General features: G+C 38.3%; 1 protein-coding gene and 1 non-coding gene across 13 annotated transcripts; one reads left to right on the top strand and one right to left on the bottom strand.

Moving 5' to 3' along the window:
- The first annotated feature begins 23,391 nt into the window (after window positions 1-23,391).
- On the top strand, window positions 23,392-71,288 carry ZMAT1 (zinc finger matrin-type 1). 12 transcript variants are annotated; one of them, XM_077989204.1, is made up of 7 exons: window positions 23,392-23,696; window positions 49,746-49,855; window positions 55,767-55,868; window positions 55,948-56,122; window positions 57,681-57,746; window positions 66,907-66,949; window positions 68,760-71,288. In XM_077989204.1, the coding sequence occupies exons 1-7, from the start codon at window positions 23,411-23,413 to the stop codon at window positions 70,069-70,071; spliced, it is 2,094 nt and encodes a 697-aa protein (XP_077845330.1). In that variant the 5' UTR covers window positions 23,392-23,410; the 3' UTR covers window positions 70,072-71,288. The 12 variants fall into 12 exon arrangements, with proteins under 12 accessions (XP_077845330.1, XP_014983323.2, XP_077845329.1 ...); XM_015127837.3 differs by having other exon boundaries at window positions 66,850-66,949; XM_077989203.1 differs by having other exon boundaries at window positions 57,678-57,746.
- LOC114675148 (U6 spliceosomal RNA) lies at window positions 39,898-40,000 on the bottom strand. The gene has a single exon (XR_003726246.1). It is a non-coding gene; the product is annotated as a U6 spliceosomal RNA (small nuclear RNA).
- Window positions 71,289-72,089: the final 801 nt, after the last annotated feature.

Genomic DNA, 72,089 nt, shown 5'->3' with positions numbered 1-72,089 from the left:
TCTAGGGTTTTTATGGTTTTAGGTTTTAGGTTTAAGTCTTTAATCTATCTTGAGTTAATTTTTGTATAAGGTGTAAGGAAAGGGTCCAGTTTCTGTTTTCCACATATGGTTAGTCAGTTTTCCCAGTACCATTTATTAAACAGGAAATCCTTTCCCCATTGCTTGTTTTTGTCAGGTTTGTCAAAGATCAGATGGTTGTAAACATGTGGTTTTTTTCCTGAGACTTCTGTTCCATTGGTGTATATATCTGTTTTGGTTCCAGTACCATGCTGTTTTGGTTACTGTATCCCTGTAGTATAGTTTGAAGTCAGGTAGCATGATGCCTTCACCCTTGCTCTTTTTGCTTAGGATTGTCTTGGCTATATGGGTTACATTTTGGTTCCATATGAAACGTAAAGTAGTTTTTTCAAGTTCTGTGAAGAAAGTGAATGGTATCTTGATGGGAATACCATTAAATCTATAAATTACTTTTGGCAGTATGGCCATTTTCACAATATTGATTCATCCTATCCATGAAGATGTAATGTTTTTCCATTTGTTTGTGTCCTCTCTTATTTCCTTGAGCAGTGGTTTGTAGTTCTCCTCGAAGAGGTCCTTCACATTCCTTGTAAGTTTTATTCCTAGGTATTTTATTCTCTTTGTAGCAATTATGAATTGTAGTTTACTCATAATTTGGCTCTCTGCTTCTCTATTATTGATACATAGGAATGCTTGTGATTTTTGCACATTGATTTTGTATCCTGAGACTTTGCAGAAGTTTTTTTATCAGCTTAAGGAATTTTGGGTCTGAGATGATGGGGTTTTCTAAATATACAATCTTGTCATCTGCAAACAGAGACAATTTGACTTCCTCTTCCTATTTGAATATCCTTTATTTCTTTCTCTTCCCTGATTGCTCTGGCCAGAACTTCAAACACTATGTTGAATAGGAGTGGTGAGAGACGGCATCTTTGTCTTGTGCCAGTTTTCAAAGGGAATGCTTCCAGCTTTTTCCCATTTTGTATGATATTGGCTATGGGTTTGTCATAAATAGCCCTTATTATTTTGAGGTATGTTTCATTAACACCTAGTTTATTGAGAGTTTTTAGCATGAAAGGATGTTGAATTTTATTGAAGGCCTTTTCTGCCTCTATTGAGATAATCATGTGGTTTTTGTCATTGGCTCTGTTCATGTGATAGATTACGTTTATTGATTTGCATATGTTGAACCAGCCTTGCATCCCAGGGATGAAGCCAACTTGATCATGGTGGATAAGCTTTTTGATGTGCTGCTGGATTCAGTTTGCCAGTATTTTATTGTGGATCTTCGCATCTATGTTCATCAGGGATATTGGCCTGAAATTTTCTTTTTTTGTTGTGTCTCTGCCAGGTTTTGGAATCAGGATGATGCTGGCCTCTTAAAATGACTTAGGGAGGAATCCTTCTCCTTTTTTTGTTTGGAGTAGTTTCGGAAGTAATGGCACCAGCTCTTCTTTGTACCTCTGGTAGAATTTGGCTGTGAATCCATCTGGTCTTGGGCTTTTTTTTTGGTTGGTAAGCTACTAATTATTGCCTCAATTTCAGAAGTTGTCATTGGTCTATTCAGGGATTTGACTTCTTCCTGGTTTAGTCTTGGGAAGGTATATGTGTCCAGGAATTTATCCATTTCTTCTAGATTTTCTAGTTTATTTGTGTAGAGGTTTTTATAGTATTCTCTGATGGTAGTTTGTATTTCTGTGGGATCAGTGGTGATATCCCCTTTATCATTTTTTATTGTGTCTATTCGATTCCTCTCTCTTCTTTTTCAGTCTGACTAGCAGTGTGTCTACTTCATTAATCTTTTCAAGAAACCAGCTCCTGGACTCTTTTGATTTTTTTAAAGGGTTTTTCTATCTCTTTCAGTCCTTCTCTGATCCTAGTTATTTCTTGTCTTCTGCTGGCTTTTGAATTTGTTTGCTCTTGCTTCTCTAGTTCTTTTAATTTTGATGTTAGGGTGTTGATTTTAGATCTTTCCCACATTCTGGTGTGGGCATTTAGTGCTATAAATTTCCCTCTAAACACAGCTTTAGCTGTGTCCCAGTGATTCTGCTACGTAGTCTCTTGGTTTTTATTGGTTTCAAAGAACTTTCTTATTTCTGCCTTAATTTCTTTATTTACCCAGTAGTCATTCACGAGCAGGTAGTTCATTTTCCATGTAGTTGTGCAGTTTTGAGTGAGCTTTTTAATCCTGAGCTCTAATTTGATTGCACTGTGGTCTGAGCAGCTGTTTGTTAAGATTTCAGTTCTTTTGCATTTGCTGAGGAGTGTTTTACTTCCAATTATGTGGTTGATTTTAGAATAAGTGCTATGTGGTGCTGAGAAGAATGTATATTCTGTTGATTTGGGGTGGAGAGTTCTGTAGATATGTACGAGGTCTGCTTGATTCAGAGTTGAGTTCAATTCCTGAATATCCTTGTTAATTTTCTGTCTTGTTGATCTGTTTAATATTGACAGTGGGGTGTTAAAGTCTCCCATTATTATTGTGTGTGAGTCCAAGTCTCTTTGCAGGTCTCTAAGAACTTGTTTTATGAATCTGGGTGCTCCTGTATTGGGTACATATATATTTAGGATAGTTAGCTCTTCTTGTGCATTGATCCCTTTACCATCATGTAATGCCCTTCTTTGCCCTTTTTTATCTTTGTTGGTTTAATGTCTGTTTTATCAGAGACTAAAATTGCAACTCCTGCTGCTTTTTTTTGTTTGTTTGTTTGTTTCCCATTTGCTTGGTAAATATATCTCCATCTCTTTATTTTGAGCCCTTATGTGTCTTTGCCCATGAGATGGGTCTCCTTAATGCAGCACACTGATGGATCTTTACTCTATCCAATTTGCCAGTCTGTGTCTTTTAATTGGGGCATTTAGCCCATTTACATTTAAGGTTAATATTGTTCTGTGTGAATTTGAACCTGTCATCATCATTCTTGCTGGTTATTTTGCACTTGATGTAGTTTCTTCATATTTTCTTTGGACTTTATATTTTGGTGTGTTTTTGCAGTGGCTGGTACCAGCTTTTCCTTTCCATATTTAATGCTTCCTTCAGGAGCTCTTTTAAGGCAGGCCTGGTGGTGACAAAATCCCTCAGCATTTGCTTGTCTGGAAAGCATTTTATTTCTCCTTCATTTATGAAACTTAGTTTGGCTGTATATGAAATTCTGGGTTGAAAATTCTTTTCCTTAAGAATGTTGAGTATTGGCCCCAACTCTCTTCTGGCTTTTAGGGTTTCTGTAGGAGATCTGCTGTTAGTCTGATGAGCTTCCCTTTGTAGGTAACCTGACCTTTCTCTCTGGGTGCCCGTAACTTTTTTTCCTTCATTTCAACCTTGGAGAATCTGATGATTATGTGTCTTGAGGTTGCTCTTCTCGAGGAGTATCTTAGTGGTGTTCTATTTCCTGAATTTGAATGTTGGCCTGTCATGCTAGGTTGGGGAAGTTCTCCTGCATAATATCCTGAAGTGTATTTTCCAACTTGGTTCCATTCTCCCCGTCACTTTCAGGGACCCCAATCAATCGTAGGTTTGGTCTTTTCACATAGTCCCATATATCTTGGAGGCTTTTTTCGACCTTTTTCAATCATTTTTTTTCCAATCTTGTCTTCACACCTCATTTAAATAATTTGATCTTCTATTTCTGATATCATTTCTTCCACTTGATCAATTCAGCTGTTGATACTTATGTATGCTTCACGAAGTTCTCATGCTGTGTTTTTCAGCTCCATCAGGTCATTTCTGTTCTTCTCTAAACTGGATATTCTAGTTAGCAGTTACTGTAACCTTGTGTCAATGTTCTTAGCTTCCTTTCATTGGGTTAGAACATGCTCCTTTAGCTCAGAGAGGTTTATTACCCATCTTCTGAAACATACTTCTGTCAATTCATCAAACTCATTCTCTATCCAGTTTTGTGCCCTTGCTGGAGAGGAGTTAAATCATTTGGAGGAGAAGAGGTATTCTGGTTTTTGGATTTGAGCCTCTTTGTGCTGGTTTTTCCTCATCTTTGTGTATTTATCTACTTTTGATCTTTGAGGTTGATGTCTTTTGGATGTGGTTTCTGTGTGGGGGTTCTTTTTGTTGATGTTTAAGTTATTGTTTTCTGCTTGTTAGTTTTTCTTCTAACAGTCCCCTCTTCTGCAGGTCTGCTGCAGTTTGCTGGAGGTCCACTCTAGACCCTATTTTTCTGGGTATCACCAGCAGAAGCTGCAGAACAGTAAAGATTGCTGCCTGCTTCTTCCTCTGGAAGCTTCATCCCAGAGGGGCACTGGTCTGATGTCAGCCAGAGCTATCCTCTATGAGGCATCTGTCAACCTCTGTTGGGAGGTTTCTCCTAGTCAGGATGCACAGGGATCAGGGACCCACTTGAGGAGGCAGTCTGTCCCTTAGCAGAGCTCAAGCACTGTGTTGGAAGAACCCTCCTTTTCAGGATCCACTGCTCTCTTCACTGCTGGCATGTAGGAATGTTTATGTCTGCTGGAGCTATGCCCACAGCTGCCCCTTCCCCCAGGTGCTCTGTCCCAGGGAGATGGGAGTTTAACCTATAAGTCCCTGACTGGGGCTGCTGTTTTTCTTTCAGAGATGCCCTGCTCCGTGAAGAGGAATCTAGAGAGGCAGTCTGCCCACAGCCACTTTGCCATGCTGTGGCAAGTTCCACCCAGTCCGAACTTCCAGGCCTTTTCAGCGTGATCAGGGGAAGACCTCCTACTGAAGCCTCACTAATGGTGGACACCCCTCTCACCACCAAGCTGGATTGCACCAGGTTAACTTCAGACTGCTGTGCTGGCAGCGAGAATTTCAAGCCAGTGGTTCTTAGCTTGCTGGGCTCCATGGGAGTGGAACCCGCTGAGTGAGACCACTTGGGTCCCTGGCTTCAACCCCTTTTCCAGGGGAGTAAATGGTTCTCTCTCGCTGGGGTTCCAGGTGCCACTGCGGTACAGAAAAAAAAAAAAAAAAAAAAAAAAAAAAAAAAAAAAAAAAAAAAAAACCTCCTGAGGCTAGCTCAGTATCTGCCTGAACAATGACCCAGTTTTGTACTTGAAACCCAGGACCCTGGTGGTGTAGGCACACAATGGGATCTCCTGGTCTGTGGATTGCCAAAACGGTGGGAAAAGTGTAGTATCTGGGTCAGATAGCACAGTCTTTCATGGCTTCCCTTGGCTGGGAAAGGGAGGCTCCCCTGCCCCTTGCACTTCCCTTGTGAGGCGATGCCCCACCCTGCTTCTGCTTGCCCTCCATGGGATGCACCCAATGCCTAACCAGTCCCAATGAGATGAACAGGGTACCTCAATTGGAAATGCAAAAATCACCCGCCTTCTGCATTGGTCTTGCTAGGAGCTGCAGACCAGAGCTGTTCCCATTCAGCCATCTTGCCAGTCAAACTCCAGAATTATTTCTTGTATTCTTTCTTATCTCTTATATTTCTGCAGTTTTTCACCTTCAATTCCATCTTCAACCTATAGCAGACTACAGTCCCCATCCTTCCAGTAACACTTCTTACATGTACTGTAAACTCGATTACTTGTCTGCATACTTCATCAAATTGTAAGCTCTCAGAGGTCAGGGACTATGCCCTCTTATTCATCTTTTTATTTACAATATCTAGTATAACTCCTGGAACATAGTAGGTATTTAGTAAATACGTATTGGATGAGTGGATAAATTTGCTTAAATCAAAGCAAAGCCTTTTTCCTGTTTTGGCTTTTCACTCCAAAAAGATGGAATTTTCCCCTTATTTGTTTTTTCCCTCCAAAAAAGACAGATTTTCCATAATATACATTCATTATGTGTTAGGGTTCTTATCTCCCCTTATTCATCCTCTTCTTCTATTGCTTCAATGAGTGTACATGGAATTATAGTGGTCTCTGTTTTCAATATTGTCACACTGAATCACATAGAAAGGAGCCTGATTATTGTAAATGGAAGCAGAAGCCTATGGAATGATTCCGCTGGGCACATGCACTGGCTCGCCTAAGCAGACTCAGACCAATTGGAAGAAGACTGGCCTATCCCAGTCCCTTTGGTTGTGATGGATGGTGAATAAACCCTCTTGGTATAGCAACTGTACTGGGACACTGGAAATCTCCCGGCCTGAAAATATGTTTCTGATATCAAAACTTGAGACAATAATCCTTTGGTATGATCGAAGAAACATGTATTACTTACACAGGCAGAGAAATCTCAAGGCAAGAGGATGAAAGGTTAGCCCTCTGGGAGAGAGCCTAGGGGCAGGTGAAGAGGGAGAGAGAGAGAGAGGAGGGAGAGAGGGAGGGAGAGAGAGAGAGAGAGAGAGAGAGAGAGAGAGAGAGAGAGAGAGACTAGCAAGTACACAAGCATTTTATAAAAGAGGAGGTTGTCAGCAAAAAGTTTAAAAGAGGAATCAAGAGGGTGCATTAGCTTGTGGTATGTGTGGGGGGTGGGGGGGCAGAGTGACCGTTATCAGAATACTAATGCTAAAGGAGGCAAAAGACACAGTCGGAATGTGGCTTAGGGGTTGCTGACACTCAATCAAATATCAGTGGGGATACAAGATTTTTTTTCCTGTGGTCTTCGCAATTATGCCTAAATCTGAGTAAGCACAGCAACTGCTCAGGTCTCCTGTAAATAAACATATACTTTGTCTGAGAGAAATCAAATTTGCAAAGTCAATTCACAATAATTTGACCAGCAACTATTATAACTCCCTGAAAGATAGGGCAAAGCCAGTCACTGCATGCAGAAGGAGATAGCCAAGAGAAGATATCAACTGGGGTCTGGAGAATCTCTTAGAGTACTCTTGTAGTATTATTAATTATTTTGGTTTGTTCTATTTGTTTAAATATTCTGGAGACTTGTTCTGTCTTATTAACCTACATGCAGCAGGAGGTCTTCTTTAAGGCAGAAACTTCACCTTGACATGGCAGTAGGTAGTCCAATGCTAATCTTTTGTCAGCTACCACAGCAACTAAAGGGCTTTGTGCCGCATTAAGGGCTTCTAAGGCTTAAGATGCTTACTGTATATGGTCTGCCAGGACTGTGACAATCTCTGAGTGGCCTTATGAATTCAGTCTGTGTTACAGAATTGAAAATAACTAAATGTGTGCCTGTTATACCAGAGATTGTCATAAGGTCCAATATGAGAAAAAGATAAGTTGGTGTTTCTTTCTGTGGGGAAGCTAAATGAGAGAAGTTGCTGTGGGCTGCATGTTTGTGTCCCCTCAAAATTCATATGTTTAAACCATAATCCCCTCTGGGATTGTACTTGTAGATGGGGCCTTTGAGAAGTAATCAGGCCATTAAGGTGGAGCCCTCACAACAGGATTAGTGCCCTTGTAAGAAACTACATGAGAGATCTTGCTTCCTTTCTTTTCTCTCTGCAATGTGAGGGCATGGAAAAACATAGCCATCTGCAAACCAGGAAGAAGGCCCTCACAAGAACCTGACCATGCTGAAACCCTGATTTTGACAGGCTCGGAAGTATGAGAAATAAATTTCTATTGTTTAAGCCGCCCAGCCTATGGTATTCTGTTATAACAGCCTGAACAGACTAAGCAAAGATGGATTTTCTAGTTGTATATAGGGTAACCTAAGCACTAAATATGCATAAAATAAAGGTCAGATTGCATGGGGCAGAAGGAGAAAAACTGGAGGAGTAGAATGTGTGACCCTGTTGAACAGGAGCAGTGCCACAGAAGAATCAGTAGCCCAGGGGGACTTGGATGGTGAGATTTCTGGTTGGTGGATTTATCTCAGCACGGATATGTGAGGGCCAAATAGTTTCAGTGGAAGGACATGGCTGTATACAATATTGGTTGATGGGGAAGTCAGAAAGAATGTGAAGTCTACATAGGGAAAGCTAATAGGGTCAAGGAAATTCTGGGAGGAAGTGCAGGGCTGGTGGGTGAGTGGGGAGGATGACAAGTGGTCAATATGGATATTGAACACCTCCAAAGAGGTAGAACTTAGTTGTATAAGTGGTCGCCCATGCTGGGGCACTGGGTAACAGGCCCAGTATTATTGGAGGCTTAACTCTTAAGTGAAGTATTATTACATATATATTGTCTAGCAGGTCAAGAAAAAACTACTTTACAGTTCATATGGGACCAAAGAAGAGCCCAAATTGCCAAGATATTCCTAAACCAAAAGAACAAAGCTGGAGGCATCACGCTACCTGACTTCAAACTATACTACAAGGCTACAGTAACCAAAACAGCATGGTACTGGTACCAAAACAGAGATATAGACCAATGGAACAGAACAGAGCCCTCAGAAATAATACCACACATCTACAACCTTCTGATCTTTGACAAACCTGACAAAAACAAGAACTGGAGAAAGGAATCCCTATTTTATAAAAGGTACTGGGAAAACTGGCTAGCCATATGTAGAAAGCTGAAACTGAATCCCTTCCTTACACCTTATACAAAAATTAATTCAAGATGGAGTAAAGATTTCAATGTTAGACCTAAAACCATAAAAACGCTAGAAGAAAACCTAGGTAATACCATTCAGGACATACGCATAGGCAAGGACTTCATGTCTAAAACACCAAAAGCAATGGCAACAAAAGCCAAAATTGACAAATGTGATCTAATTAAACTAAAGAGCTTCTGCACAGCAGAAGAAACTACCAGCAGAGTGAACAGGCAACCTACAGAATGGGAGAAAATTTTTGCAATCTACCCATCTGACAAAGGGCTAATATCCAGAATCTACAAAGAACTTAAACAAATTTACAAGAAAAAAGTCAAACAACCCCACCAAAAAGTGGACGAAGGATATGAACAGACACTTCTCAAAAGAAGACATTTGTGCAGCCAACAGACACATGAAAAAATGCTTGCCATCACTGGCCACCAGAGAAATGCAAATCAAAACCACAATGAGATACCGTCTCACACCAGTTAGAGTGGTGATCATTAAAAAGTCAGGAAACATCAGGTGCTGGAGAGGATGTGGAGAAATAGGAACACTTTTGCACGGTTGGTGGGACTGTAAACTAGTTCAACCATTGTGGAAGACAGTGTGGCAATTCCTCAAGGATCTAGAACTAGAAATACCATTTGACCCAGCCATCTCATTACTGGGTATATACCCAAAGGATTATAAATCATGCTGCTATAAAGACACATGCACATGTATGTTTATTGCGGCACTATTCACAACAGCAAAGACTTGGAACCAACCCAAATGTCCATCAATGATAGACTGGATTAAGAAAATGTGGCACATATGCACCATGGAATACTATGCAGCCATAAAAAAGGATGAGTTCATGTCCTTTGTAGGGACATGGATGAAGCTGGAAACCATCATTCTGAGCAAACTATCACAAGGACAAAAAATCAAATACTGCATGTTCTCACTCATAGGTGGGAATTGAACAATGAGAACACCTGAACCCAGAAAGGGGAACATTACACACTGGGGGGTGGAGGGTGGGGGGTGAGGGGAAGGGGGGAGGGGGGAGGGATAGTGTTAGGAGATATACCTAATGTAAATGACGAGTTAATGGGGGTAGCACACCAACATGGCACATGTATTCATATGTAACAAACCTGCACATTGTGCACATGTACCCTAGAACATAAAATATAATAATAGAAAAATGAGGAAAAAAAGAAGTAGGGGATTGTGACTGGGGAATAGTGGAGAACAAAGTGGGAATTGTTGGACAAGGCAAAATCATAGCTAGTGCAGTTGTGGGAATCATAGTGGGAAGTGATGTTGGTATAGTTATAAGGATAGTTATGGCCTGGTCCATTATAGAGGGTGGAACTTTAGCCCTTCGTGTAGGAAGAGTGGAAGTGTAGATCTCAATTCAGATTTTAGGCACCCCAAAAGAGAAAGTAAGTGGTGTGATACCTGTAAAATAAGTCAGCTAATTTATAGGGTACTAGCTTGCAACAAAACTGCAATGAGTGAAGATAGAAAAAAAGCATGTCAAGAACAAATCTAAATAACCTACCAGGAGTTCCTTGATGCACAGAATATGTAATAATCAGTGACAGATATCTCCATGGTGTCATTCATCAGGGTTTAGGTATGGTCTAGGCAAGTAAGGACCTGCCAATAAGCTTTACTTCTTTGTAAGGTATCCTTAACACTGCATAAATAAGAAGGCTATGAAATCACAAGGACATATGTAAGCAGGATGGGTGGGATCTTTAGTTAAGCAGTTCATGGTTACGATGGTGGTATTGGCATCTGCTAGGTAGGAAACAAATATCTGCATAGACTGAAACTTGGGGTATAAGGCAGGAAGTGAGAAATAAGAAACAGCAGTTGGGGAAATTATAGGGGATCCAGGTGGGTTTACAGGTGGAGTGGAAGAGCCAGGGGTTGTTTTTGGGAGCAAAGAGGAAATCAGAGTATTTATTTGGTGGGTTTGAGCATGGAATTTTGGGGGCAGGACATTCTAGGGTATCATTGTCAATGCTGGGACTGTCAGTTGTGCTGAGATCATCATTTGGAAGGAGTTGGTCTCTTTGGCAGAGGTCATAATCTTGGAAAAGTTGGATTGACAGTCTGAGGTCATCATTCTTGAGATGATGATTGTCGGCCTGTGTTGTTCGTTACTGCTTGTGAATGTTAACTGTAAAGAACCTAGTGTGGTGGGAGGTCGGGGCTCCTGATATGAGTCTGGAATTACCTTTAAGACCTTGAGGTAAAGTGTTACCTTTGAAAAATTATTACAAAAGTGTCCAGAGACTTGTCTTTTGCCCTAGTAGTTATAGAGTCACTTCTTATAGAAAAACTGTGAACTAATTGAATACTCCAAACAAGAAGGATGAAAAGAAGCCCAAGGACTTTGGCATTGAGCAGAAGTAGTAAAATCCACATCTAAACCATGAACTAAATTAAGTCTTAGCCAGGACAAGCATAACCAGAATAACTGCTCTACAACATTTTCAGGCTTTTGGCATATAGTCCCTAGTATGCTCAGGGTGTTTGTTCATTATGATGAGATTCATGGGTATTGTCATCTTGAATCCTGTAGTGGCTCTTCATTCAACATCACTGTGATGGGTTGGAGCCAGAGCTGGTATCCTACTTAATAATATTGGCTCTGAGAACTAATTTCAGATCTTTTATTCTTCATTGGAAGATCTACACAGTTGTAAGTGTGGGATCAGTTGCAGAGATCTCTATTCCCTGTTAAGAACCTACAGTTAGTTAACCAAACTTTAAAAGCATTATAATGGAGAATGACTGCAGACTTTGGCAGAATGCCTTTTTGTGGCATATGGAATAAACTTTTGGGGTGGAGGAGGTTCTGGATTTTATTGATCCCCATTCTATTATCTTCCCTAAATCCAGGCATCAATCTGGCATAATTTTTGCCAAAATAGAAAAGAGGTAGTAAAATGGGAAGGTGTCATTAAGTGGAAGGTGATATTATATTTAGGTATTGTATACCTAGAGTCATAAGTGAGAAGTGCCCATTTTATGGCTAGAAACATGATAATTAATGTTTAAGGAACAAAATGGCAAGTTCATAAAGAGATCTAATATATAAATACATTTAATGAAAGCCTGAGTTTAACTTATTGTTGTTTGCATGATAATTGACCATAGTTATGTGTTTTCCCTAAGAACTTATTTCCTCATCTATGAAATAAAAATAAAAGTACATACTACATAAAAGTGTTGGAAAGAGTAAAAGAAGGAGTGTACATATCTTAAGTGGTATTGTTCCTGGCACTTAAATTCTCAATATATGTTAGCTGAATATATCATAATTTGTATTCCTCCCAGCCAACCAGAAGGCGAATGAAGATTAGTGGAGGCAGAGGAAGTTTAATGCATTTTGTTTAGTCCAGTACCCTCCCTCTGGTACAGTAATCTGAATAGACCCATATAGACCCTAGGCTGGGAAATGGGTGGTCCGGGCAATTCCTTGGACTGTTGAAGTGCAACTAGTTGGCCCTGGGTGTAAGCAGTTAACACCTTGGCATCTGTTATGACCACTTAGGTAATCTCTAAGAAGACTGAAGCTTTCTCTACAGCTCTCCTCTTCTTCTGAGCCTTCACTAGAATCACTTTTTTTTTTTTTTTTGAGATGGAGTCTCACTCTGTTGCCCAGGCTGGAGTGCAGTGGTGAGATCTCAGCTCACCGCAAGCTCCCCCTCCCAGGTTCATGCCATTCTCCTGCCTCAGCCTCCTGAGTAGCTGGGACTACAGGTGCCCGGCACCAGGCCCGGCTAATTTCTTCTTTTTTTTAGTAGAGACGGGGTTTCACCGTGTTAGTCAGGATGATCTCGATCTCCTGACCTCATGATCCGCCCGCCTCAGTCTCCCAAAGTGCTGGGATTAGAGACGTGAGCCACCACGCCTGGCCCAGAATCACTCTTAATGCTCCACTTGCTGCAATGTAGTCTTTTTCTAGCATGTGCCTCCAAATTCTTTCAGCCTCTACCCATTACCTAGTTCCAAAGCCACTTTTATATTTTTAGATATTAGTTACAGCAGCACTCCACTTTTTGGTACCAGTTTCTGTCTTAGTCCATTCGGGTTGCTGTAACAAAATACCCTAGACCGGGTAATCTACAAACAAGAGAAATTTATTGCTCACAGTTCTGGAGGCTGAGAAGTCCAAGATCAAGTTGCCAGCAGATTTGATGTCTGGTGAGTGCTTGCTCCTTGCTACAAAGATGACTCCTTTTAGCTGTACCCTCACATGCCAGAAGGGCAAAAGGGGCAAACAAGCTCCTGCAGGCTTCTTTTATAAGAAAACTAATCCCATTCACAAGTCCTCTGCCCTTATGACCTACTCATTTCCCAAAGACCTCACCTCTTAATATTAACACATTGGGGAATTGATTTCAACATATGAATTTGGGAGGGACACAAACATTCAGACCATAGCAACTGTCAAGAATTTTGTGGACACGATTTAAAATCACCATGCTTTCCATTTTTTTATTTTACTTTAAGTTCTGGCATACATGTGCAGAACGTGAAGATTTGTTACATAGGTATACATGTGCCATGGTAGTTTGCTGCACCTATCAACCCCACACTTCCTTTTTATCCTACTAACTTCTTTCATTTTATCCTACCTACTTTTCACAACAAATACCAAAAATTGATATTGTTTTAAACCTGTTTTTTCATTTTTTTCTACATTAGGAAGAAACCTTAAAAACTGTTTTTTGTTGCTGTTATCACTAAATACATGCTCACTGGTTTTGGGAAGGATTGAAGAAAGTTTACACTGTCTTTGTACTCTGGGAACCCCAGGAACTCTGCATGATTGCTGTGTGCCAGGTACTATGCTTGCTCCTTGACACAAATCACCCCAATTATTTCCTTCAGCATAACTATGATCCGGAGTATTATCATTTCTATTCACCAGATGAAATCTTGGGTAACACAGTCACTGTAGAGAAAAAAATATATTGTAACTCGTGTTTCTATGACATTATATTTAATGTTATTGCCTTTAGCATTAGAGCCACTATTGAAAAGAACCTAAGGTAAGATCAACAAAAATATGAGAATTGACTTCATAAGTCATTTGTATTATATACTTGAATGTCTAATATGAAGACATATTAATAGAAAAAGAGCTATTGAGAGACATTGTAAGTGTTCTATAAATCATATGGGTTCTAGAAATGGAAAATGTGGGCCGGGCGCAGTGGCTCACGCCTGTAATGCCAACACTTTGGGATGCCGAGGCAGGCGGTTGAGACCATCCTGGCTAACACGGTGAAACCCCGTCTCTCCTAAAAATCCAAAATATTAGCAGGGTATAGTGTCACGTGCCTGTAATCCTAGCTACTTGGGAGGCTGAGGCAGGAGAATCGCTTGAACCTGGGAGGCAGAGGTTGCAGTGAGCCGAGATCATGCCACTGCACTCCAGCCTGGGCGACAGAGTGAGACTCTGTCTCAAAAACAAACAAACAAACAAAAAGAAATGGAAAATGTGGTTTGATTTTATGTATCGAAAAAAGACTGAGTGTATTGACTGTGCTCTTGTGATCCTGGTACTCTTGTGAGAATCATACATTGGGTATCTTGTGATCAATGTGTTGATCAATGATAACCTTGTTGTGTAGGTGTGTGGAATTATGGAAATGAAGTTCTATTTGAAAGAACAATCTTGGTTTGCATTTTAAATTCTGGTGTTGGTGAGAAAGGACAAAAATGCACCTCATTACCCAATTGTTACTTGAGTATAGAAAAGGGGCTTCCAGTTATGAGAAAGGCATCATATATAACCTAGGAGGGGAACTGGTCCTTTAAGGCAATGGACACAGTTTGGTTTGATGGTACTTGGGTGGACTCTCATTGCATACTAGATTAAACTGGATTCTATTTTGTAGTAAAATGATAACCAATAACTTTAATTCAGGGTGCTTTAAACCACTTCCACATGCTTACCATAAAGCTGGTACCAGTACCTAGGGCTACTGAATCCAAGACTTCTGCTCTTGCTAGTAATTAGCCACAGTGTGCCTCTTGATGCCATCATGCCTCAATGTGATGACCCAGAAGATGTTTAAATAAAGTAATTTATCTAATCTTCACATTATTCTCCTGCACAATTCTGGATATTTGAGAAGCAGGATAGACAAAATTCAGGCTGAAAGGTAAGGTAAAAAAGAGAGGTGAAGGGATTTACACAAGGTTGTTGCAGAGTTACTGGGTTAGATCTCTCACTGGAACCCAGAGGTTTCCTGAATTCAGTCCAGTGGCCCCTCCAGCAGCCAAAGCACTGAATTTGTTCCTTGATAAGTAGTATCTCATTTTTCAAGGAAAGGGGTGTGTGTGTGTGTGTGTGTGTGTGTGTGTGTGTGTGTGTGTGTGTGTGTTTGAGGGGCAGGGATGGAAAAGAGACATCACATTATTTTCAATATTCAGAGGTTATAGGATGAGTTACCTAATGGAATGAGTAAAGAATAAAAGAATAATTTTATCATTTTCTTTTCTTTCATATATTTTCCTAATCACTGATTTTATCATATAGTGTGATTTAGGAGAAAATTTCCCATTGAGTTCCAAAAGATGGTACAGAGGGACACAGCATAATAGTGGGATCACTTGATAGAAAAATCAATTCAGGAAACCCATGCTGTTGGCCCTATGCATAGTATTCATCATTGTCATTAGGGGTTACTCCTTTCAGGTACTCATTTTGCTAGCACCATAATAGACTGCTAACAGAGACTGACTGATGACAACTGGCTGGGTTATCCTGTCTACTTAAGTGTTTAGTATCGTTTCTGAGGTAGATGCTCTCTAGTGGGCATTAATGGGCAATACAAAGATTTTCACTTTCTTCATATTCCCGTTAGTATATCCACATGCCTCCTCCCCAGACTTTACGGTATTTAATATTCAAATATTTCTCCTTCCAGGACCCTGACCAAACTGAGAAGTATATATTCCTACCTCCAGCCAGTTCTCCTTGAACCAAGATAAATTACCAGATGCTCTGCCCTGGTATTCCCTATGCACATTGGGAAGCTTTGCCCTTAAAATGGACGTCTTTCAGTTACCTTTGAGTGAGGCTTAGTGCAGCAGCATTCCATTTTCAGCTTGTACCCGCATATTGAGCCAATCCCTCCATGAATCAGGCTCAGTCATTTTCCTTCTCCATCAGCTAGTCATAAAGGATCTCCCATGGCCGTAAATGTGAGCTGAGACCTGAGGCTCTGATGCAACAGTGTTGATAAATTGGAAGTCTGGATCCCCTCTCCAATCGTTTCACTGTGCTTTCTGGACCTGCCTATGCCCAATCGCAGCCGTACCACTACCAATTTACAAAGAAGTGTTGCTGGACCCACTCAAGTTTATGATATTGTGGGTCTGACAGTATCCAGTTTATGATGGGAAATTCTGGCTATATGTTCACTTGATGTTGAAGAATCAGGTGCTCTGTGTCTTCTAAGCCCTAATAACATGACAGGGAATCTTTTTTGAATGCTAATTATTCACTGCAGATAGCATGGCCCTGAATCAGAACATCAGAGATTATTTGTAAGTCTCCTGTTGAAGTTTGCCATAAATTCCACATGGAATCTATTTCCTCCAACTGCACTTCTAATAGTATAAGATCTGTTGGGTCATATGGCCCAAGAAGCAGGGCAACTTGCACTCCAACTTGGACCTGCTTTAGAGTCTTTTCCTGCTTTCAGCCCCAGGCAAAGTTGGTAGTCTTGCATGCCAGTCAGTAAGTGGATCAGTGCAGTATTCCCAAGTTAGAATATATTGCCTCCACAATCTGAAGCAGGCTATCAGGTGTGGTGTTTTCTATTTAGTGGTGGACAACACAAAATACTATAATGTGTGTGCTGTTTCTGTAGGATTGTGCCAATATGCCCAAAACCACTGGACCCCTAGAAACTCTACTGACATGAATCTGCAATGATTTTATTCCTCACCCTATGGAGCACATGTGTTTTACTGATGACTTAAATGTACCTGCCAATTATTTCTTATTCAATCCAATTGATGTGGTGTTATCTATATAGGGGATCAAAGCAATGTTCTGCAGAATGTCCACATAGTCCATATCTCTTCGGACTACGTTATAACAGTGGAACTGTTAACATATCTCTGGGGCAAAGCCCTAAATTAATTCTGTTGTTCAAAGCATGTGAACATGAACTGCACTAGGTCATTCTTCATGGTAATGATGGGAAATAATTCATTGCTAGATTAGTGGCCATACACCATGTACCTAAAACCATGTTCATCTATTCTGACAAAAATACCACATCCAGTACAGTAGTTGCATCGGGGCTAATACTTGTTTGAGTTTATGGTAGTTCACTCTCCTTCTCTATAATCCTTCTGGACTCGTGAATTAAATGGGAAAATGATAGACATCACTACCCTTACATCATTTAATTCATTAAGAGTGGCACAAATTTCTGCCACTCCCCACAGGATTTGTACTTATTTATTTACGTATTTATTTTTGATATGGAGTCTCACTCTGTCACTCAGGCCGGAGTGCAGTGGTGCCAACTCCACTCACTGCAACCTCCTGCTCCCTGGTTCAAGTGATTCTCCTGCTTCAGCCTCCTGAGTAGTTGGGGCTACAGGCGTGCGCCACCACACTTGGCTAATTTTTTTTATTTTTATTTTTTGGTATTTTTAGTAGAGACGGGGTTTTACCATGTTGGCCAGGCTGGTCTTGAACTCCTGAGCTTAGGTGATCTGCCCACCTTAGCCTCCCAAAGTGTTGGGATTACAGGTGTGAGCCACCATACCTGGCCCACAAAGGATTTTGTATGTTTCTTTCTTTCTTTTCTTTTCTTTTCTTTTCTTTTTTTTTATTGTTTTGGCTGGAATAGTAGCAGCTCTGAAGCTGCTACTACTGAATTTCCCCAGAATGATAGCTTTCTCCTCATAGGCTAAGGAACGAATGTGGAGGTTCTATCATGTGTCATGTATATCCATTCTAATTATATATTTGTGGATCAGGGAAATAACAAACAGATTATTTTGTGGATTCATTAGAATGACAGTGAACCAGACCTGAGCAGACTCAGTAGAAACACAGTGAGGGCCTCCAATAGAGGGCCATGACGATGCTTCAGGTCTTCAGACATCTGGTTGACACAGGGTCAGCTATAACCCTATGTCCAAGGGCCTAAAAATGTATAAGTAATTTCCCCCGGTGTACAGTTAGCTAAGTAAATGGTCATAGGTCCCTTTGAAGAAGGACTATGAGAACCATTATCATATAAACTTGCTATAAAGTTGCAAAGTTTTCCCTTCTTGGAACCTCATGTCTGTTCTATCCCTGGAGGCTGAAAAGACACAATACTCAGGGGAGTAGGTCTATTGGATTGAGCACTAAAGTGAGAGTTGGCAGTTGTGTATCCCATAGTCAGAGCCATTAGTCTTTGCAGCACCTAAAGTAGCTCACTCTCTCTCTTATCATGTACAGCACTCAATAAATGCCAACTGTTATTATTATAATTAGTTAAGTATACTGTGGTGCTTTTGAGTAGTTTTGGAATACAAGGCCCAGCAAAAATGTTCAGACCCTCACCCAAACACTCTTGGAATGGAGTTATTTTAAAATCATTCTTTCCTGAAGAAAAGACTTGTGGTGAGTGGTTCTGTTGAAGAAGAGTTGAAAGACCTAGATTTGGTTTAGGTACACACACACACACACACACACACACACACACACACACACACCCCATATATCATCAAGCTAAATTCTCAGCCTCTTCCCTTAGCACAAAATTTCACATTCTGTAATTGTCTTAAATACTTTCAGAATGCCCTCCTGAAATACACCCTTTATCAATAACAAAAAAATGGCTACAATGACATTTATTCTGGTGTTCTTTACATCCAGAAGATGATTATTAGCTAGGTTTAGGATTGGTCTTAAATTTTTAAAATCTAATACACACTATTACATGTCAAATTACTTTTAATTATCTTCATTGTCACTTGAATGCAGAGAACAGTTTTTATTCAAAAGAACAACTCTAGACACTACCTGGAAGGAAAGTTGATGCCTTTTAAAGCAAGACCTGCATGGTGATGTAAAGAGGATGAATAACATAAAATATAAAAATCAGAGATCAGGAAGGCACATGAAACAAAAGAAAATGGAGTGATGAAATTGTTCACTGACTCCATACTCCACTGAGTGATTAAGTGACCAATGCCTAACTACATTCTTCCTTTAACCAATTATAAAGGAGAAACTTAGGTTAAAGGAAAACACTTCCCTATGGTTAAAGTCAAACAGTGAGAACGTTCTGGAACTTTCTAGATGTTTACATAGGACAGGAAACATTAAGAGTGATTCTGGCATAGATCTAGATACTAAATCACATGCTAGGACATTTCCTTCAGACCCTCCCTAGGCTGACAAGATGTATGTGTGTCTGTGATGAGGGTAGGGAGCAGAGAACAAGAATGAGAATATAGGAAAGTGTATACTATGAAACAAATACATTAGGCATACACAGCTCTATTTTTATAAAAGTTCTGTATAACTTCCTTTTCATTTAAATATATATGTATATATATTTGACAACATTTCATATCAATAAAGATAAATTTCTATAACTTCCATTCCTAACCAGGTACATCCTATACTATTGTAATTTTATCTATCACTATTACTCCTGAAACAATGGGGAAATACATGCATTAATTAGCTTATAGTTTCATCTTAAGCCTGACTTACCACAGGCTATCTACTCATAGTATTTTCATATATACTTTCCAGATATATTTTATGTGTGTTTATATATAATTCAAAAGCTATATGTTCATATGTGCAAATATGTTTTTGTTCAAAATAGAGTCACATTATACATACTGCTATTGTCCGAATGTTCCCCAAAATTCATATGTTGAAACTTAAGTGTTAATGTAATAGTATTAAGTGGTAGTGCCTTTGGGAGGTGATTATTTGTATATCTCAATGTATCTTTTTATTTGTCTTTAATTTTAGTATTGTTGAACAACTGTGGATGTTTGCCATTGCTTCTCTCTTTTGAATCATTTGTTAATAAAATTAAACATTACTATTATACCTGGTCAGATTCATTCCTATGTCAGTCACATTACTTATATGCTATTAAATTCTGTTTGGATTGTTTCTCCCATTTTCTGATGCCTTTAAATGCATTGTGTTTGTTGATAATGGCTTTTCAATTTCCCCATATTATTCCAAATGAGGTATATTATATTTCACTATAAATATAGTGAAATGACCACTGGTATACTTTTGTTTTTTGCTGATTTCTCACATATGCAAAAATATTCTCTTTTATTTCTTTTTAGCACCTCTACCCCTACCTTACACCCAACTTCCCTCCCCTAATCCCGCCCTTGTTTCCTTTCTATGATTCAGGGGATTGGCAGTTGAAATTCATTTCAATTAATACAGTCTCCTCCCTGTGGGTCGATGATATAAACAGACCATTTTAATCAATAAGTAAAGAACCATGGAGAAGTTATTTACACTCATGAGACTGAGTTTTGCACTTTTAAATGGAATTAATGAGTCCAATATAACATCACTGTTGTGAGAAGACTGGGTAATTCTAGGAAATGTCTGGCCCATAGCAGGCTTTCCTCAATTGCTACTCTCTGCTATATTCCACCTCCTCTTTCCTGTGAGATAAATTACGTTGGCATTCACTTAACAACATTACTGTCATAGAGAGCAATGATAAGTATGAGAGGAGGAAAAGGAAGTGTGTGCTTATTGTCACAGTGCATGACTGAGGTTTGGTGGCATTTTCATGTTATGGCATGTCACCAAATGCAGTTGAAGGATGGGGAGAAAATTAATAATTTTATTTTATTTTGTGTATTGTCCTACCACTTCTTTTTACTGTTAAAATGGCAGAGACAGAATTTTCCATGGATCCTAAGAACAAAATAATTCCATGATTTAATATATATTTGTTGACTGAGATAGTTGTTACTGTCAGACAGAGGTCAGGGAACTGCAGAAAACCACTGCTAATCTCACAGATCCTCCAAAGTCTTTGAGTACAGACTTACAGAAGAATGCTAGGACCATGAAAAAATTTTGTTTTATATCTGCCAGATTCCACATAAAGAACGGTTTTTATTTCCTTTCTATTTAAAAAAATCATACAAATACATAGCATTGGTGATATCTAAACCATATCCTGCTGGCAAGAAGTTTAGGAAATGTAATTCACAGGAATCCAGCTTCTGCAACAAAGGAGAGAACACAGAAGAGGATGAAAAAGCTCTGCAACAAAAGAGAATACAGACGAGGATGAAAAAGCTTCCAACTGCCAGATAACCTTATCTGCGTAAGTCTTCTGGATTTTACTTCTTTAACCTTTCTGACTCTTTCAAGTACCTGATATTCTACATTAAATATTTTCTGTTTGAAATACCTAGTGTAGTTTCTTTTTTGCTGACTGAATCTTGAGTGATGCCCACTCCTCCAGAGATTCTGATTGAATATTTCTTACATAAGTGATTCATATTTCAAAAAACAATGTTTTTGAGAGATCCCTCCATATCAGAAGGAATAAAATCACACCCATTTGTATGCTTGCCTTGTCCTACTAGCTATTTGAGCAGATTATTTCTTGTGTCTAGCCTATCCAGTAATTTCCTTGACAAGTAAAGTTTGATCTAACTTACATAAGGACAAGATAGAAGACTAGAGAAGCTACTCATTGACTCAGGTAATCTTGGGTAAATTATTGAACCACAAAAAACAACATAAAGATAAGTGCTTAAGAGCCCAGCACTCCAAGTCTCTCTAATTGGTTACTCAGTTCTAGCCAACTGTAGCCATTCAGGAATGCACAACCAGTACTGCCAAATCTTCATGTTATTAAGAGACTTTTATTTTGCATGAAATATCCCTTTCAAATGTTGATGAGGACATGAATAAACAATTGTGTATGTAGAAGAAAACATATCATAAGCCAGATGTAGGGACTTAGAGACCTGGGCCTAGGGATCCCTACCTTTCAACTTCTGTCCTAGGACTTTACTGGCCTGGAGCATGAGTCACCTAAAACAAGACACTGTCTTTTGTCTCAAATGGTCCCAGGTTATTGAGAAGTACAAAGTATATAATTCATTACAATAAAAAAATGCACCAGATATAGGTGTAGCACAGAAGGTGAAATTAACTCTAAGGAAGGACAGAACAGGTTACCTGGTGAGGTGAGGTGTTGTCTGGGTTTCTAAGGGTGTATAGGATTTCATTAGGCAAGTGCTTAATGTGGGGAAAAAGGTGTTTCACGAAGAGAGAACATATACAATAACATTACATCATGAAATAACATGGTCTTCTCAGGAATCTAAGAAGACTTAGGGATTGCTAAATCAGAGTAAAAGCAGAGGGGAGAGATGGGGACAGTGGAAAGAGATGAGGTCAAAGAGGTGAATGGGGATACTAATAGTGCAAAATTGTGTCTTTTGACTTTGTTCAATAAGCACTGGACAGCCAGTGATGACTGACAATATGGTAATAGATTGGAGGGATTGAGATCAGAGGAAAGAAGACCAGTGGGGTAGATGCCATACTGCTGATCATACATCATGAGTACTTGAAATGCAGCAATGGAGTAAGACTGGAAAGGAGAAAATACTTAAGGGAGACTTGCACAAATGCACCAGGAGGTGTGCCCATCAATAAGGAAAAGGGTGAAACATTCTACAGCATCGACAGTGAATAACTACAGCTACAAGCAACAACACAGACAAATCTTAGAAACAGAATGTTGCGCGTGAAAGAAACAAGTTCCAGGCCAAGCATGGTGGCTCCTTCCTGTAATCCCAGCTACTCCAGAGGCTGAGGTGGGAGTATTGGTTGAGGGAAAAAAAAACAGAAACAAGTCCCTGAATGCTACCTAGAAAAACATATAAATGTTTGTGGAAATAATCAAAACTAAACAACACTATTTAGGCACATATCTATGTGACAAGAATACATATTAAAATGCAAAGAAATAAGAAATATAAATCAGGATATTGGTTTCTTTGAGAGGGGAGGTTGGGGGACAAGATGTAATTTAAAATATCAGTAATATTCCAGTTCTTCTATTGGGTGCTGAATTCACAGGAATTTATTGTAATTAAGATGGGCAGATCGATAGATAAGCAGTCCTTTTAGAGGCCACGAAAACAATGTCAGGACGAAAGATTCTGTTCTATTCTCTGTACTAAGGGCTTTAAGAAAGCCAGGGGCTGGGCGTGGCGGCTCATGCCTGTAATCCCCAGCACTTTGGGAGGCCAAGGCAGGTGGATCACCAGGTCAGGAATTCAAAACTAGCTTGGCCAACATAGGGAAACCCCATCTCTACTAAAAATACAAAAATTAGCTGGGCATGGTGGCACATGCCCGTAATCCCAGCTACTCGGGAGACTGAGGCAAAATTGCTTGAACCGGGACCCGGGAGGCAGAGGTAGCAGTGAGTGAGGTCGCACCACTGCACTACAGCCTGGGCTACAGAGCAAGACTCTGCCTCAAAAAAAAAAAAAAGAAAAAGAAAAGAAAAGAAAAAGAAAAAAGAAAAAAGAAAGAAAATAAAAAGAAAAAAAAGCCAGGTGAAGATATATTGCAGAGATATTTTGGACGTAGAATCAATAGGTTTCCAGACATTTTTTACTCTTAAATTGGTTTTACATTAGCTCTCCAAAGAAGCCTCACTGTGTGAAGCCCACGTGCTTTTACATCCCGCGCTTTTTGCCCTTTGCCCTTGGCCGTCATTGCTTCCCCTCCAAAGGGAGGTGGGGTGACGCAAGGCAGTCGGGGCGGGGGAAACGGCCGGCGGCTCTAAAGCTCTCCGATTGGTGGACTGAGGAGCGAGAACGAGGCTCCAGCTGAAGCGTTGAAAAGAGGGACAAAGGGGGTGGGGCTAACGGAAGGCGGGGCTAAAGGAGCTTAACGGAATCGAGACGCAAGTGCAATTGTCCGCGCGCCTCGCTGCGATGGCCGCGGTGCCGAGCACAGTCACCCCGCTGGCGGCGGAGTCTTCCCCTCAGGAAGCTACCGTCTCTGCCGCCTCCTCCTCCTCCTACACCGCCTGCGAGGCGGCGGCGGCGGCGGCGGCGGCAGTAATTGTTCCTGCCTCCTCCGCCACCTCCGCCCCTGCCTGCCCGCCTGCCGGTGGCTGTGGCGACGGCGGCGGCGGCGGCTTTGGCTGCTCCACTATGGCGGCGGCGGGGAGGGGGGGCAGTAGTTTTAAAGTAGACACCCGCCCTTGCCTCAGAGAAGGTGAGTTCCCGTCCCGGGGTGCGGGGGCGGCCCCATCTCCTTCGCTGCCTCTCTTCAGCCCGTGCGAGATCGGGCTGGGCGCGGTTCGCCACTGCCCCACCCCCCACCTGCCGTGGCGCAGTAAAGGCCAAGCTCGCCCCGCCCCGCCCTGCCGTATTAGCCCCGAGTGTGCAAGATGGACTGAAGCAGAGAGGGCCTTCCCTACCTCTCCCACCTGTAAAGGATGGGGGACCCCAGGCAAAAGAATTGCAGGTACTCACGAAGCAGGAGTTTGAAGGGAAAAAAAATACCACATAATTTATCTCCCAGCCAGGACACCTTAGTGTGCTGTAGGAAGCTGAGGTGTGATTTGGAAGAGAAGGCAAGGTAGAAGTGCTGTGGGCCAAGAGGGTCAAGGATAAGGGAAGGGGGACCGATGGAGAAACGGGCGGAGATAAAAGAGGAAATGCCAAAGAAATAAGGGGGAGTAAACCCCCTTTTGGTGTTCAACGTCCTGTAGTGTAGAAACTTGAGGCAGAATATTTACAGAGAGATGGCGTTAGAAATTTGGGCAGGTTAGAAGTGTATAGGTTTAAAAGATCTGTCGGATTTTAGGAAGGTAAGGTCTGGTGGAGGGGACTCTACTAGGGAAAGAGGAAGAGTGTGACAGAAGTACAGATTTCAGGAATCACTTTGGAGAGTTTTCTTTGGCTATTTGAGAATGTGACCTGGTAAAGCAAGGTTTACAGGTCCATCTTTAAGGTGGTTTGACTTTTAATAAGTTCTGTTGTACCTACCAACACATATTACTCCTAACATAAAAAGATATTTCTTGACTGTATCAGTATAAGCGGTATTCACACAAAATTCTGTATACTTGTAAACAGCCTACTAATAGCAAACTGTAAAATTTGCCATTGAAATGTGTTTTAAAGCAGTTTGGGAAATGTTCTTAGCTGATGGAGACCATTCCACTGCAGAGCACCCCAGTAAAGCATTTTGCCATCGTAAATTTCGTAATTTCCAGAATTTGCTGTGTTACCTTATGTTGCTGACTTGCCTTCAAAGTGAAAGATTGTGGACACCAAAATAGAGGAAAATAAATTCCTTTTTCTTAGGAAGATACCCCATTAAAATTATTCCATAAAAATCTCTTCTTCACATTCTTCAATGATATGTCCCTGTGTGCTATTCCATAACCTTTTACACCTTTCGCTTTGGAGGAATGGCAAAGTAGGAAAAAAAAATCCCTTACAATATTTGTATAGGCACATTACATAAATGCCACTTATTAAATATGGAAGTTAGAAGTACACTGTAATGTTTTATTTATCAACTCTCTTACTAAAGTCAACCTTTGAAAGACTCCATTTAGTGTCTTCATTCATCCTCAGTGGATGGAAACACGAAATCTGGATTTTAAATTTTTATATCAACCTTTATGTCCATAACCAGCTAGTAGGCAAGAGCAGTTTTATATAGGCCTCAAGATCACAATTCAGTTTGGCTCTCATCGTCTGCTCACAGTAAGGTTTAAGACCAGTATCTCATGGAAAAAAAAAATGGCTTTTTGCCTGGTGGTGTAACTGGTTTGTTTGCAGTATCTTTGAATATATGCAAATAGTAAAGGCTTTCAGAGAGCTAATTTCATAAAGTATGAGCAATACCTTACCTATATTATTGCGAGGCAGTAAAATGAGGAGCACCCTGGCATAGGAGTGTGATGCAGTTGACATAGGTTCAGCTGCTAATTAATTCACTGGACTTTGTGACCCTGAATAGGCCCCATGCCCCCTCGATTTGGGTTTTGACATTTTTGAAATAAGGGAATAAAACTACCCACACTCCGAGGGTTGGTTTCAGATCTGAAAGTATCAACCATGATTTTGCATTTCTGAATTGATATTCTTTCAATGACATTTCCATGGCTGTGCACTAGAACAATAACTCATAAATCGTAAGAAACCTGTTCTGATAGTTACCACCTGACATTCAGTGAATAATGAGATCTATGTTGAGTTAGTGTTGAGAAAATTTACTGGCATATGAAAAACCAAATATAATTGTTAACCTAAAAATTATCTCTTACCATTTCATTTTAGCTAAATGTCCTTCATTCACTATTCAGTCCAAACTACAATTCTCTCACCTTTTCACTTAACAAATGGCAAACATTTCATATATTGCACTGTTCCAAACACTATTAGGCCTCAAAATATTTTTGTTTATATGTATATAAAGGCCATAAATGGTTGTCAATTATGATGGTGGATAAAGGAGAAGAAAGGAAAATGTTACTTGATGGTGTACCAGTATCTTTTGCTTAAATCCTAGTTAAGAGATTGCTCTAAAAGATGTCAAAGAATTGTCAAGATTCAATTATTGCAAGTCCACTCCTTATAGGATGATTAAAAGTGGTTTGGAAAAGCATTTGCTGATCCATTTTGAACTGTAGCTGTTATTCTTGAGGATTTCATCTGTCTTGGGGTGAATAATGAACAAATGTCAGTGGACATTAGAAACTAGCAAATGGAATATTAGAAGCTTTCAAAGATTACAAATGGGACATTGAGCAGTAAAACTAGAAATAGAACAAAGAAAGAAAAGAAATGCCATATGAAAAGACACATATACACTCAATTCACAGTAAAGGGAATTATGAGATTTTGTGGGACACTTCATCTTTCATTTTTCAAAAATGTTTAATGGCTCAAAAATAAATTTTCACACAACAATAACATTCTGGTATATTCATAGTAAAAAAAAATTCTTGCTTATTTACCTCTTCCTTTTAAGAAAAAATATATCAAATGCATCCTGTTTTAGATTGGAAGACCTTCTGGCTTTTTATTTAGCTATTAATCCGTTTGTGTAGCAATTACCTAACAAAACTATCATTTGTCTCCATACTATTCAGTAAAGTTTCAAGTCGAATGATAGTAAGTCCACCATAAGAAAATCCAGTGGGTAGGCTGGGCGTGGAGGCTCACACCTGTAATCCCAACACTTTGGGAGGCCGAGGCGGGCAGATCACGAGGTCAGGAGATGGAGGCCATCCTGGCTAACACGGTGGAACCCCGTCTCTACTAAAAATACAAAAAATTAGCCGGGCATGGTGGCACATGCGTATAGTCCCAGCTACTCGGGAGACTGAGGCAGAAGAATCACTTGAAGCCGGGAGGCGGAGGTTGCAGTGAGCCGCGATCGCGCCGCTGAACTCCAGCCTGGGCAACAGAGCGAGGCTCCATCTCAAAAAAAAAAAGAAAGAAAGAAAAGGAAAATCTAGTGGGTAACCTTTCATGTATTCAGGAATCATTTATTGAACACCTCTATGTGTGTGTGCCAGTCACTATGCTTAGTGTTAAGGATATATGGACAAACACAGCTATACTAAACAACTCAGTAATAGTGCTTGATAGTAAAATTATAAGATATTTAAATAAGCGAAGGAATGCAGTATTAAATGTTACTAGTCAGAATCCTGAGCCACAAGACCATTCCATTGTTTATTATAAATCTGTACTCTGTAGCTCATAATATGTACTACAGGCACAGTAAAGCAAATTATACTGTAAATCTAATGTTGATGTGAGGGAAGAATAGTAAACTGTTACAGAATTAGTTTTTAATTCTCTGCATTTGGCAGGTTGAGATGTCTGGGGAGAGGTAAATTATTATTTGTTTGTTTCTGGCCCTCTTGTTAGATTTCAGTGTGTGAAAATACTAACTAAGCTTGTTTAAAGACTAACCTAAGCATACCCCCTACTATATTTATTACATATCAGTTAGGATAAAAACTTTGATTCTTTCCCATCTGAAAGCAGCCTTGCAGATTCATTCACATTTACTAACCTGTTGGAATGAATGCTGTGTATTTGGTGGCTTTCTGATGCAAAGTAGCTGTCATGTGATCAAGTGTATTAATGGATTTACACAGTACCTTAATTCAGTTTCTGACTTCACAAGCATGAACCCTGAGCTGGCTAGCCACAAAGTGCTTATGATTATGAAGGCAGAGGACTTGGTTTAAATAAAGACAATGTAAATGTTAAACATATAACTAGTACTCCTAATTATTTTGTTACTTCTGTTGTAATTTGTAATTGTTAAGATGCCATGGGAAACCCTTCATTATTTGTTTGATTGTGATAACTGTGTAAAGTAGCTAAAACTTGGCAAACTCATAAGTCAGGTGTTAATCTTACAAACTGAAAAACTAAGGACACTAGATAGCATTATAGCTGTGAGTGGCCATCATGCTGATAGGTACAGATCTGCATTTCTACCACAGCTATTATTCATGAAAACTCCTTAAACAGAGTGTGACCTTTAGGGGAAAAAGAGTTAAAACATTTTGTGTAGGTTAACTCAGTTCCCCCAGTCTCCTATAACTTAGTGCTGTGCTCTGCTCATTCTTTTCTAAGATTCTGATGGTATTAAAAGATTGCAAAGGGCAAGTCAGTTTTTTAAACAAATTATATTTAATCAAGAATGCTTGAGGGAGTTTATCTCTAAAAGTGTAATCATGGAGAATATAGCACATGTGCTCTTTGCACAATTAAAATGATTATTTCTCAGATTTTTTAATGCCTGACTTTAAATCTGTGACTGAGAATGAGATTTGTTTATGATATTGCAGCCAGTCCAGAAGTTTGCTCCATTTTTGTTACTTTATTAAAATAGGATATACAACGAATCCTTTACAATGCTAGATGTTTTTGCATCAAGATCAATTGGCCTGTGAACTTCCCACTTCAGCAAAGCATTAAAACATCTAATAGCAAGTTTTTCCCATAAACATTTGACAGGTTATCCTGAAGAGGAAATTTGGGGTTTTATGCAACTCAACCTAATTGTCATTTAACAAATGCAAGTGAGATTCATTTTATTAAATATAGCCAGTTATATCTAAAATAGAGTCACCTAATTTGAATAGCTTAAACTTGGGGGTTAACAAAGAACATTTAATTGGAATGAACAGAGAGTTCTGTTGCCCGGAACTGAAGAAATATGGTAATTTTCTGGTTCCTTTCCTCAGAGATTCTACATGGTTTATAATTCCGTAAGCACGGGTGGACCAAATTCATTATTCTGACTCAAGCCATAAATGTTTTATTTTTGTCATAAAAATGCATTTCATCTTAAATTGCCTGTTGTTATGTAGTAGCATTAATTAGGAGAAAGTTTCAAATATGATCATTTGGATTTCACACTCAGCTGCACTTTTGAATGCAGAAGTTAATGTTACTTTACTTTCACATAATAGTGCTGTTATTTGGAGTAGGCCCAACCCAACAAAAGTAGCCAAAAAGTAAGTTTCTGTCAAGTCAACCTCTTTGCTTTTTATATCATTGAAGGCAGATAGGCTGGTACAAAGTGAATTGAGTATTTTATATCAACATAAGGGATTTTAGTAATGCCCAAGTCCGTAGAACGTGAGCTGTTAGTACTCCTAATTGCATTTTACTGACTTAAGAACATCCCTCTGCTATTACTATTATCTCTTCCCAGACTACTAGAATTTTTTTTAATAGACTAAATCCACCTGAGTCTCGAATCATATGTTTTACATTTTACCTCCCTCAGTTCTTTAATTCCTATTACCTCTCTGGGCCTTAGCTTCCTTGTTTATGAAATGAGGACATTAGACTAGATTGGTTCTAAACTGGAGGCAGTTTTGCCTCACAGGGGATATTTGACATTGTCTGGAGATATTTTTGGTTGTCACAACTATGGAATGCTCTGCCAAAGATGCTGCCAAATATCCTACAATGTATAGGACAGGCTCCTCACAACAGTGAATTATCCGGCCCAAAGTGACAATAGTGCCGAGTTTGAAAAACCATGAACTAGATGACCTCTAAAATAACTCGGGTCGAAATAAAATGATTATGTATAATATTAAGTAAAACGTTCAAAGCTTCTGGATTAGTGAACAAGCATACTTTATCAAGTGCCTACATGTGTTGAACATTTTAAAAATTATTTCATTTAACATTCACCAAATCCTAGAATTAAAAATTACACATTGTATTTCTGTACTTTTTGGGTGAAATATAAAACGGTGCATAGTGGTTACATAATTTGCTCAAGGCTATATAGTTGTGGGTAAAGATGGGATTTGAATCTATTTGACCAGCTCAGAATCTTACTTATTTTTTCCTACAGCCCAGTGCTGTAGGTCATAGTTTTTCTCCCCATTATAAATTATTATGAAATATTTATTTTCTTAGGTCATGAAAACATTTCTTGTAAGAGGGAAATGAAGAGGAAAAACACTCTTATTTATAGAAAATTGGAGTTTACTCATTCTCCCACCAATTGCTGAAGGCACACTTAAATGTAATCAAATACATTACATGGAATATATGAGCTCTCTGATCAGATCCCATTTATAATTTGTCACAAAACTACCATTTCATTTCAAATAACCATCATAAATGTTATTCAGAAGTGGATTGCTTATGTCATGGTAGCAAAACAACCGTCACTTGCTCATGCAGTTTCCTCTGAGCAGCAGGTTGACTCTACAGGGCAGCTGTACTTCATGCAGCGATTCAGATGCTTTTATCTTTTATTTTTTTCAATATTTTTATGTTTTATTGTGGTAAAATATGCACACCATAAACTTTGCCATTTTAAGTGTGAAATTCAGTGGCATTAAGTACATTTACATTGTCAAGCAAGCTTCACCACTGTCCATCTCCAGAACTTTTTCATCATCCCAAATTGAAACTCTGTACATATAGGTCATAGTTTTGTTATATGACCGTATTTCTCCACTCTGAAGAACTTCCTGATGTATTTAGTTTCTGGAAAGTAATATATATTTAAAAGTTATGCTTCATTTGTTAACGGTTGGCAACTTGAATAGTTTCTTATTACCACAAAGCACAGCATTGCAAAGCAATTTTACCCTCTTATACCCTGAGTATAAATGGGACCATCTAGTAAACATTGGTTTTATCTTATCTTTTCCACATCCTATTATTTTTAAACCCTTACTTCATCATCAGATATAGGTTATCTTCCCATTTTGAACCTAGTTTCTGATAGTATTTCCTTATTCCCCATTGCTTTTGTTTCATGTTAAAATAGAAATAAATCATATCAGCATCAGAAATTCTTGTATATTTTAAAGATGGTATATTCCAGTCCATATTTGAGAGCATGCCTTTGTGTCATTAAGATCTCAATGCCAAGTTTCAATAAGTAGGCTTTGATTCTGATTATAAAATCTTGCTCCTCTGCTGGGCACAGTGGCTCACGCCTGTAATCCCAGCACTTTGGGAGGTCGAGGTGAGCGGATCACCTGAGGTCAGGAGTTTGAGACCAGCGTGGCCAACATGGTGAAACCCCATCTCTACTAAGATTACAAAAATTAGCCGGGCACAGTGGCGCGTGCCTTGATCCCGGCTACTCAGGAGGCTGAGGCAGGAGAATCACTTGAACTTGGGAGGCAGAGGTTGCAGTGAGCCAAGATTGCACCACTGCACTCCAGCCTAGGTGGCAAAGTGAGACTTTGTCTCAAAACACAAACAAAAAAAACTTGCTCCTCTATCCATATCTCTTTTCCAAGTTTATAGTAGCATAAAAAAATTCAAATGTACCAGGAAATGAAGAACAGTTGAAAAATTCTAGGCTAGAAATATTGAAAAAATATGCCTAAAATTAACCAGAAAGTATTTACTGTACCATGTTCAACGAAGTGTATTTTTTCCAGATGTGACTTGAAATCATACTTCACAACATTCAGTATATTGTCATTTGATATTCTAATGTGTAATCTGTTTATATTTTTAACCCTAGCTCTCCTAATTTCTTTCTTAATTAGACTGAAAGATAAAAGACCATCTGCCATGAAGTTTGTACATTTATCATTGGGGAAAACTCACTATTATACCTAAATCATAACCAAAATATTAATTTTGCAAAAAAATTTCTTTTAAACTCTAGTTGCAATTATTAAAATATTACACTTGGTAGTAGAAATGCCTCATGGATTTTTACAAAGAGATATTTTGGAGAGAACCAGCTTTAGGGTTAGGACATAGACAAGAAAATAAAGATAATGGAGGAATAGGAGAAGAAATATTGGGACCCTTTGATTTTTTAGGCCCTTAAAGGTTTGTATTAACTGTATACCTGCTTAAAACTTTAAATCATCTGTGCTTCGTATTTGGAAGCAGCTAAGGTATTTGGGTCCTCTGTAAGTACCCTGCCAAAATTTTCCTTCCGTATATATTCCTATCTAAAATACATTTTTTCATTGATCGCCATCAACCCATATAAAGGCAGGTAGAAACAGAAATCTGAAAGGCCGTGATATGTTCTTAGTCACACAGCTAGTTAATAGCAGGGTGAAAACTAATGCAGTCTCTCTCATCCTAATGCTTTTTACAACTCTTGCTACTTTTGGAATTAAGAATCAGTATAAACCCACACAACAACCAACCAATAAAAATAGATTTATTTCATATTCTAATCAGTTAAGGAAGAGAAAAGACATGGTGAGAGTATAAAAAAGAAACAAAAAGAGAGGAAGATGCCCCCAAGTTTTTTCAGCTATCCCTTGGTTCCCATGTCTACTAGAGTCAGCTCCTAAGTCCCAGTTCTTCGCCAGAACACTTTTATTCCTGACAGGTAGTGAGTTCTCAGTAAACATTAGTTCCTGTCCCAGTCATCTTCCTCACAGTCAACATTATCTGCTCACCTATCCTCTAACATTTGTTCCCTGAGGCTGACCTTTCCTCTAAGCTGTCACCCTGAAACAGGCTGAAAAACATCTGTATTGTCACCAGTTTCCTCTTGACTTCCAGAATTGGCTATTGGTCATTTTTTTTCTGGGAGTCCAACAATCATGTCTCAAATAGTGGGGGTTGGGGGTCGGGTGGATCAAAAGAAATATTTAGCATCTCTTGTGAATCAGACATAAGTTTCTTACATATGTCAAGCCTGGAGATGAAGTCTCTTTTTAAGATTAGCCTTGCCTGTAATCCCAGCACGTCGGGAGGCCAAGGCAAGCGGATCACCTGAGGTCAGGAGTTTAAGACCAGCCTGGCCAACATAATCGTGTCTCTACTAAAAATACAAAAATTAGTCGGGCATGGTGGTGCATGCCTGTAGTCCCAGCTACTAGGGAGGCTGAGGCAGAAGAATCACTTGAACCCGGGAGGCAGAGGTTGCAGTGAGCCAAGATCACACCACTGCACTCCAGCCTGGACAACAGAGACTAGCCTTTTTAAGAGCGAGTTCTCAGGGAAATCTTGGGCAGACTTAGATTTGAATCCTGGCTTTGACACTTATCAACTGTGTGACTTTGGGCAAACTGCTTAACCTCTCCAAGCCTTAGGCATGACTTTCAGAAAGTAGACATCATCAAGTTCATGTCAAATTTAGGGGAAATGCAACCTGAGGAGAATTTGGCAGTATACAGTAGCCTCTGATAAACAACAACCATTTTATAAATTTGTTCTCAGTGGAAACCCCCCTTCCATGAGCCTCCTGGTGGCAGATTCTAGAAGATCCAAAAATATCTTGAAAGGCTGGAAATGATTGGTTGACTCTAACAAGGTAAAACTTAAATTCAAAAATATAAGTATATATTGGATCTGTTTTGGGATCCGGAAGAATTTCTATCTATATAACTATGTTCTAGAGGGACATAGTTTAACCAGTTCCAGATCAAAAAGAACCATGTATTTAAAGTTAGCTGAGCGTGGGTCAGCAGTATGATATAACCACCAAAAAATGGTGACACTATTGTAGACTACATTAATAGAAGATAAATATTCAAAATAAGGAGTTAAATATACTTAATACTACTGAACTCTACACTTAAAATGGTTGAGATAGTAAATTTTACATGGATTTTACTACAATTTTTAAAAAAGTACCCCCACCAAAATTTTGCTTACGTATGTATTCCCATCTAAAATATATTTTGTCATTGATCGCTATCAACCCATATAAAGTCAGGTAGAAACAGAAATCTGAAAGGCTGTGATATGTTCTTAGTCACACAGCTAGTTAACAGCAGGGTGAAAAAGGTGGTCCCATTGTACTTATTTGTTGTTATTACAGTATTAAAGTGATTGTGTTTAGGTTATACCTTGTGAGTGGCAGGGATTTAAGCAAACTAATAAAAGGATTAGAAATTATGACATACTAGGATTAATTCAAAAATAAGGTGGAGCGAGAAGGAAGAATAAATATGTCCTAAATAAATAAAGGTGTCTTAAAATATTGAAGGATTGTCATTTTAGAAGAAGGTTTACACTTACCCTTGTTGTATCACCTGGGAAGCTTTAAGAAACAAAACAAATAGTAAAATATGACTGGGAACCACTCTCAGAGATTCTGATTCATTAGTCTGGAGTGGATCCTGGGCACTGTTATGTTTTAATTGGTGATTCTGGTGTGTAACTAGGCTTGAAAACAACCATGGTAGAAGGTTGAACAAAATGACTAGTTTGGCTAAGAGATTACGTCTGAATATAGGCTAAAAGCAGAGATTATTTAGCCTCAACTTCGGAGAATTAAGTAGATTTGTAGTGCAAAAAAGATGCACGTTTATATATCTTTTTTTTCCCAAAAATCTCTTCAAGTTAGACTAAAGCGTAATTTAGCTTGATAAGTACCATTCTAGATGACAAGACTTTTATATCAATCAACTTAGTCACCAAATAGATATTGGACAGCTATTATGTGTAAGATTCTAAGCCTGTCCTGTAGGGCAACTGATCATAAAAATCATTTATGGATGAATTGAACCACCCACAGATACTTTTATTTTAATTCAGTATGTATGATTTTGAAAAGCTATGTGTGTGAATGTGATAGAAAACCCTGATTAATAATTATTTTTACATTAGGATTTGTTCCTGAATATTTAAGTAGATATAAACTGTTTGAATGAGGAAAGCATGCGACTTAGAAAAAAATTGGATAAATCCTTTTAAGTACATTTTAATTTTTCTTTTGTTTTTCCTTTATTTTCTCCTTGTGGAACTTACAGTCTACCTTTAAAGTACATTGTAAATGCCAATCATCACTCCAGTATCTTTTATGATTTCATATTTTCATGTATTTTAATTTTCAATTACTGAAATCAGAGCATCAACACATTTTATTACACCCACAAAGGGAATTTGTTACTGACAATTGTGGGCAAATTTATTGGATGTAAAGTCAAAGCTCCATCTCTTGCATCAGGAACAACATTACTAAGCTTAAATGTAATAGATCTAGGCCGGGCACAGGGGCTCACACCTGTAGTCCCAGTACATTGGGAGGCAGAGGCAGAGGCGAGCAGATCACTTCAGCCCAGGAATTTGAGACCAGCCTAGGCAACATATTGAAACCCCGTCTCTACAAAAAAGACAAAAATTAGCTGAGCATGGTGGTGTGTGCCTGTAGTCCAGCTACTTGGGAGGCTGAGGTGAGAGAAACGCTTAACCCAGGAGGTGGAGGCTGCAATGAGCCATGATTGCGCCACTACACTCCAGCTCAAGTAAAGAGTAAGACCTTGTCTCAAAAAAAAAAAAAAAAAAAAAAAAAAAAAGTAATAAGTCTAAAGGATTATTGTATTCATAGCAAGTTCTAAACTCAAGCTTCAGTACTCTCTAGTTTTGATATGCCTTTTCTATTTTTTCCTTCCATTCTGTGCCCACTGCCCTTCTGGTTCAAGCCTGAAGCCTGAAACTGACCCCTGATATACCTATTTTAAGTCACTCCTTTGCTCCTGTTGAATGCAGAATTAAGTCCATATGCCCTTGTGATGCCCATCATGACTTGGCCTTATTCTAAGCTTTCCATTATTGTCCTTCATACCCTTGCCTCCCCTGAAATAACTTTTATTCCACTCTTTTTATTTGAATTTTACACATCTTTTAAAGGTTAGCTCAAAATCTGTTCCACTCCAGAAACCTTCCCCCCCCCCCCCAAATTCCTCAGCAGTAGCACACTCTACCTTCTTGTGTCTTATAACACTTAGACCATGTTGGTCTTGGGATCATAGTTCTTTCAATACACATCTCATCTTCCTTACTAAATTGTCAATTTCATGAAATTAGGAATTGCATCACGTAGTTTGTCATTTCCAACATGTGGAACAGTTATGTATGCATAATGAAAAGAGTCAAGATAATGCAAAGTTAAGTTCCAGCTAAACCAAATGACATGTGATAGGTTATTTTGATTTCACTGAATCCTAATTTTCTATTCTTCAAAATTTTTGAACATTCAGGCAAATGTGCCACTTACCTTGCGTGTTTGTCTTAAGGTCTAAAGGGATAATCTATCATTTTTGACATACAGAGGCTCTCATTAAATATTCGTTCGTTCTTATCTCTCAAAAATATCTACCGTAATACTTTGAAACTAAGCTCAATACATAACAATAAAGCTATATGATATCTAAGACACTGAGGGCCTGAACTAGGTAGTGTTATGAATTAAAAGGAAAAGGTAGATGTTGAAAAATGTTATAAGCTAGAATTGATATGAGTCAATAATTTTCTGGGGAGAAAAATGACTGAGATTTTAATCCTGGGAATATTATGCCATTCGATTAAAAAAAGAGGGGCGGGCGTGGTGGCTCACACCTGTAATCCCAGCACTTTGGGAGGCCGAGGAGGGTGGATCAGGAGGTCAGGAGATTGAGACCATCCTGGCTAACACGGTGAAACCCTGTCTCTACTAAAAATACAAAAAATTAGCCGGGCATGGTGGTGGGCGCCTGTAGTCCCAGCTACTTGGGAGGCTGAGGCAGGAGAATGGCGTTAACCCACGAGGTGGAGCTTGCAGTGAGCCAAGATCGCGCCACTGCACTCCAGCCTGGGCGACAGAACGAGACTCTGTCTCAAAAAAAAAAAAAAAAAAAAAAGAGAGAAAGACCGACCAAGAACTTGTTTGAGGAAATGAGTCAAAGGAAGTAAGTGTAGGCAATGCCATTCTAAAGGAAAAGTTATAGGAGCACTAGTATTTTCATAGGCTTCATGGAAATGATCTGGAGGGCCAGTCATGAAAGAGTGTGTTTAAACAAAAAACTGCATTGATATTTATGAACTTGAATGTCAGTTTCAAACTTTGACTGTTAATAGTGGAGAAGTCTGGAATTAAGAGTTGATCTAGGAGATAAGTGTTAAATTTTAGGAATTCTTGAACATTTAATAGTTTCCTTTTGTTTCCTCAAAAGAAATGGTTCTTCTGTAATAAGTTATATTGTAATCAAAGAATAATATTTACTTACTCTCTTTAATTTTTGCTTTTCTTTTTTTTTTTTTTGAGATGGAGTCTTGCTCTGTCACCAGGCTGGAGTACTGTGGTGCAATCTAAGCTCACTGCAGCCTCCACCTCCTGGGTTCAAGCGATTCCTGCCTCAGCCCCCCAAATAGCTGGGACTACAGGCATGTGCCACCACGCCCAGCTAATTTTTTTATTTTTTATTTTTTATTTTTTGTATTTTAGTAGAGATGGGGTTTCACCATGTTGGCCAAGATGGCCTCGATCTCTTGACCTTGTGATCCACCCACCTTGGCTTCCCAAAGTGCTGGGATTACAGGCATGAGCCACCACGCCCAGCCTTTACTTTTCATGGATACATATAGGTGTATATGTTTGTAGAATACATGAGATGTTTTGATATAGGCATGCAGTGTGAAATAAGCACATGAAGAATGGGGTATCCATCCCCTCATTTATCCATTGAGTTTCAAACAACCCAATTACTGTTTACGTTATTTAAAACTATATGGTTATTACTGACAGTAGACACCTTGTTGTGCTATCAAATACTAGGCTTATTCATTCTGTTTATTTTGTGCCCATTAACCATCTCTACCTCCCCGCCGCCAACCCCCCCACTACCCTTCCCAGCCTCCGGTAACCATCCTTCTAATCCCTATGTCCATGAATTCAGTTGTTTTGAATTTTAGATCCCACAAATAAGTGAGAATATGCAATGTTTGTCTTTCTGTGCCTGGTTTATTTCACTTAACATAATCTCCAGTTCCATTCATGATGTTGCAAATGACTGAATCTCATTCATTTTATGGCTGAATAGTACTCCATTGTGTATATGTACCACATTTTCTTTATCCATTCATCTTTTGGTGGACACTTCGGTTGCTTGCACATCTTTGTTATTGTAAACAGTGCTGCAACAAATATAGCAGTGCAGATATCTCTTTGATATACTGATTTCCTTTCTTTGGGGTAAATATCCAGCGGTGGGATTGCTGAATCATATGGTAGCTCAATTTTTAGTTTTTTGAGGAACCTCCAAACTGGTCTCCTTAGTGGTTGTACTAATTTACATTCCCACCAACAATGTATGAGGATTCCCTTTTCTCTGCATCCTCGCCAGCATTTGCTATTGCCTGTCTTAGATATAAGCCATTTTAACAGGGGTGAGATGTTATTTCATTGTAGCTTTGATTTACATTTTGCTGATGATCAGTTATGTTGAACACCTTTTCATATGCATGTTTGCCATTTGTATGTCTTGTTTTGAGTACTGTCCATGCACATCATTTGCTCATGTTTTGATTGGATTATTAGATACTTTTTCCATTGGAGTTCTTTGAGTTCTTTATATATTCTGGCTATTAACCTTTTGTCAGATGGGTGGTTTGAAAATATTTTCTCCCGTTCTGTGAATTGTCTCTTCACTTTGTTGATTATATTCTTTGCTGTGCAGAAACTTTTTAACTTGATATGATCCCATTTGTCCGTTTTTATGTTGTTGCCTGTGCTTGTGGGGTATTGCTCAAGAAATTTTTGCCAAGACCAGCGTCCTGGAGATTTTCCTCAATGTTTTCTTGCAGTAATTTTATGGTTTGAGGTCTTACATTTAAGTCTTTAATGCATTTTGATTTGAGTTTTGTATATAGAGGAGACAGGGGTCTAGCTGCATTTTTCTGCATATGGATATCCAGTTTTCCCAGCACCATTTATTGATGAAACTGTCTTTTCCCCAGATTATGTTCTTGGCACCTGTCTCAAAAATGAGGTCACTGTAGGTGTGTGGATTTGTTTCTGGGTTCTGTATTCTGTTCCATTGGTCTATGTGTCTGCTTTTATGTCAGTACCATGCTGTTTTGGTTACTTTAGCTCTGTAGTATAATTTGAAGTCAGGTAACAGAAGAACAATTCCTCCAGTTTTGTTCTTTTTAGTTAGGATAACTTTGGCTATTCTGGGTCTTTTGTGGTTCCCTATAAATTTTGAGAATTTTTTTCTATTTCTGTGAAGAATGTCATTGGTGTTTTGATAGGGATTGCTTTGAATCTGTAGATTGCTTTGGGTCCTATGGAGATTTTAACAATATTGATTCTTCCAATCCATGAACATGGAATATTTTTCTATTTTTTGGTGCCCTCTTCAATATCGTTCACCAGTGTTTTACTGTTTTCATTATAGAGGTCTTGCATTTCTTTGCTTAAGTTAATGCCTAGGTATTTAATTTTATGTGTGACTATTGTAAATTGGATTACTTTTTTAAATTTTTTGAATTTTACTTTAAATTCCAGAATATAAGTGCAGAACATGTTGGTTTGTTACATAGGTATATATGTGCCATGGTTTGCTGGACCTATCAACCCATCATCTAGGTTTTAAGCCCTGCATGTATTAGCTATTTGCCCTAATGCTCTCCCTCCTTTTGCCCCCACCCTCCAACTGGTCCCGGTATGTGTTTTTCCCCTCCCTATGTCCATGTGTTCTCATTATTCAACTCCCACTTATGAGTGAGAACATGCGGTGTTTGGTTTTCTGATCATGTGTTAGTTTGCTGAGGATGATGGCTTCCAGCTTCATCCATGTCCCTGCAAAGAACATGATCTCATTCCTTTTTATGGCTGCATAGTATTCCATGGTGTATATGTACCACATTTTCTTTTTCCAGTCCATCATTGATGGGCATTTGGGTTGGTTCCATGTCTTTGATATTGTAAATAGTGCTGTGATAAACATTCATGTGCATGTGTCTTTATAGTAGAATGATTTATAATCCTTTGGGTATATACCCAGTAATGGGATTTCTGGGTCAAATGGTATTTCTCATTCTAGATCCTTGAGGAATCACTACACTGTCTTCCACAATGGTTGGAATAACTTGCATTCCCACCAACAATTTAATAGTGTTCCTATTTCTCCACAGTCTCGCCACCATCTATTGTGTCTTGACTTTTTAATAATCACCATTATGACTGGCATGAGATGAAAACTACGGAATGCTTCATGAATTTGCATGTCATCCGTGTGCAGGGGCCATGCTAATCTTCTCTGTATCATTCCAGTTTTAGTATATGTGCTGCCAAAGCAAGCATTTGAATTATTTTTTAATTTCTTTTTCGGATTGTTCACTGTTGGCATATAGAAATGCTAGTCCTTTTTGTGTGTTGATTTTGTTTCCTGAAACTTTACTGATTTTGTTAATCAGTTCTAATAGTTTTCTTGTGGAGTCTATAGGTTTTCCCAAATATAAGATCATATCATCATTGGCAAACAAGGATAATTTGACTTCTTCCTTTCCCATTTGGATGCCCTTTATATATATTTTTTGTCTGATTGCTCTAGCTAGGACTTCTAGTACTATGTTGAATAACAGTTTTGACACTGGGTATCCTTGTCAAGTTCCAGATCTTAGAGGAAAAGCTTTCAGTTTTTCCCCATTCATTGTGATACTAACTGTGGGTCTGTTGTATATGACTTTTATTATGTTGAAGTATGTTCCTTCTATCGCCAGTTTTGTGAGGGTTTTTATCACGAAAGAATGTTGAATTATATCAAATGCTTTGTCAGCATCAATTGAAATGATCATATAGTTTTTAATCCTTTATTCTATTAATATGATCTATTAATATCTCATTGATTGATTTGTATATGTTGAATCATCCTTGCATCCCAGGAAAAACATCCTACTAGCTTATGATGAATGATCATTCTAATACAGTGTTGAATTCTGTTTGCTAGTATTTTGTTGAGGATTTTTGCATCAATATTCATCAGAGATCTTGGCCTGTAGTTTTCTTTTTTGGATGTGTCTTTGTCTGATTTTCATATCAGCGTAATACTGGCATCATAGAATGAGTTTGGAAGTATTGCTTCCTCCTGTATTTTTCAGAATAGTTTTAGTACGATTGGTCTTAGTTCTTTAAATGTTTGCTGGAATTCAGCAATTAGGTCCCGGGCTTTTCTTTACTGAGATTTATTATTATTATTATTATTATTATTATTATTATGGCTTCTATCTCATTACATGTTATTTGCCTAAACGGTTTTGGATTTCTTCCTGGTTCAATGTCAGTAAACTGTTTCTATCTAGGAATTTGACCATTTCTTCTAGATTTTCCAAATTACTGGCATATAGTTGCTCATAGTAGTCACTAATGATCCTTTGAATTTCTGCAGTATCGGTTGTAATGTCTCCTTTTTCATTTCTGATTTGATATATTTGGATCTTCTTGCTTTTTTTCTTAGTAGTCTGGCTAATGGTTTGTCAATTTTGTTTAACTTTTCAAAAAAAACTTTTTGTTTCATTGATCTTTCGTATTGTACTTTTTATTTCAATTTCATTTATTTCTGCTTGATATTTATTATGTCTTTTGTTCTACTAATTTGGGGTTTGGTTTGCTGTTTTTTCTCTAGTTCTTTAAGATGCATCATTTGATTATTTGAAGTTTTTCTAAACTCTCTTTTAATGTAAAGACGTACAGCTATAAACTTCCCTCTGAGTACTGCTTTTGCTGTATTCCATAGGTTTTGGCATGTTGTGTTTCTGTTGTTACTTGTTTCAAGAAATTTTTCAATATCCTTCTTAATTTCTTCATTGAACCACTGGTTATTCAGGAGCATATTGTTTAATTTCCATGTGTTTGCATAGTTTTCAAAATTCCTATTATTATTGATTTCTAGTTTTATTCCATTGTGGTTCAAGAAGATGCTTGATATTATTTCAGTTTTTTTGAATGTTTCAGGAGTTGTTTTGTGACCTAACATATGGTCTATTCTTGAGAAATACCTATGTCCTGAGGAAAAGAATGTGTATTCTGCAGTTGTTGCATGACATGTTCTGTAAATATCTGTTAGATCCATTCATCTGTGGTGCAGATTACATCTGCTCTTTCTTTGTTGACTTTCTGTCTGATAGATCTTTCTAATGCTGAAAGTGGGGTGTTGAAGTCTCCAGCTATCATTGGATTGGGGCCTATCTCTCTCTTTCACTTGAGTAATATTTCCTTTATATATCTGGGTGCTGCAGTGTTGGGTGCATATCTATTTAAAATCGTTATGTCCTCCCTCTGGCTGAACTGACCCCTTTATCATCATATAGTGTCCTTCTTCGTCTCTTCTTACAGTTTTGGTCTTGAAATCTATTTTGTCTGATCTAAGTATAGTGACTCCTGTTCTGTTTTAGTTTCATTGGCATGGAATGTCTATTTCTATCCTTTCATTTTCAGTCTGTGTGTCTGTATAGATGAAGTATGTTTCCTCTAAGCAAAAGATCGGTGGGTCTTGTTTTTTCATCCATTCAGTTAGTTAGTGTCTTTTGATTGGGAAGTTTAGTCCGTTTACCTTCAGTATTATTATTGATAAGTAAGGACTTAGTTCTTCCCTTTTGATTTTTGTTTCCTGGTTGTTTGTGGTCTTCTCTTCCTTCTTTCTTTCATTTCTGTCTTCCCCTAGTGAAGATGATTTTCTCTGATAATATGATTTAATTTCTTGCTTTTTATTTTTAGTGTATCTATTGTATGTTTTTTGGTTTGAGGTTCCCATGAGGCTTGCAGATCCCTTCTTGTAACTTATAACCCATTATTTTAACCTGATAACAACTTAATACACTATTTACATAAACAAACAAGCAAAAAGAAAACTAATACAAACTCACCCTAACTTCATTCCTCCACTTTTTAACTTTTTGTTGTTTTTACTTACATCTTACTGTACTATGTCTTGAAAAGTTGTAGTTATTCTTTTTGATTGGTTCATTTTTCAGTCTTTCTACTTAGGGTAAGAGTAGTTTATACCCCTCTGTTACAGTGTTATAATATTCTGTGGTTTTCTGTGTACTTACTAGTGAGTTTTGTACCTTCAGGTGATTATTTATTGCTCATTAATGTCCCTTTCTTTCTGGTTGAAGTACTCCCTTTAGCATTTCTTTTAGCACAGGTCTGGTATTGATGAAATCCCTCAGTTTTTGTTTGTCTTGGAAAGTACTTCTCCTTCATGTTTAAGGGATATTTTCACTGAATATACTATTCTAGGGTAAAAGGGGTTTCTTTTTTCTTTAGCATTTAAATATATGATGCCACTCTCTTCTATCCTGTAAGGTTTCCATTGAAAAGTCTGCTGCCTGACATATTGGAGCTCCATTGTATGCTATTTGTTTCTTTTCTCTTGCTGGTTTTAGGATCCTTTCTTTATTCTTGACCTTTGGGTACTTGATTATTAAATGCCTTGGGGTAGTCTTCTTTGAATTAAATCTGCTTGGTATTCTATAATGTTCTTGTACTTAGATGTTGATATCTTTATCTAGGTTTCAGAAGTTGTCATTATTATCCCTTTGAATAAACTTTCTACCTTATTTCTTTCTCTACCTCCTCTTTCAGGCCAACAACTCATAGATTTGCCTTTTTCAATATATTTTCTAGATCCTGTAGGTGTGTGTCATTGTATTTTATTCTTTTTTCTTTTGTCTCCTCTGTGTATTTTCAAGTAGACTATCTTCAAGCTCACTAATTCTTTCTTCTGCTTTATCCATTCTGCTGTTAAAGGACTCTAATTCATTCTTCAGTATGCCAGTTACATTTTTCAGCTCCAGTATTTCTGCCTGATTCTTTTCAATTATTTCAATCTCTTTGTTAAATTTATCTGATACAATTCTGAATTCGTTCTCTCTGTTATCTTGAATTTCTTTGAGTTTCCTCAACACAGCTACTTTGAATTCTCTCTATGAAAGTCCACATGTCTCTGTTTCTCAAGGATTGGTCCCTGGTGCCTTTTTAAGTGTATTTGGTGAGGTCATGTTTTTCAGAATGACGTTGATGCTAGTAGATGTTCTTCGGTGTCTGGGCATCAAAGAGTTAGGCATTTAATGTAGTCTTCACTGTCTGGGCTTATTTGTAGCTGTCCTTCTTGGAAAGACCAGATATTTGAAAGGATGTGAGTGTTGTGATCTAAGCTGTGTCTTCTTTCTGGGGCACCCCAGACCCTGTAACACTGTGGGGTTTTGCAGACTTGTAGAGGTGCTGCCCTGATGGTCTTGAACCTGATCTGGGAGAATTCTCTATATGACCAGGCAGAGACTCTTTTTCTCTTCCTTTACTTTCTTCCAAACTTACAGAGTCTCTGTCTGTTCTGAGCCACTTAAATCGGGATGGATTGACACAAGCGTCCCTGTGGCCACCACCACTGTGACTGTGCTGGGTCACAACTGAAGCACAGAGCTGGGTCTTGCCTAAGGCCCATTGTAACCACTCCCTCACTAATGCCTATGTTTTCTCAAGGGCCTGGGGCTCTACAATCCACAGGTAGCAAAGCCAGCCAGGCCTGTGTCCTTCCTTTCAGGGCAGTGAGGTCCCCTAATCTCTGGGTGAGTCTAGAAGTGTTGTCTGGGAGTCAGAGACTAGAGTTAAAAAACCTTAGAAGTCTACCTGGTATTCTATTGTATTGCAGCTGAGCTGGTACTCAAACCACTACACTCCATCTTTCTTATCCTTCCTTCACTTTCCAAAAGCAGAGTAGCCTCACCCCACAGCCACAGCCACCCCTGGCCACAAGGCAAGGTGTACTGCCAGATTACCACTGGTGTTCCCTTAAGGCACAGGGGCTCTTAAGTGCACTTGGGGTGAATTCTGCCTGGCTTGGGACTCTCGTTTCAGCTCTGTGAGCTCCCCTCTGGCCCAGGGTGGTCCCAGAAATGCTGTGCAACAGTCAACTCTAGAATCAGGGACCCCAGGAGCCTGCTTGATGCTCTATCCCACTGTGGTGGTATTGGTACCTAAGGGGCAAGACAAAGTCCTCTTTACTTTTCCCTCTGCTTTTCTAAAGCAGAAGGAGTTTTGCCCTATAGCACCACAGCTGGTAATTTCCTGAGCCTCACCTGAAGCCAGCAAGTCTCAGAGGCTCAACAAGACCCTCAAGGTAGTTCCTGGGTATCACTGCTGGTTTATTCAGGTCCCAAGGGCTCTTCAGTTAGCAGATGATGAACGCTGTAAGGATTGAGTCCTTTCCTTCAAGTCAGGGAATACCCTTCTGGCTCAGGGTGTGTCTTGAAATGTCATCTGGGAGATATGGCCTGGAACAGGGTCATCACAGCTCTGACTGGTGCCCTATCCTTGTGTGACTGAGCTGGTAACCAAGATGCAAGGCAAAGTCCTCTCTTCTCTTCCCTCTCCTCTCCTCAAGCAGAAGGAAGAGGTCTCTTTTGGAGCCTCAAACCATGCAGCCTGGAATTAAGGGAGGGGTGATTTCAGTCCTTCCTTGGCTGCCCCAGCTGGTGTCTCAGTATGTTATGTGCCCCCCACTCACCCCAGTCCACTGTCTCTGGGCCTAGTTCAGTCCTAGGACTCGCCTACGAGTTGCAGTACTTATAGCCTAGACTGCCTTTCAAGTTTACTTAGAGACTGAGAGCACTTTGGCCCTCAGAGGTAAGGTTTGCGGGCACTCAACTTTGAACCACTGGGATCAGCAACTTCTCTCTGGCTAGGGCTGGTTTAAGTGCTCCTTCCCTGGTTGGGTACCAGCTGAGTTTGGTCTGGTTTTCCTTTCTGCTCTAACAGGACAGCACCAAGTTCACTGCCTAACAATTGCTGTGTTCCCCCTTCCAGCATCCAGAAATGCTCTCTGCACCAGGCTGCAGCTGCAGGATGGGGGAGGGGTGGCATCAGCTATTCAGGACGTTTTTTTTTTTTTCTGTCTCTTACGTGCATCTATCAGTGATCTGAAGTTAAAATTGGGTACTTTGAGCTTTCACCTGATTTTTGGTTCTTGTGAAGGTGTTTTTTTCTGTGTAGATAGTTGTTAACTTGGTGTCCTTGTGGGGTGGGGGGACAATCGGTAGAGCTTTCTGTTGTGCCATCTTGCTCTGCCTCCTATATTTACTTATTCTTATTAAAGATTTTAATGGATGGGAAGTTCAAGATTATACCACTAAGCTCAATTTGCACATAGTAGTTAATCCTGAAAAAGGGAAGTCCTGAAATGCATTTTAATTAACTTCTTTACAGTGCTGATGTTAGAGTTGGAGTTAGATAAATCCTATATTCTAAAACAATCTCAAAAATAATTCAGAGGTGATACTATATGTAATAGAGATAAATTTGTAACTATTAATTATGTTATGTTTTACATGTTTCTAATTACATTTATTCTTATCTTGAGTATGCACTTCTAAAAGTAAGCCTTTTTAGTCCATGTAATGGTATTGAAAATTAAGCTTTGGTGAAGATATCTAACATAACTTTAAAAATAAGTATCTTCAGTGGTTTCTATTTAATATAAGTACTCCTGCTCTAGTTTAGTTTTTCCTTTTCATTCTTTTTTTTCTTCTCTTGCTGTATATTTTCAAATAGGTTATCTTTGAGTTCATAGATTATTTCTTTTGCCTGGTCAATTCTGAGGTTGAGGCTATTACATTTTTCATTTCATTCATTGCATTTTTAAGCTCCAGAATTTATTTGATATTTTTAAAATATAATTTCAGTCCCTCTGTTAAATGTCTAATTTTGGTCATTTATTGTTTTCTTGATTTCATTAAATTGTTTCTCTATTTTTTTTTTTGAAGTTTCTTGAGATTCCTGAAAACAGTTATTTTGAATCTTTGTCAGACAGTTTGTATAGAGGTCAGCTACTAAGAAATAGTGTTCTTGTGGTCGTGTTATGTCTCTTGGTTTTTCATGTTTCTCATTGTCTTACATTAATGTCTGCACATTTAAAGAAATGTAAGGACTTATTCCAATTTTTTTCAGACTTAATTTTTCTGGGAAAGCCCTTTACCAGTTAGCCCATCCAGAGATTCCCAGGCAGGCCATCTGGTATGATCCCTGATGCGCTTGTTGCTGGAGTCCTTGGGCAGCCTGGCCTGCTAACTGGGTCAGCAGATGAGTGGGCCTGGTATCTGGGTCTTCAGGGTTGGCCCTGAAGCCTGAATCCACTGGGGTGGATCTGTTGATTGGGTCTTGGGGAATGGGCCTGGAGCCTGTGTCCACAAGGGCAGGCCTGGAGCCTGTATCCACAGGAGCCAGCCTGAAGCCTGGTCCACAGGGGCTTACCTGGTGCTGAGGTAAGCCTTGAACCTGAGTCTATAGGGGATGGCTGAACACTGGATGGGTCTGACACCTAGGTCCGCTAGCATGGGCCTGGAGCCTGAGTCCATGGAGGCTAGCCTAGTACTGGGGTATCTTGGATTATTGAAATGATCACTGAGGTGCCTGGTTCCTGGGATCACTGAGATAGACCTGGAACCTGAGTCTGCAGGGGTGGTCTTGGAGCCTCATTCCAAGGGGTCCTGCCTGGTACTGGGGTCTACAGGAGTGAGCATGGACCCTGGGTCTTCTAGAATAAGCCTGGAGCCTGGGTCCTCTAGAGCCTGGGGCCTGGGGCCTGGTGCTGGGACCAGTGTGGAACCTGAAGCAGACTCAGCTCCAGTGGCTGGCCTGGAGCCTGAGTCTGCAGAAGCAAGCCTGAAGGCTGCGTGTGCAAGGGCTAGCTTAGAGGCTAGGTCCCTGGGGGCTAATGTGGATCTTGGAGCCACCAGGCCAGCCTGGGACCTGGGCACACGGGGATGGTCCTGGCACCTGTGTTCATGGGGGCAAGTCCAGCACTGTGGTCTACTGGAACTGGCCTGGGCTCTGGGTCTGCTGGAACACTGAGATATAGGAGCTCCAGCAAGGGCTACAGGAGCCAGCCTGGAGGGTAGGACTGTGGGATCCTGCCTGGTTCTGGGGTGGGCCTGGAGGCTCAGTCTGTGGGTACCAGCCTGTTGGGGCCTATATTAGCTCCCTCCAGGGGCTGGCCTGGAGGCTGAGTCTGCAGGTGCCAGCCTTATGACTAGGGCTGTGGGAGTTGGCCGGGTGCTGGGGCTGGCCCTGGCCTGAAGCCAGGAGCCTTGGGAGCTAGTCCAATGCTGGAGATGGTCGAGGGCATGGTGCTGCTGAGGTTGGCCTGATGTTGGGGTAACCTGGAGACCAAGTCCACTGTGCAGTCCTGGAGCTTGGGGTTGAATGATTCAGCTTGGCACTGGAGCAAGCCTGGAGGCTGAGTCCACTGGTACTGTCCTGGAGTCTAGGGCTGTGGGGGTCTTCCTAGCACTGGATATTACTGGGGTGGGTCCAGTTTTGGAATTGGAATCAAAGTTCAGTGCTCACTTCCCTCTCCTCTCACACAGAGGGTATCTGTTTCCACTGTATGCTAGGGTTGGTAGAGGGCTGATGCTGATAGTGTAAAACTTTCTTTCCTACCTTCTTGCACCTTATTTCTGTGCTACACCCAGGTGCTGCTATAATCTCCTGCATATTTGTTTTGTGTTTTAGTTTTTTGGCTCTTGTGAAGGTATTTTCATTTGTGGATAGTTATTTTAATTGATGTTTCTGTAGAGAGATGAGTGCTGAAGAGTCTTATTCCACCATCTTGATGATGTCTGTCCTAATGGTCTTTTAATTAGAAAGTCCTGCATGCTTGCTTTTCTGCAAAAATTAAGACAGTTATACAGAGAGTTAAACATTAAGTTGTCTCTCCTTGTTCCTTTTCTAGGCCCACTTACCAGAGTTAACCATTTTTAAATTTGGTTTATTTTATTCCAGATTCTTCTGTGTATACATTTAATTTTTGTTAGTATTGGGAATTTGATGTATTGTATTTGTTCTACAACTTTTTATTCATTTAATAAGCAATTGGCGTCTCTGTGAAAGCATGTGGTACCAACTTATTCACTTTGATAGCCAAATAACAATGAGAATTTTGATGTTTGTGACTCATACTGTATAGAAAAATGGATAAACTTTGGAAGAATACAGAGTAGTTCTTAAGAAGTTTAGATGACAGTATAGACCTCAAGTGTAAATGCAGAAAGTTTTGGCATGTGTTATTTATTACAGTGAGAAACACTATAGTATACATTTCTAGATATGTATACGAACATTACATTATAGCTTTGAGGGGATTGTGTGAGACTTGTTTGGCCACATTAGTATGCTAGTGTTTGTACAATGATGAAGGATGTTTGCCCACTATGGGCAAAGATACTTTGTGGTTCCTTGTGATTTCTAGATAACATTGAAGGCTCATGTTTCTTGGACCTGTAAAGTGAGAGTGGTAAAAATCTCTTGATTCTTAATGAGAATCCTGTGACAAGTGACAGTCCTAAAACAAAGTGTTTCTTAGGATTGTCTGCTGTTAAACGCAAAATATCAACGCTGTTTTTTGTTTGTTTGGTTGGTTTTCAGGTTTTTTGTTTGTTTGTTTGAAACAGTGTCTTGCTGTCGCCCAGGCTGGAAGGCACAGCCATAGCTCACTGCAGCCTGGACCTCCTGGGCTCAAGTGATCATCTCAGCCTCTGGAGTAGCTAGGACCGCAGGCGCTTACCACCATGCCCAGCTAATTTTTATTTCTATTTTTTTAGAGATTGTGTCTTGCTCTGTTGCCCAGGCTGGTCTCAAACTCCTCACCTCAAGCGGTCCTCCTACCTCAACCTCCCAAAGTGCTGGGATTACAGGCATGAGCCACTGCACCTGGCCAAGGCTGGGTTTTTAAACCCAGCCTTTAATTACTGGTGTCCCAAGTCATTCCATGAAGCTCATGAAGTTACTGGTGCCCCCATAATGATTCTTTTAGAATGCCATTGCCTAGACTTATCATACTAAATAAATAACTCTTGCCATATCTGTCATTAGAGGGATACTTAGTATGTGTGTGTTAAATTGCATACTCAAACAAAGAGCTGTTACTCTAGCCTCACAAGCACTCAAATTTGAAGTGGCATATGAAATCATACATAGTTAAGGAATGAAAAATGATACCTCTAAATATTTATTAACGTGATATATTTGTCTTCCCTTTTTTATTCACAGATGCCATGTGGAATGAACAGGAGGAAAAGGCTGAACTTTTTACAGATAAGTTTTGTCAAGTATGTGGAGTGATGCTACAGTTTGAATCACAAAGAATTTCACATTATGAGGTAGGTTAAAAATAATGGGAATAGGGTCTAAAGCAGATTTTTAAATGTAGCAAGTAAACGTCCCATAAGTCATCTTACTTGATTGCTATGAGAATCCTGTGAAAAAGGTAGTGTTATTTTCCTTTGATGGATGAGGAGACTGGCTCAGACAGGGATGGTAATATACTACTTTAAGTTTGGGGAATTCAGACTTAAACTCAGTCTTTTTACTCCAAAGCTTGTTTTCTTTTCTTCACACCACTCTGCCTCACTTTGTATCCATCAAGCCATCCACCCTTGTATTAAATATAAGGGAGGCATTATGAAGCTTGCATAGGAAACTATTAATGTGAATCAAGGGATATTATGTAGAACTCCCAGAGTCTTCCTTTATAGCAAATGAAGACTATAAAAACAAAACAAACCAGTCTTGCACTTGATTGAGCCACATGTTTTTAGACACAGGAATGTAGAATCCTAGAGCTAAAAGAGAGAGTGTTTAATGTCCTTACTCTCTTAGTTTATAGATTAGAACACTGAGACCCAGAGGGTTAACACTTCTCCATGGCTAGTCACTGGTATGACTAAGCCTAAACATGATTTCTTCTGATTTCATATCCATTGTTCTTTCCCTTCATTTGGTGTTGCTTCATGTTTCTACATCATCTGATGAGCTGTTGGATTTCTTTCATATCTGGTATCTAGGTTACCAAAAATACTAGACGCATTCAATTAAAACTAATGTAATGCCAGTTCTACTTTTTTAAACACCTCATCTTGTTCTTCCTATTGCTAATCTTATTGGTAATTATGTTTTAGTCCTAATGTTGGTTGAAATTAATTTCCTATAATTACAGATAGGGAAATAGTGTTGACTGTGCATTGAGAGGAGGTGGGGTTAAGTCTTAACTCCACCACTGACTAGTTACATAAGCTTTGGCAAGTCACTTTACCTTTCTGAGCATGTTTCTTGGACCTGTAAAATGAGAGTGGTAAAAATCTCTTACTATACTTGTGAGAATTAAGTGAAATCAAATGTATGAGAGTGCCTAGCACATCTTTAGACTCCATAGATCAAAGATTTAGAATTAGTAACAGAGACAGACAGTCAGGGGGCTCTGTGATAACTACAGTTGATCCATTTGAACCATTTTAATTTACATTGGAAAAACAGCTTTTTATGGAATCATAAAGTACTATTCAGTTTAGAAAATAGGCAAAAATACAGGAAAATAAATATAAATTATAATTCTATCACTTGTAGTTAACCATTATTGAATTTCTCTTTTGCTTCTGTGATTCCAATATGATTTTTGAACACACACATACATATACACATGCAGTTTTGCAAAAAAAGATGCACAGACTCTCTCAGTATAGTACTGTAAAATATAACAGTATTGCAGAAGTTTTGAATTTTAATTTTAATATTAATATTTCTTTTGTGTCTGTGCTTATGTGTTTAATAAACCATTCTATACACTTTTGTCATATACTTCCCTCTATTTTCTTCTAAAACTTTGAAGATTTACCTCTTATGTTATAATCCATCTGGTATTGATTTTTGTGTATAGAGGGTGACAACAGGTTTTTCATATGGATAGCCAGTTGTTCCAGCACTATTTATTGTATAGTCGATCCTTACTTTACTGATTTGTAGTGGCACCTCTATTGTATGCTAATTTCCACATACATATTGGTTTCTTTTGAGGCTTTTATCCTGTTTTATTGTATTGGCCTGGTTTCCTATATCTACAACAATTTCACCTTTAAAATAAGTCACGGCTTTCAAATAAGTCACAATATCTGTAGAAGAAATTTATATGACATTAAAAAATTTTGAATCATAAACTAAGTTAAAAATATATGCCTCACATTAGTTGATATTTATAACCTGTATAACTAACAAAGGATTAGTGTCTAGAATATAGAAAGGACTACAAATCAATTAGAACAAGAAGCAAATAGAAAAATGGGAAAGTGATGTCAACAGTCCATGGAATAGATACTCAACTTCACTAGTGATCATCCAGGACATGCAAGTTAAAATGATAATAAACTATCATATAAGAACCATAATACTGAGAAAAATTAAAATTTAATAACACTTAACACTTCAAGATAATATGGGGAAACAGACACTCTCATCGCTGCATTTGGAGATGTAAACTGCTTCAAAATTTTATAATACCTGGTAAAGTTGAAAATCCACACTCCTTATAGGCCAAGAATTCCACTTCTAGGTATCTATTCTAAAGGAGCTTTTGAACATGTATATTGGGAGATCTATTTATATATGTTAATTATAGCAATGCTTGTATTAGCAAAATAAACTGAAAGATAATTGTCCTAAACAGGGAACTGGATAGGTAGCATATGGAGTAGAATATTATAGCATGAATGAACTAGAGTTGTATGTATCAATATCAATAGATCTTATAAATAAAATGCTGAGTTTTAAAAAGCAATTTGAAAAGAATATGTATCAAATGATTCCATTTTTATAAAAAAATTTTACAAGATAGTAATAAATAAAACTATGGATACGTGTGTGTAGTAAAAGAATAAAAGCATGAAAGGAAATCAGGTACACCAACTTTAAGAGAGAGAGAGAGGAAGAAAGGATTGTGAGCATGAGGGTATAGGATTGTATCTGTAAAATTTTACCTCTTTTAAAAAGGAAATTTGAGAGAAATGCAACAAAGTGTTAAAACTGAGTAGTGGGTATGGGTTTTGATTATATTGTTTCCTGTTATTTCCCATACAATGGGTATATTTCACATTTTAAAATTATGTAGACCATCTGTGACAAACCCACAGCTAATATAATACTGAATGGGGAAAAGCTGAAAGGCATTCCCTCTGAGGAATGGAACAAGACAAGAATGCCCACTCTCACCACTCCTCTTCAACATAGTATTGGAAGTCCTAGCCAGAGCAATCAGACAAAGAGAGAAATAAAGGGCATCCAAATCAGTAAAGAGGAAGTCAAACTGTCACTGTTTGCTGATGATATGATCGTTAACGTTGAAAACCCTAAAGACTCCTCCAGAAAGCCCCTAGAACTAATAAAAGAATTCAGCAAAGTTTCCAGATACAAGATTAATGTACACAAATCAGTAGCTCTTCTATACACCAACAGCAACTAAGCAGAGAATCAAATCAAGAGAGCTCAACCCCTTTTACAATAGCTGCAAAGAAAAAATAATTTAGGAATATACCTAACCAAGGAGTCGAAAGATCTCTATAAGGAAAACTACAAAACACTGCTGAAAGAAATTACAGATGACACAAACAAATGGAAACACATCCCATGCTCATGGATGGCTAGAATCAATATTGTGTAAATGCAGTCTACAGTAAATTCTGTGCCAAAAGCAATCTACAAATTCAGTGCAATCCCCATCAAAATACCACCATCATTCTTCACAGAATTATAAAAAACAATTCTAAAATTCATATGGAATCAAAAAAGAGCCCACATAGCCAAAGCAAGACTAAGCAAAAAGAACAAATCTAGAGGCATCACACTACCTGATTTCTAACTATGCTATAAGGCCATAGTCACCAAAACAGCATGGTACTGGTATAAAAATAGGCACATAGACCAGTGGAACATAATAGAGAACTCAGAAATAAACCCTAATACTTAAAGCCAGCTGATCTTCAACAAAGCAAACAAAAACATCAAGTGGGGAAAGGACACCCTATTCAAAGGGTGCTGGGATAATTGGCTAGCCACATGTAGGAGAATGAAACCGGATTCTCATCTCTTACCTTATACAAAAATCAACTCAAGATGGATTAAAGACTTAAACCTAAGACCTGAAATTGTAAAAATTCTGGACGATAACATTGGAAAAACCCTTCTACGTAATGGCTTAGGCAAGGATTTCATGACCAAGAACCCAAAAGCAAATGCAATAAAAACAAAGATAAATAGCTTGGACCTAATTAAACTAAAGAGCTTTTGCACACCAAAAGGAACAGTCAGCAGAGTAAACAGACAACCTACAGAGTTGGAGAAGATCTTCACAATCTGTACATCTGACAAAGGACTAATATTCAGAATCTACAACAAACTCAGTAAGAAGCAAACAAACAATCCCATCAAAAAGTGGGCTAAGGACATGGATACCACCTTACTCCTGCAAGAATGGCCATAATCAAAAAATCAAAAAACAGTAGTGTTGGTGTGGATGTGGTGAACAGAGAACACTTCTAACGCTGCTGGGGGGGATGTAAACTAGTACGGCCACTGTGGAAAGCATTGTGGAGATTCCTTAAAGAACTAAAAGTAGAACTATCATTTCATCCAGCAATCCCACTACTGGCTGTCTACCCAGAGGAAAATAAGTCAGTATTTGAAAAAGATACTTGCATACGCATGTTTATAGCAGCACAATTCACAATTGCAAAAGCGTGGAACCAACCCAAATGCCCATCAATCAATGAGTGGATAAAGAAACTGTGGTATATATACACTGGAATACTACTCAGCCATAAAAATGAATAAATGAACAGCATTTGCAGTTATCTGGATGAGATTGGAGACTATTATTCTAAGTGAAGTAACTCAGGAATGGAAAATCAAATATCGTATGTTCTCTCTGATATGTGGGAGCTAAGCTACGAGGATGCAAGGCATAAGAATGATACAATGGACTTTGGGGACTTGGGGGGAAGAGGGATAAAAGACTACAAATATGGTGCAGTGTATACTGCTTGGGTGCTGGGTGCACTAAAATCTCACAAATCACCACTAAAGAACTCACTCATGTAACCAAATGCCACCTGTACCCTAATAACTTATGGAAAAATATAATTTTAAAAATAAATAAAATTCTGTAGAGAGAGTGATTATCTCACATTATGTGCTCAAGAAATGTTAGTTTCCCTTCCCCCTACACCAACATCTTAGTTATTCTTACATATTTGGTTATATATTTGTTAGAGATTATTTCTAATGTCTCTTAAACCCAGGAGGATTTCTTTTCTCACTAAAAGAATTTGTAAGGTAGGTAGTAGAGGGCTGATATGACAGCTTTATAACATTATTAGGGACCTAGGCTTTTTTTTTTTTTTTTTTTTTTTTTTTTTTTTTTTTGAGACAAAGTCTCACTCTGTTGCCTAGACTGGAGTGCAGTGGTGCAATCTCGACTCGCTGCAACCTCTGCCTCCTGGGTTCAAGTGATTCTCCTGCCTCAGCTTCCTGAGTAGCTGGGATTACAGATGCATACCACCATGCCCGGCTAATTTTTGTATTTTTAGTAGAGACGGAGTTTCACCATGTTGGTCAGGCTGGTCTTGAACTCCTGACCTTGTGATCCACCCACCTCGGCCTCCCAAAGTGCTGGGATTACAGGCATGAGCCACCACGCTCAGCAGGCATTTTCTGTCTTTCTGCTCTGATGAACTGGTTTTCCTCCTCAATGTCCACCATGGTCCAAAGATGACTATTGGAACTCCATCCTTTGTATCTTAATTCCAAAAGCAGCAAGGAAGAAGGGTAGAATAAGGGATTATGGCCCAGTCATTTAAGGAGGCTTCCCAGAAGTTCCACATAACACTTCAAATTATATCTTATTGACCAGAATCTAGTTACGTGGATACATCTTGCTGAAAGGAAGGCTGAAAAACATAGTCTTTTAGCTGGGTACATTGCTCAAGATCTGTAACTAAGTAAAAAGAAGGTATTTGATATTGGGCAGCAACTAGGAATCCATTTCAAAAACAAGAATCTAAAAGTTGTTAGCTTCTAAATTTAGCATTATTTTCATTTTAACTGACAGAGATTTGAAATCATGTGAGTCTGCTCCAAGTTTGACTAAATATATTAACACACATGAGTGCCATCCTCAAATTCAGAAAGGTGTAAATTTTGAATGACTCTTTTATTGAATAAACAAAGTCATATTATATCTTTTTTCAGGGTGAAAAACATGCTCAAAATGTTAGTTTTTATTTTCAAATGCATGGGGAACAAAATGAAGTGCCTGGTAAGAAAATGAAGATGCATGTTGAGAATTTTCAGGTGAGTGATGTGTGTCGGTATTGTGTAATTCTAAACTTTGAGTTATTGAATCTTTCTAACAAGATTGTGCCTATTTCAGGTGCATGGGTATGAAGGAGTCGACAAAAATAAATTTTGTGATCTCTGCAACATGATGTTTAGCTCTCCATTTATTGCTCAGTCTCACTATGTGGGACAGGTCCATGCTAAAAAACTGAAGCAATTAATGGAGGAACATGATCAGACATCTCCATCAGGATTTCAACCAGAGATGGGTAAGGTTCCATTCACCTCCTGATATTCAATGAAGGATCTACCTATCATGTTTTGTCTAACTCTGCCATATCCTTTTTATTGGGGGAGACTTTCACCCCAGTTGAAATAACTTGATTATTATTCTTCTTCCCAGTTAATCTCTGTTTCTGTCTTTGTTATTTAGTATGGAGATTTTAATTGCTAGTTGATTTTTAAGAAATGTTATGACCTCTCCTTTTCAGTTCACCAAATTGAAACAAAAGCAAGTGATTTGCTATACTGCTATAAAGAAACAACAGTAAGCAGCTGGAGCTCTGTCCATTTCTAATCAAATAATAAAATCTTCACTTTTTACTTCTTCCCCTTGGTATCTTTTTTGCGTTAGTATTTTCCAAAACATCTCATATGAGTGTTCAAATCAATGTCTTCACCATAATATAATTATGTGTTTCCTACTAACAGTAGGCAAAAGAAGTTACTGACTCTTTCTGTTATGACAGCCTATTTCTTTCTTCCTATGAATATAAAGTACTACTAGCATCATCAGTTAGTTACTGAGTACTTATTTTATGTTAAATCCTAAAGAAACAGGGAATTATAAAACATTGCGTCTTTCCTTCTTCCAGTGATGTTGGGTCACCAGCACATATGAGAAAACTGACTCAAAGTTACCCAAGATGTCAGAGTATACCCTGGAAAACCCAACCTGTATTTTTATAAATGCATGTGCTAGAACAAAAAATGATGATTAACCCTCTGTAATAAATAATTTACCACATTCTTTGTAGCTTCAGCACTTTAGGACTAAGGCATGCCTGGCATGGAAAATTCACCATGATACATCAATTTTGAACTCATAGTCACCCAGCAAAGTCAATGCCACGAGATATGTTATTAAAACTTTTATTTTCTTAATAAATGAAGCCAGAATTGTTTTTTTTAATTTAGTCTCTAATTTTTATACATTTTTTCGGCCTGTCATTCAAAAGATAAGATAGCATCAGTGTGCCCTAAAAGAAAAAACATCTTATAAAACTTTTATCTTCAGTCCCAAGATTTATCAACTTGGGCTTAGAGAGGAGGATAAATAAAAGAGCTATGAAATACTGGAATTGTAGGAACATGTATAGTTTTATAGCCTTAAACAACTGCATCGATTTTATTCTGATGCAAACATCACAAATGTAGAGTGAATAGATGCCTTACTTTGTTACTCAAGAAAGACTAACTTAGAAGTTAGTATATGTTTTATCCTCACTATTTTCAAAGAATCGTAAGATGGCTATCATACTTTCACTGATTTTTTATATGAATATAGTTAGGCAATGCCTAATACAGAATACTTCTTCCTTCTCATATCAAACTTGGTGACAAATTCATATTCACATTTCCATTCTCACAGAAGGAAGTTTTTTTTTTTTTTTACTTTAGAAGCTTTATCCAGCAGCTATCTGTTGAAAAAAAGAGTCCAGGGAGTGGGTTTTTAGAGAATTCTAAATTTCCCTAGTACTTTACAATAAATGCAGTTCTAATATCTGAAAATGTGTTTATCCCTTCTTATTACAACTATTTCAGCAGGAGTGCCTCTTACTACTTCTGCAGAGTCAACCTTCCTGAAGCCCCTTCCTGTCAAGCCTCCTCCAGGTGGGATTAAAGACAAGACTATGCCTTCCTCTCCCAGCAGTGATTTGGGTTTGAGTAATCCAAACAAATTTTGCAAGCTCTATCCTGCTTCCTTTAATAGTCCATTAATGACCTAACAACATTATGTTGGGGAAAAAAAAACACAAAAAAAATGAAGCCAGGGAGACATTTGTAGACAAAATAAGAGAGAAATCTCTTCCAGCAAAATCAAATGCAAATGGTAAACATAAAATTATCCCAAAACTTTTTTATAGGAAGTTTGTATTTTATAAAGCATACTAGCTTATTTGCATACCATTTTACTCTTACTGAGTGAGAGGTTGATAGTATTCATGGAATCATAGCGTTTTATAAGGACTTTCAAGTCCATCTAACTTGATCTGTTCATTTCCTAGGAAATGAGAACCTGAATGGTTTAGATGACCCCTGTCGATTTTAGTATCAAATATAGGAATTCTCATGGTTTCATGTTATTTTAGGTAAATAAGGATCCTTAGGTACATACATAAGGAAGCATTTTAAATTAATATCATGTGTTTATATCATTTTTTACTAAGTATGTTTTAAGTGTCTCTTTGGTGCTAGGCTAGTCAGTCTTGGGAATACATTTCCCTAAAGGAGCGAGCGTGTAAACTAGTTAGGTTAATAATACTTCACTGAAAGAGCCAACAGAAGCCTTTTTGTGTACATTTTTTTGTTAACTAGATGAGTGAAGCATAATGGTCCAGAAAAATCTTCATATATTTAGATGATTTTCAGTGGATAGAAGTGGGAAGAAGAAAGGGTGAACCAAAGGGCTTGGAGCTAAGAAAGAGTGGCAAGAATTCAGGCACAGTAAAGAGACTGATCCTGACTGGAGTGATCCACTTGCTCTTCTAACCATATTTTTTTTTTCATTTTTCCCCCCACAGGCACCTTCTCACTACTAGTGTATTTTATTCCCCTTTCATATTCTCTCTTCCACCCACTTCTTTTCCTCCACTTACTATTATTTTTCAGTTCTTTCTTTACCCAGCCTTTCTCCTTCATGTGAAAATGTTCATTCTTCTCTCCTCCTTGAAACTCTATTCTTTGTCATATGTAACTCTTTATGCTCTGGTTCTTCTCTATTGCTGTTTCTTTTTTCTCTATGGACTCTTGTTTTATTCATTACCTAGATGTAGGTATTCCCATGGTTTCATTCTTGACCTTACTCTGCAAACACAATTTCTATTTCCCTGGTTTCACTTCTCATCTGTATACTTATGACCTTTCTGTCAAGCATTAGATTCACATATCCAAAAGGCAGCTACTGCTTCACCTGGATGCCTCATAGCCATTTCACATCCACCTAGTCATTCAAAGTAGAAACCGGCAAGTAACTATGAACCCCCAAACACCACCTTCTTCACTTCGTGTATCTAATGAAGCACCAAGCTGTGACTCTTTTACCTCCTGAATACTACTCTCCCCTTCTCTCCAGCCCTACGCTTCCCACATTAGTTCAGGTCCTCAAGATCTTTCCTAGAGGTTTACTACTCAGAGTGTGGGTTGTGGATCAACACCATTGGCATCACCTGGGAACTTGTTAGAACAAAGACTCTCAGGCCCCACTGCAGACCTACGGAATCAGAATCTGCATTGTAACAAGATCTGTAGGTGATTTGTACTGAATAAGTTTTGAGAAGCGATTGCCACAACCTCCTAACTACTCTTTCTGTCTCCAGTTTTGTTTCCCCAAACCCACCCCCAATTTAACCACTAGAGTGTTTCATTTAAAGTGTAAGTATTTCCATGTCATTCCCCTTCTTTAAAATCCTTCATTGTTCCTTCATCTTCTAAATATAAAATCTAAGCTTCATAGCTCTCCACCATCTTGTTTCTGCCTGCCTTCTCCAGGCTTATCCCCTGCTACTTCCTGGCATGATCTATGTGGGTCAGTACCTGCAAACCACATATGGTTTCCAGAAACTATTACCCTGTTTTTTGTGTCTATGTCCTCTTTCATGCTGCCACTTTGTCTGGAATATCCCCATAACACTTCTCCTGGCTAACTCCCACTCATTCACTTACTTCAAGGTTAATCTTATGTGCTTCCTTAACCTGCATTTCTAATTATCTCTTCCTGTGTCTGTCTCCAATTAGAATGTATGGTGTTTGAGGCAAGGGACTTCATCTAATTCATCTGTATTTCCGTGCTATAGATAGAAACTGGCACAGAAATAGGCCCACTTCAATAGAGATTAGCTTAATATATGTATCAGAGAACTATTAATTTTCTTTATTTGTTGAGTGTTTATCCTGTTTTCTACTCTTTCAGGTTTCTACTTAGTGTGATTCAGCATATCCCAGCAAGTTACATAGAGATACGTGTTTTTATCTAGTATTATGAAGAATGTTGATTTAGGCAAGTGTAGAAATGCAAGTGATAGGGTTTCTGAAAATAGGAGTATATGTTCAGAGAAATGACAACTTTCACTTGTTAAGGTATTTTTCCCGTTGCTAGGTTGAGTGTATCTGAAATAAGTGGCTTCTAATTTTGTAGCATTAGGTAAATTTGAACTGAGTTTTAACTATGAGAAGTGTGTGCACTCCTGTCACTTCTAAATGGGGAGGGCCGTTTTGGCACTCTGAAGTTTTAATGTTATTAGAATGAGGAAAGAAGGATTTTGGTGAAATTCTCATCTGATGGTGGAGGAGAGGGGATGATCATCAGCATAATTTTATCCAGTCATTGGAATCACTTTACATTAGCCTCTGAAGCAAGAGCTCAGCATATTTTCAACCCTGCCTTGGCTCTTTCATTTTGAGAGTAGTAAACATTTGAACATTTAAAAATACCTGGAGAATTTTAATTAGCTAATGAGAATTTCAAAGAACAGTAACAGCAGATGCCCTCATTACAAGTGAGCAAGTGGTAATAATTTAACATATGCCACCTTAACTGTTTCACTCATCACCCATTTTCTACTGTCTGCTTTCCTCTCCATCTGCTGTTGTTTATATATGTTTCTCCCATATCTAATCTTTCTCTTTTTCTTCATCATTCTCACTGCTTTCTTCATATCCCTCATCCAGCTCAGATCTTATTAGCACAGGAATGGCTACCATAACGATATGGAACTAAAGTATGTATGTATTTTTTATTTATTGTATTCGTTTTGTTTATCTTACTAATTTTTGGCCCCATTATTGCACTTAGATGCCTCACCTTCACCTGTAACTCAACATACCTGAAATGGAATTAATAATCTCTACAATCAACTTGAATTTCCCAAATTTTCTGTCTTTGCTAGTAGTTCCAATGTTTATTATTCACCTACACTTGACTCTTTGAGGGTATCTTTGACTACCTGATTATCTATATTCTATCCATTAGCAAATCTTAGAACTATTTCTCCTTTCTGTAGCCCTTCATTACATTTCTACTACCATCACCTCACACCTTAATGCCGTAACAACCTTCTGGAAAGCTTTACTTGTACCTCATTGTTATTCTTTCACTCCCTAGTAGCAGGATTTCATCCCTGGATCAGTTCCACCCTCTACATTTTCTACTTCTGCATAAAGCCTACTGAGTGATGCTATGGAAAATTATAAAGTATAGAGATTGGGTATGTTTTCAGAGTCTTGGTACCTAGAGATTGGGTATGTTTTCAGAGTCTTGGTAGCTAACCTCTTTGGGCCTTTAGTCCTACTTAATCTGTTTCTTTTTCCTTCACTTTCCCCTTAGCGACAATTTTAAACCTGTATCATTCTTCAAGACTCTCTTCCCCTGCTCTACATTCCTTCTCCTCACACTTCTCAGACAAGCTCCTTTGTGATTTCATCGAGAAAAATTTGGCCCTCAGATGTGGATTACTACCAAGTATCTTGGTTTAACCAAACCCTCCTGTAACCCTGAGTTTTCCTTTAACTACTACATTCTCCCCTTCCCTTCTTAACCAAGTTTTTTTTTTTTTTTAAATGTAGTCCACTCTTACTGTCTTCACTTATTATTTACTCAACTCACTGCCATTTGTTGGCACTTCTTCCCTCAGCCTTCACACCACCAGTCTACCACCTCACTGTGACTACTGCTCACAGTGCCAAAGTGACTTCTAAATTTGTAAGTCCAATGAGCATCTTCATTTAGCTCCTTTGACATCACTCTCTCCTGTTCATTCTTATAATTTGCTGTCCTTTGCTTTGGTGGACTTTTCATAGGCTCATCTTTTTCCACCATCTTTCTTTAAAGAATGGCATTCTCCAGGGTTTTATCAGTATGTTGCTATTCCTGTGCCCACCTATACATTATCTTCAGGAGATTTCATCCAGTCTGATTATTTTGACTATCCACCCGCATGTTCTGACATCTCCAAAATCTCTCTGACCTATCTTCTGCCTTTCATACTCCTGTATATAACTACCTGTTGGACACCTTTACATGAAAGTTTTGTAGATATCTTAGACCCTGTGTTCAAACTTACACTATTCACCATTGCCTACTCTCCCACCCATTAAAACAACACATACATCTGAAGTTCCAATTTCAGTTAATGGGATCACCACCCACCCACTTACCAAATTAGGTTTCTGGGAATTATTTTAGACTTCTCTAGATTCTCTCCTCTCCACTATCCCTCACATTCATTCCGTCACTAACTTTTGCCAGTTTTAAAGTTAAATGTTATGCCAATCTCCCTGCTTCTCTCTACCCCTACTGAGACCTATCTAGTCCATGTTTTCATTATGTCTTGCCTGATCTCCTTACTTCTAGGCTTACTCTTCTTAAATTAATCCTTTGTATTGCAGCCACAGAAGAGACTCATCTAAAACACACAATTGACCAACCACGTCACTTAATACACTTTGAGGTTTCCCAAAGCACAGAATAAAAAATTCGGGCTCCTTAGCATAACATATAAGTCTTTCTTTGACCCATTTTGCCTCTTCCCATCTCTTTCCCTTATGTTTTACTCTACAACAATTCCAAAGTTTAAGAAGTTCGTGTAAGCACTTCTATGCTATTTTCATGAATTTTTGTCCCTAAAACACTCTTCTCAACTCTTTTCAGGTTAACTATTCATCATCCCTCCAAGTTTAGCTAAGACATTATCTCTTCCAGTAGCCTTTTTCAGACCCCCATAGTATGCTAAGTGCTCCTGCTTCTTTGTGCTTGCATACCTCTTAAACATACCTCTCTTACTTTTACCAAGTGAGACTGAAATATTTTGTTCATGTATCTTTCTCACACTGGATTTGTGAACAACTTGGCTGTTTTATTTATCTTGTATCCCTGGCATCTAACCTGATGCTTGGTGCCACAAAGGTATTCAGTGTTTGTTAAACCGATTATTTGGATTCAACATATTGTGCTCATTTCTATCTCTGCCATACAGGAAATTATTTTCATCCCCAGAAATGCCCTTACCTGCTTTCTTACAAATTCAAATCCTTTCTGTCCTCAAAGATCCATCACAACTTCCCTTACTGTTCTGGTTCTTTGTATTCTCTCCTTTCTCTGATTTCTCATAGGCTTTACTGTTCATTGACAATTGCATCAGTTATAGCCCCTCAAGGGAATTAGCTTCCCTGAGACAAAGGATTATATTTTATTCTGCAGTATCCTTCTTAGTGCTTTATATGGTAATGAGGACATAATTTTTTCTCAATTCATATTTGCAAATTGTTTATTGAGAGGCAGTGTTGTATAGAGGGATAAACATAGATTTGGAGATATAGTCACTTGCCAAGTTGCACTACAGATTCCTCTGGTATAAAATGAAAATAATGTAACTCTTACAGGATTGAATAATAATTAACTGAAGTAGTATATATAGTACCCATCACAGAATAGGTTTGTAACAAATGTTAGGTTTGTAAAAATATTTTGTCCTGTCATAATTTTAAAATAGGTAAATTGGACGTTTTCTATTTTTCTTTATAACATAAATTCCATATTCACATGCAGTTTTTTTCCAACTTTTATGTTAAGTTCATGGGTACATGTGCAGATGTGCAGGTTTGTTATATAAGTAAATGTTTGCCATGGTGGTTTTGCTGCACAGATCATCCCATCACCTAGATATGAAGCCCAGCATCCATTAGCTATTCTTTCTGATAGCTGCAGTTTTGATTATGTGCAGCTCTCAATTGGCTTTTCCCCATTTAAGATGTGAGACCAGTGGTTCTCAACCTTGACTAATTAGAATCATGTGAGGAGCTTTTAGACCTCCCATTGCTCAGGCCATCCCTCCAATCAATTAAATTACTGTCTCTGGGAATTTAACATTCATGTTTTGTTTTCTCTTTTTTAACTCCCTAAGTGATTTTTATATGGAGTCAAGATTGAAAATAGTATTAGACATGCACTTTCCCAATTTATACTTTGAAAACAAAGACCTTAGTTCAGAGACTTATGAGATAGGGGTATGATTAGGGGAAGAGTAGGCCCCACAAGTTTTAGGTTAGTGAAGATTCTGAAAGGTACAAGCTGTAAAGGAGCCTGAGTTTCTGGGTGAACTCAGAAACAACGAATCCTAGAAGGGCTGAGAGCAGAACAGCCAAGAACAGAACAGAACTGTGGAGTAGTCTCTGGAATAAAAGAGTGAAGAGTATAAGAAACAGAATGGAGGCAGGCCCCAGGAGGATTCAATCAGGAATTCTGACCTTGGGGCCATGAATAGGTTTCATATCTTCACAGAAAGGGTTTACGCAACTTTTATATATCATTTTCTGAGATATCTGAATCCTATAAAAAGATAAAGAACATCAATATGTGAAAAAGCCAAGGGCTAAGGTAATGGTAATCAGACTACAGTTCTAGAAATGCCCCTCTGGATCTTTAATACATGACTGGCAGCTCTTCTAAACCTCTGTATTACCTCTATTAGAATATTATTTCTGATGTAATTTGTAGAGAAAGCAGGAACTGAGGAGAACACTATATACAGTATACTTTATAAGCATTAAATAAATATGTAAAAACTCTGAAATATAATCTGAGTTTATAGTCATAATGAAGATTATTGGCCCAATAATCTAGGGTAGAGTTGTCCAATCTTTTGGCTTCCATGGGCCACACTGGAAGAATTATCTTGGGCCACACATAAAATACACTAATGCTAACAATAACTGATGAGTTTAAAAAATCACATAAAAATCTCATAATGTTTTAAGAATGTTTGTGAATTTGTGTTGAGTCACATTCAAAGCCACCCTGGGCCACATGTGGCCTGTGGGCTACAGGTTGCACAAGCTTGATCTAGGGCAAGTGCTCAACAGTGGCTGCACAGTTAAATCATAAGTAAAGCTTTCAAAAAGTAAGGATGCCTGATTCCACTCCTAGAGATTCTGATTTAATTGGTCTGATATGGAGCTGTAACATCAATATTTTTAAATTTTTCCATATGATTCTAATGTGTAACCAGCATTGAGAAACACTAATCCAGAGGAAACCAGGACTCCTGCTTATCTTGCACAACTTGGGTGCCCTCAAAATATATGGTATTGGCAAAGTTAATCTGAGCCTAAGTTCCAGCACCTGTAAAAGATGGTAAGAATTTCCTGAAAGAGGTTGTTGTGAATATGTCCTCTCCTGGGTTTAGTCCTTAGCTTTGCAAGAAGTCTAATATCTTCAAGTTGATCAGCCTCAAATCAGGGACTCAGTAACCACAAACTTGAAAGTGGCTGATAAAAAATAACTGGAAAGATACTACTTTAATATGTTTCTCACAAAGCCTGTGATAATCATTTGCCATATTTGTGATCATAGAAATTTCTTGTCCCTGCCCCAGAAGCATTGAATCATGTTCTCCAGGGGAGAGCCTGGGAATCTATATTTTTAACTGACACCCTAGGTGGTTTCCCAGAAGTCTGGGAAACATTGTACTTTAAGTTATTGTATTGTCATTCTGTTATTGATTTATGGTAAGAGGAGATACATATTTCCATTTCCTAGTTTTTCTTGATGTCTGTCATCCAGGGTATCCTTTTGTTGGTATCAAAGAATATGAAAAACCAATTATAATCAGAAAGTGACTTAGTACACATGAAATTAGAGCATAGAAAAGGATAGTTTTGAGGGATCATTTCATTCAGATTTTGACATAACCTGCTGAGTTTTCCTAGGCCCGCAATAGTCAGTAGTGTGCAACCTCACGTTCTTCAAAGTCAGCATCTTTCTTTCCCCTTGCAAGCAGTCTTCTGTTTCTATGAATAGTCTTTGCTCAGACAAGGCCAATATACTTGATAATAATTAATTTAGCTTCTTTTAAATGATTAGGTGACCTTTTGGTTTAAAAGAAGATTACCATTGTTGTCCCTAAAGTCTTTGCAGGTACCAATTTATTTCCTCCTCCCTAGGGTCAGAATGATTTTATATTTGGCTTATGAAATGTATTAATTTGCTTTTTCTGATCAAAGATAAAGTGGAAGATGATGAGATTTTTAAAAAATTAATGTATCCCTTGCTTCTAATTCTACCTATGAAGCAGAATAGTGTGCTAGTTACTATATAGTTGCTAGTGTACAGTTTTTGACTCTTTTGAAGTGGTAACTAGTAGTTTTGTTTTAGAATTTTGCTTTCAGCTTTTATCCTGAGAGTGGGGCTCACTGAACCTCTCTCCTTTCTAAAATCTGTGGAAATTACTTTTGGTAACTAAGGCACTGCAGTGATCTCAGGTAAGAGAGTAAAAAATTTGCCTTTATTTGTTTTTAATGTTTTGGGACGTTTCAGGTTTTGGTTGGGTGGAAACAGAGTTGGGGCAAACAAAAAAAGGTTGGTTAAGAGATTCAGAGGCAAAGGTTGGTTGGCCATGCTAAATTTCAGGTGTCTGTTGCACCTCCATGTAGCAACAGTCAGTAGACAGATAGCAGATTCTTAGGGAAGAAGTTAAGCTAGAGAAGCAGTGTGGTGTAGTGAAAAGAATTGTGGGCATTCAATTAAGAGGCGTGGCTCTGAGAGGCTAACACTACTACTAACTTGCTCTGTGACTTTGACAAAGTCATTTGACCTCTCTGGGCCCCATCTTTATTGGAAAATGTCAAGTAGATGGTCTCTAATAAATTCTTGTCCAGTTCTAACATTATGTGATTTTAAATGTATACTGACCTTCTTAACTTGAACTCTTTGTTTTTTCAGCATTTAGTATGAGAACCTATGTTTGCCATATTTGTAGTATTGCTTTTACATCTTTAGATATGTTCCGGTCCCATATGCAAGGAAGTGAACATCAAATTAAGTAAGTATTTTTGCTAAAATTTTCCTATGATGCTAAAGACCAGAGCTTCTAGTCAAGCACTCTTCAATGTATTTTACAAACTTCTTAGGCATTCATGTCCCTATGAGTTAAACCTGGATGTGGTTGGTAATATTCGCAACATGTTGCATACTAGTGTCCCTCAGGGAGTTCTAGTTTTAGTTCTAGTAATGATAGTGTACTGGCAAAGCTGGCTAACTGGCAACCCTCCTGACTAGAGAGCAGTGTTCTTTGGAGAGATGCTAAAGGATCACTCTCACACTAATCACACAAATTCAGAGAATTTCTGGAAGGTTAGCTTGGTTCCAGGGATTCAGTGATCCAGTCACCATTTTTCCAGTGCTGTATAGTGGTTAAGAACAAAGGTCTTGCTATCAGATGGACCTGGATTAGAATACCAGATCCATTTTTCTACCAAGTGTGTAACTTTGGTCAGTTCTTATATAAGATTGTTATGAGGAAATATAATATGTGTAAGGTGCCTGCCCTGGCACATAGTAGGAGTTCAATAAATATTTAGTCCATTTTGTTCTGTTATTTCAAGGAGAGGAGAATTGAATGGACAGTTGGAGATTGGGTAGTTCAGGTAGCAGAGGGTATTTGACTATTTATCTTTGTATTGATGCTTTTAAAGTCAAGACATAGAGCCAGGTCTGGTGACTCATGCCTATAATCCCAGCACTGTGGGAGGAAGAGCCAAGGAGTTTGAGGTCAAGTCTGGGCAACATAGTGAGACCTTACCTGTACCCAAGAAAAAAGAAAAATTAGCCAGGTTTCGTGGCATGTACCCATCATCACAGCTACTTGGGTAGCTAAGGTAGGAGGACTGCTTGAGTCCAGGATGTTGAGACTGCAGTGAACCATGATCACACCACTGCACTCTAACCTGGGCAACAGAGTGAGACCCTGTCTCAAGAAAATAAATAAAATAAAATGAATAAAATAAAATCAAGACATATTCTTTCTGTTACATTGTTTTATTGTAGTAGAAAATATTTCTATTATTTGTATCTGAATATTTAGAAGCTAAATTGTCTGACTTACCCAATTAACCTAAATTTACATTCCTTTTTTTCATAGATGGGTTCCTGCTGTCTTGCCCAGGATGGAGTCCAGTGGCTATTCACAGGTTCCATCATAGTGCAGTACAGCCTCAAACTCCTGGGCTCAAGAGATCCTCCTGCTTCAGCCTCAGTAGCTGGGAATACAGGCACACACACCACACCTGGCTAGATTTATAATTTAGATTTTTAAAAATCTCAATATTACAGAATAAACACCTATCACATTTATAAGATATATATAAGGAATTAATGAAAACTTTAAAAATGATATAACATTCAAATCAGAGCATCTCTCAGGACATTAAATATTATTATTCCCTACCCATACATTGCAACATGCCTTAATATTTTTAGTGCTACGACAACATCAGATATATCTGCTACTTTATACCCTTCTTCCCTTTCATCCTGGGCCTGAGGAAATTTCCTTTTTTTTTTTTTTTTTTTTTGCATAAAAATTGTGAGGTACCTGGGAGATATATCATTGTCCATGCTCCTTTTTGGGGGCATAAAAAGTCATGATTTATGGCTTTATAATGAGGTAGGTTCTCACTGTCCATGCTGCTTTTTTGGCATAAAAATTCACAATTTATAGCTTTTATAATGAAGTAGGTTTTTAAAATTTGGGTATTTGTTGTTTTTCTTTTTTCAGACTAATACTTTTAAGAGCAAAGAAAATACTTAGAATAAAACAATCTAATAAGAATTTTCTACTGTCTTCTTTACAGAGAATCCATTGTTATCAATCTAGTGAAGAATTCAAGGAAGACACAAGACTCTTACCAAAATGAGTGTGCAGATTACATCAATATGCAGAAAGCCAGAGGACTAGAGCCCAAGACTTGTTTCAGAAAGATGGAAGAGAGTTCTTTGGAAACCCACAGATACAGAGAAGTGGTCGATTCCAGACCCAGACATAGAATATTTGAACAAAGACTCCCATTTGAGACTTTCCGAACATACCCAGCACCATACAATATTTCACAAGCAGTGGAAAAGCAGTTACCTCATTCAAAGAAGACATATGACTCTTTCCAAGATGAACTTGAAGATTACATCAAAGTACAGAAAGCCAGAGGACTAGATCCAAAGACTTGTTTCAGAAAGGTGAGAGAGAACTCTGTGGATACTCGTGGGTACAGAGAAATGGTTGATTCTGGACCCAGATCCAGAATGTGCGAGCAAAGATTTTCACATGAGGCTTCCCAGACCTACCAACGACCATACCATATTTCACCAGTGGAAAACCAATTACCTCAGTGGTTACCAACCCATTCAAAAAGGACATATGATTCTTTCCAAGATGAACTTGAAGATTACATAAAAGTGCAGAAAGCCAGAGGACTAGAGCCAAAAACTTGTTTCAGAAAGATAGGAGATAGCTCTGTAGAAATACATAAGAACAGAGAAATGGTTGATGTCAGACCCAGACACAGAATGTTGGAGCAAAAGCTCCCATGTGAGACTTTCCAGACCTATTCAGGACCATACAGTATTTCACAAGTAGTGGAAAACCAGTTACCTCATTGCTTACCAGCTCATGACAGCAAACAGAGACTAGATTCTGTTAGCTACTGGCAACTCACCAGAGACTGTTTCCCAGAAAAACCAGTACCCTTGAGCCTTAATCAGCAAGAAAATAACTCTGGCTCATACAGTGTAGAATCTGAAGTTTACAAGCACCTCTCCTCAGAAAACAATACTACTGACCATCAAGCAGGTCATAAACGGAAACATCAGAAGAGAAAACGACACCTGGAAGAAGGCAAAGAAAGGCCAGAGAAAGAGCTGTCCAAACATAAAAGGAAAAAGAGTTATGAAGATACAGATTTAGACAAAGACAAGAGCATCAGACAAAGGAAAAGAGAGGGGGATAGAGTCAGGGTCAGTTCAGGAAAGCTTAAGCATCGAAAAAAGAAAAAAAGCCATAATGTACCCTCTGAGAAAGAAGAACGTAAGCACAGGAAAGAGAAAAAGAAATCTGTTGAAGAAAGGACAGAAGAGGAAATGCTTTGGGATGAGTCTATTCTTGGATTTTGAATATTTAGTTTTGTTTACCCAAGGTTGAATTGAAAAAAAAAACAAAACAATATGGATTTAGAAAAAGACAGGAACATCCGATGAAGGAAAGGAGAGGTAGATACAGTCAGTGTCACTTCAGGACACTTAGTTTTTGTATAAAATTTTAAATTGAATTAAAAGGAGGAAAAAAAAGCCTAAACTTAACCTCTGAGAAAGAACATAAGAACTCAAGGAGAACATAAGAGAAAAGGTAACCTGTTAAAGAAAAGACAAGAATCTGTGTTTTGGAATGAGTCTACTCTTGGGTATTGAACTTTTAGTTTTGTTTGCCCAAGGATTAATTGAGGAAATCAGCTAAGAAACTGGACTTAGACAAAAGCAAGAAGATCAGATGAAGAAAAGGAGAGGTGGACACGTCAGTGTCACTTCAGGAAAGCTATTTAAGAAAACTTGAAATTTAATTGAAGAAACAACAACAACAACAAAAAGCCTAAACCTAGCCTCTGAACAACACTAACATGAGAACAAAAGAACTTAAGAGAAAAAGAAACCTACTTAAGACAGAAGAGACAGTGATTTGGGATGAATCAACTGTAGGATTTTCAACTTTTTAGTTTTGTTCCTTCAAAGTTGAAGAAAAAAAAAGTTTGGTTTTATAAAATTCATGTTATTGGAATTTTTCTAGGTGGATGGCTACTTTAAATCTCTAAAAAAGCCAAGTGAAGTAAAAGTATTCAATATGCCTTTTCCTCAAGTTACTTTCCTTCATTTTCTTAAAAAAGAAAAAACATTATTAAATGTTTCTCACATATCTCACATATAATGTAATTTCCCTAAATGAAGTTGTCTCTACTTCTGCTCATCAAATTGCTGTGATAGTGAATTATTTACTCATGAGAGATAATTTATTTTAAAGGACAGAATTACCAAGCATTACAAAATCAATTCTTTGCTTGGTTTTGTGTTAGTGTTGGTGGTATTTTATTGTTGTTTTTCTGTGTTTATGTGTCTCAGCTTTCTCCAAGGAATATGTATGAAATAACTTAAACTGATTTTTTCTTTGTTAAATCTAATTTGCAGTGTATTTTTGCATTTTCTAGTTCTGAAAGTGGAAAAATGAAACAGTCTATAATAAACTTAGATGATATATAGTTTTAAAAAGCTCTCAAAAAGTACTGATATAAAAAGTCAGTCTATATTCTGGAAATGTTTATATTAAAGTGTTTTAATTTCTACATATTGTTTTATGTAAATGATCATTTCCCATCCAAAATTATTATTTTGGGAGTTGGAGGGGCAATAAACACTTGGCACTTAATACCTCTGGGGAGATCACACTGTGAAATTGTAATAATTTTATATTTTCTACATCTTATAGAAGCTGATATTGAGTCTCAAACTCAGTTTAAGGTTAGGAAAATGTGACCAATTAGATACTTGAAACCGAAGGAGGAAGAATTTGTAAGTGGTAGAGGACCAGAGGGTGTTACCTTTGAATTTTTTGATTTTGACAGATTTTTTACACTGGTGCTCCCTTTATTTGTGAGCAGTACCACTAAGTATTTGAGGATCACAATGGGATAGTAGAAAGTGCAATGGCCTGTGAATGCAAATTCCAGGATTCTGGTCTCAGTTGCACTGTGATTCCAGAATCCAACTCGGAATCACCAGGAATATGAAAAAATAGGCTTTGTATTCTCTTTGTGTTAATCCTAACAAAAAATAAATTTATGCTCCACACAGTGACTCATGCCTGTAATCCCAGCACTTTGGGTGGCTGGGGCAGAAGAATCACTTGAGTCCAGGAGTTCAAGAACTGCCTGGGCAGCATAGTGAGATCCTGTCTCTATTTTTTAGAGATAACAAAATAAATCTAAATGGTGACATATCTACATTTAGGCACGGCATTTAATAGGTGACATGTCTGCATTTGGGCAAGGCATTTAATAACTGTTTTTGTTCTTCGCAATTTAAATAAAATAGTAAGTGTGAGCTGAAGCATAATATGATTAATTGGGTGTATACTTAGTTGAAAA

The sequence above is a fragment of the Macaca mulatta genome, chromosome X (genome assembly GCF_049350105.2).
Source record: "Macaca mulatta isolate MMU2019108-1 chromosome X, T2T-MMU8v2.0, whole genome shotgun sequence".
Taxonomy (NCBI): Eukaryota; Metazoa; Chordata; class Mammalia; order Primates; family Cercopithecidae; genus Macaca; species Macaca mulatta.
This window is presented reverse-complemented; position numbering and strand designations above follow the sequence as displayed.

What these genes read in the sequence shown, in the direction of transcription:
- ZMAT1 (XM_077989202.1), top strand. Translation starts at nt 23,411, where the DNA reads ATGGCCGCGGTGCCGAGCACAGTCACCCCGCTGGCGGCGGAGTCTTCC. An exon ending in CCCAGGCAAAAGAATTGCAG is followed by an intron (nt 23,949 to 49,745) that starts GTACTCACGAAG and finishes TTTTATTCACAG; the next exon opens with ATGCCATGTGGAATGAACAG. An exon ending in TCCTGTCAAGCCTCCTCCAG is followed by an intron (nt 57,747 to 66,849) that starts GTGGGATTAAAG and finishes TTGTTTTTTCAG; the next exon opens with CATTTAGTATGAGAACCTAT.